Genomic DNA, 72089 nt, shown 5'->3' on the forward strand with positions numbered 1-72089 from the left:
CCCCCCCCCCCCCCCCCCCCCCCCCCCCCCCCCCCCCCCCCCCCCCCCCCCCCCCCCCCCCCCCCCCCCCCCCCCCCCCCCCCCCCCCTCCCCCCCCCCCCCCCCCCCCCCCCCCCCCCCCCCCCCCCCCCCCCCCCCCCCCCCCCCCCAATGGAATTGTCTGGTTTTTTGCGGTGGCTCAGTGGCTAAGACGCTGAGCTGGTCGATCAGAAAGGTCGGCAGTTCGATGGTTCGAATCTCTAGCACTGCATAACAGAGTGAGCTCCCATTACTTGTCCCAGTTTCTGCCAACCTAACAGTTCAAAAGCATGTAAAAATGCAAGTAGAAAAATAGGGACCATTTTGGTGGGAAGGTAACAGCATTCCATGCGCCTTCAGGATTTAGTCATGCCTGCCACATGACCACGGAGACGTCGATGGACAGCGTTGGCTCTTTGGCTTTGTTACGGAGATGAACACCGCCCCCCTAGAGCCAGAAATGACTAGCATGCCTGTGCGAGGGGAACCTTTACCTTTAATTAATTAAATATTCTGAAAAATCATTATCCCTGCACTGGTTTGGAACTGATCATTTGAACCATCACTTTCTCCCAAAAACTCTCTTTTGAAGATAAACCTTGGACAGTGTGATTCTACCCATAACTCCCAAGTTAAGGTGACACCTGCTGTGGTTGTGACTATAGAATGCACCTGTCTTGGTCATGCAGCTACATGGTTGACTTCCCTCTGGAGATGATATTCGAAGGAACAACACTGTCCTACTCAGCTAAGATGACTTACTGTAGTTTCGTGTGTCTAAATATACAGCTGGTACTTAAATTATAACACTCAAGACCAGAGGTCAGTGCAGTATAACAGATGCAATGATGCTCTCAGACGTCTGGCTGGCATCAAAACGGCCACCTCTTGGACCATTTTATTCATCCTATTGAGGGATCAGGTTTGACAGTAAGTATGTAAATACCCATTTGTAATGTCTCTTAGTGCTTAACATGGGGGGCTGAATTCCTTGTAGACAGGACAAGCCTAGGTTAAAAAAAGCAGACAATTGTACAGGCTTGTAGTTGTCCCTCACAACTGTTGCACAGGCTTCTGTTCTTGTACACCAGATCATCCTTCTATATTTCCATTAATTCACATCCAGGATGATTTGATTTGCCTTGTCCCAGTAGATATCCATTGTGGAGCTGATGCCTAATGAACAACATATAGTGATCTTGAGCGTACATCAAGTTCAAAATTGCAAGCTGCCTAGTTGTGGCAATTCCTCATGTACAAGCAATCCGGGAGACACGAAGTGATACAGGAAGGTGTACAGAATCTGCAATTTTAGATATTTGGTATGGCAGGCCAAATAATTAGTCCAACTCACCTGATATTTTCTGTGGAACCCAGCAGCTGTCCTTCAAAATCAAAGGCAAAGGACTTTCAGATAATTTGCTCCCAAAGCTTTTCATATAGTGGGTGGCAGATTTATTCTATGCGCAAGACATGTACTTGACTCTTGAGTTCAATCAAGGGACAGGTGTAGCATGGGAAGTAACTTATGGTCAATAAGAAAAGGTATTGAATGACAGAGATACTGAAACTAAAGGATAAATTATACATAGAGAGAAATATATCATCAAAAACAATTACAAATGAAGTTAAACTTTGGGGTGGCCAATGGAGCCAGTGTTTAATTGTTTCTTGGTGGTGGGACCAATCTTTGGAATGATCTTTTGTTTGATTTTAGATCTCCACATATTTCATTTATTTATTTGTTTATTTAATTTGTTTGCAACCCATCTTACCTTGACCACCTTGTGGAAGAATCTGAAGATGGAGATCTTTCAAAAAGTGGCCAGGTTTTTTCAGAGTACTTTTATTTATGATCTATCTATGTTTGGCATTGTATGATTTATATTTTAAAAACATTTCTTTATATTTTTGTTTTATAGTATCTTTAAGATGCCAAGAATCAACTGGATTATTCAGAATGAAATTTTGATGTATTAATGAATAGTAAATGAAATGAACCACAAGGTCAGAATGTGTGTTGTCAAAAGTTTATACATTTCCTTACGTTTATACATTTCCTTTTGAAAACAGAATAAGGGAGGACTTGATGGGCAGCAATTCTGAATAGAAACTTGTTATCTGCTGAATATGTTCCGTAATAATTAGAAATAGGTTACCACTAGTGAGTGCAAGAGAAAACACAATTAAAGTGCATAATAGCAAATATTTTCCGGCACTACAGAGAGAGACAACAGAGAATGGTTGATTAATGGCTCCCAAGGAAACTGACAACTGACTGTGGATGGGGTCCCTATGCATGATTACATATAGAAATAAATAATTACATGCACAAAATATCTTCATATATACACACCAGGGATTACTATGGTCATGTCTCCAGGTGCTTTGAATTCCTTCCCTCCCTATGTAGAGATTGATGCTGATAATGCAATGATGAAGATAACATCCAATGGGATCCTAGCTTTTAAAGCTCTTCTGACAGGATGCAGCAGAAACCACCTTTCCACTGCAATCGACAAAATCACGTTTCTCTTGTCCCTTTAAGAACAAATCAATTCATCAGGAAACTTTGCCCCTGTGTTTTTATTTTCCAAGTTGATGTTGATTAAACATGGGCAACTATCATGGATGCTTTGAGCAGGTAATGTATACAGGAGAAGTTGTTAATAGCAACTGAAGTATAAAAGTATAAAAGGAATATATGTTGCATTTTCCAGGTCTGTCATTTGGGGGTTGTTTTTGCAACTGACTATTTTTGTGAAATGTGAATTTTTTAGCTATGGTCCAGCTACCTCTGTGCAGCCATAACTGTAACGAAACGGAGGAATGTATTTGACCTGCTCAGTGAAGTAACTGCTTCAGATTCACATTTATGATAAGCCCTCTTGATTTATGTTGCTGATTCAAATTGCCTGAATTAGTTCAAAATTGTGGATGTGGGAGAATGATCAACTTTACTTGTTCCAGCAGGAAATGGATCCTTCTACAAAGTAGCCAAAGTTTTCCTATAAATGTTAAGGTGAGCAACACCTGGGCTTGGCATCTCAGTTGTGAAGCCCTCTGTCCTTGAGGTCTGTGTTGCTCAGCCTAAGGTACAGTAGGTCAGTTAAACTTCAGAAATGCACCACTAAAAAGAAAACATATTCTGATTCAGGGTATGTTTGTGCACAGTGTGTGTGTGTGTGTGTGTGTGTGTGTGTGTGTGTATGTGTGTGTGTGTATGTGTGTGTGTGTGTGTGTGTTATCATTTAAATAAAAATATAAGGCATCTCTTCATAGTTTCGAAGTCTTGTCAATTCTTTGCTGCTCTCTAATGGTCACCCAACTTTTTGCAGTACAGATATGGTCACCCGACTTGTCTCCTTGCTCTGCTGTTCTCCAGATGTCAACTGCTAAGGTGCCACTTGTAGACCTTTTCCCCACTCTTTGTTCCCAAATTAATGTTGAGTGGTAAGTCCTGTAAACAGAAGATTATAAATAGATCTCCTTCCAATACAAAAAAAAAAAGAAAAGAAAGAAAGACAAATGGCCCATCTTAATGAAACTCATCTAGTTGACCTCTGGAGTAAAATTTCTTTCTTTCTTTTTTATTAGCCATAGTCTTGAAGATTTCAAGGAATCTGGCCCACACTATCTCAAAAAGTTTTTTAAAGCTTGGTTTATGGATAAACTGGCTGTTCTCAATCCTCCTTATGAAGGTCGGAGTAAATTTGTATGTTCAATTTAAAGCCTCTGTTACTGCTTCAGTCATATATTTTGAGAGATGGAAAATCCTATCCTAGTGTCAGCATGAAGTTATAAATATTTCCAAAAGATGCTTTTGTTTCTCTGAGAATTTCTTTTAGTGCAGATCAGAATTGCCTACATATAAGAACTGTATCTAAGTCTCTGCCCAGATTCCCTTACCTTTGAATGTGCTTTTCTCCTCCCCAAGCCCACTGTATGCGCCTCTGTAAAAGAAGGACATTTTATTGCAGGCTGAAAAAAAAAATCTGTAGCTAATATTCCCTCTAATTTTTTGCACTCTGTAGACTAAGCTCTTCCCCTCATGCATTATTTCCTAGTGTGGCATTAGCGAGCCTCATGCTGATCCGCTGATACTTCATGGATTTGGAAATTAATCTGCAAGCCCGCAGTGATGTAAAACATTAAATATTGTTTTAAGTAGCAGAGGCGCCATCCTGCCTACACGGTACTTAAGATGGGCAACAAGCCAGCAAATCTGCTGGCAAATGGCTGAGAAAGAGAGCATGCCCACTTGCACTGAACAAAACCCACAAGCCCAAACATTAAGGCCCAGCCGATGACAGACAGGAAGGAGCTGGTGCCTTTTAACCATTATAGCAATGGTGGAAATGACCTTCTCTAAGAGGATCAGAGCCTCTTTCTACACCCACTGCTTGCACCTGCACTTCTGAAGGGACACAAAAATGATATGAAACGGATCCTTCATGGCCTATTTGAGTCTTTTCAGGAGGTAGTTTGTTTTTCTTGAAAAGAAAAAGGGTTCTCTTTCCAAAGAAAGAAAACATGAAGCAATGCATATATTTGGGGAAAAATAAAAAGTTGGGAAGCAGACATAAAACTGAGGTAAAACTCTTCAGGAGGAAAGATATGCATGATCAGCAGCAAAATCAAGTGAGCGAGTGAGGAATATAATAATCATAATAACATACTGGGTATAACATGGTATATAATTACATTTACAGGGTATGTGCAGCAGGGTATGGTTTAAAAAGTCAAGATGGCAACCACAATGGTGCGGTTGAAGCACTGTTATTTTTTGTGTATAAAACACATAAAAAACCAAGTACAGCTTTCATTGCACTATCATGGCTGCCATTTTTGATGTATGCTCAAGGTCAGCCAGCTAGGTGAACCTTTAATAAATGCTTTTATTACAGATATCTTTGGTTCGGTTCATGTGTTCTGTTCATATTTATTTGACTGAAGGATCCAATCTTGGTCGGTCACGGGGACCAGAGTTTTTGTCTTCCAAGCTTTCGGACTCATCCTCAGAGAACTTCTCTCAAGCAGAGTGTGTGAGAAGTTCCTTGAAGGTGGGCTGGTCCTGATGACCAACCCAAGATTGGATCCTGCAACATTATCCTGAAACACATATATCCACCTTCATTCATGTTTGACTCTCTGTTTAAAATTGTTTGGGCAAACAGATTTTACTCTTGATCTTTCTTTGGTTACTCTGTAATTCCAGTTCTGATCTGATTGGGATGGGCTTTTTCCTGTTTTGATCTAGACAAACTCATTTTCACTAGGTAGCAACATCCGGGCATGATTAGAAATGGAATCCTAGACCTGGTTTGGGAAGGCATCATCATCATCATCATCATCATCATCATCCCATCCTAGAAGTAGGCATTTGTGTGTTGTCTCCAAAATGAAAATCTCTTTATGGTCGTGTCCTGAAAGTTAGTAGGAACTGTGCTGGATTTCAAGGATTCTTTACCTTTAATGCAGTGGACAATGACTAATCTGCAGAATAGAGGACAATGCCCGATTAACATCTGTCTGCAATGAGAGCAAACATTCACTTGTTGCATTTAAAGGAATTGAATTTAGAAGCTTGGTGTGTACCCAAATTCTTAATCCAAGGATATGTGAAAGACAGGGTTGTGTTTCAAACTTTTGGATTCTGGATGCTCCCATACTCCAAATAATGCTAGTCCAGATGTGGTCCCTGCAGGATGTCTGGCAAGGGGCCTGGGAAAGGCACAGATCCCCTTAGGAATAAATATAGGATCCCACCGCCCATATTAATGTCACAGTAATAGGAGGGGCAAAGGACCATCTGTGTGATGATGTCCTCATGCAAATTATACAAGGTATGTATTAGCATGATGACACATATGACAGCATCATGGCTTGTTGCAAGCTGCTGTTACTGCTTAATACTGGAAGGTTTTCCAACCTTGTTGGCTTAAGTCTCTTTCAAGGTGGATTTGATGGATGGATGCAACTATACTCTTGGCAACAGTATGAAAGTGGCTTTCCCTTGTCCATCCTTTTAAACATATTGGTCTATCTGGGATTTTCTAGTGGTTTCCCACATTAGTACCAATTTCAAATTGTCAGTGTTATTAAATGCCCCAGTAAATGTAACCAGAAAAATTACATATCATTATGATTTACACTCTGTCCTAATTTAGGGACAGCATTCTGTTCCAACAACCTGGTTGTTATGCGAAATGGTCACTAATTGAACATATGCTATAGAGCAAGGGTCTTCAAACATGGCGAGTTTAAGACTGAGCTAACATGACTGGAGGAGGAATTCTGGGAATTGAAGTCCACAAGTCTTAAAACTGTCACTAGTTGTTGTCTTGTTCCAATTACATTTACTCATACAGTGACTCATTTTTTTTCCTTTTTTACCCCCTCACAGAGAGACGGCAAATCAGTAAGTCTTACTCTTCTATCTGTTGGTTATTTTTATTTACTAATTGAACTTCCCATTCAGAATTGTTTCAGACAGTCATTAACATAATGAGCCTATGAGTTCCTGGAAGTAAGAATTACCATATTTTTTGCTCCCATAAGACACACCAGACCATAGGATGCACTTAGGAAAACAAGCAAAAATGTTTGGAGCAGCAGTGTAGTGAGGGCAGGAGGCAGAGCCTGAGAGGACCATAGATAGGTGTCTTCTCATGTGCTAGCTCTGCCTATTGACTCCTGCACTGTGGAAAAGAGACAAAAGAGGTAGGGTTCAGCACTGTAAAAGGACCCCGCTGCTGCAGCCTGGCTGCTATTTACCAAAAGACCGCAAAGGACTTTTTTTGGGGGGGAAGTGCTTCTTACAGAGCGAAAAATACAGTAATATTAATGTCCAATATATACAGAGTATCAGATTATATGCTGATTTGAGGTGATTGGCCATAGAAAGTATGTAGTACGCATCTGTAGAAATTTTGTAGATTTTTGAGATTATTTTTTTTTAAACAAACTATTTCTGAACATTTACTTTAATCTCAGCATTTCTTGATTTGGAATATTGGAATCATTTTTATGATAATGAGAAAAATGCCAAATTTTAGAAGGTGGTCAAGAATGAATTGAAATGGCCCAGCTTGGAAGTAGGAGAATTCAGCCAAAGGTAAATTGCTCCACATGTAAGCAGTGGTATAGTGTAGTTATGTTAACCAGCTGTTAGATGCTTTCCAAGACATAGCTGAGAATAATCAGTGGGTGGCTCATTGTCATAATTTCATCTCATTTTCAAATTACCATGAAAATTCATCTATTTTACTATATTTTTCAAAAACATGGGAGAAATAGAAACAATGTACAGTACGTCCTGAAATTTTCATTCTGTCACATGATTTGAAAAATGCATGCACATTACATGTATATATCAGCTACATTTAAGAGATTCCATTCTCAGTATTAATTGCTTATGTTTATAGTATCTAATGAAACAACTCACTGTCTTTTTCCAGTAATCAGGCTTTCTACCAGTCTTTTTCCTGGTTTAGTTTCATCTAAAATTTGTATATTTTACTATAGAGCTCCTTGTAAGACAATTAAAGCTAATTTTATATGTCTCTAATGCGGAACTTTTTTGAATTATAATTTATCTGTCTCTCTCTCTCACTCACACATATCTATCTTCTATCTATGTCTTCTATCTACTATAATTCTTTAACCTTCTTCCTTTTGCCTGACAAAATGGGATTTGTGATATTTTTCCCTTAAGCAGGAAGCAGCTATGTGCCATTTGATTCACTGCAATATCGATCAGTTTATAAAGTTTGTTAAATTGCATGTTCCAGAAACACAGACTTTCAAGTCCTCTTAGATATGTGGCTCTAGTTTCCTATGCTATATAGAATTTTTATTTAGTTCTGCAAATAAAGATTAAGCCATTTGCTATCCTATTCATGTAATCCCCACATGAATAGTTTTCACAAAATACCTACCACAATATCTGAAATAACTGTGCAAGTCATCACACACAGACACTAAAGAAATTGGCTTAACTTATTAGATAGTTGAATGTCAAGTTGATTAGTCTCATAAAACCTTTTTCTTTTATATGTAGTCAATGTTACCATGTCAGTTTGCTGGAGTTTTCATGTTTGGCTTTGGGCTGCTTATCTACTAGGTAAGATAATCAGTGCAAGAATTTTGGAATGGCAAGGTTGATTGATTGGCAGAGATTATGTATCTATTATGGGTCTAGTTTGAGTTGCCGTTATTTCTGAGGTTGTGTGGCAGGAAATTAATAAAATTTCATTGTATCTTTTGACAGTTGGGTGGTGTTTGTAGGTATTTGCTGCTGATCTTTTGCCTGTCTTTTCTATGTGGTGATGTTTGTAGTCCTTGCAGTTCATTTTGTAACTAATTTCGACAAAGAAACAATGGAAATCTTAGAACAAGTCAGATGAAAAAAATGCAAGAGCATTCTTAGAAGCATGGCACTCTGATCAACCACTGTTCAATTGAAATTTCTTTACAGATCTATCAAAAGATGTAACCAAAGACCTAACAATATTATATCTTCTCAACACACAGCAATGTATCTCCTTATCACACAACAATCAAGCAACATCTTGATAAAATACAGCTATCTTCTTATGAACCTAATAACCAAAGAACAACTACAGCTACACTTTTACAATCTTAGAAATAACTGTACTCCTTATGAGCCTTTGTAACACAGTTTTCAAAGCACCATGGGTCATACCGAATACAAATATGATAGAATAATTGACTTCTCAGTCAGATAAATAAACTACCAATAACAAAGTATGTTCCAAAACAACCAACACCACAAGACTTTCCCACCTATTTACACAAGACAGGCAGGTGTATAAACCCATTCATTCAAAAGCTTCATTCAAAGCTCTTACACTAATGACGTTACTTCACGCATCTGCAGCCCAAAAGGCAACTTTAGAAAATTCTAGCAATGCAACTGTTTCATTTTTTTTTCAGAAACAATTTTGGCAGTACCATATTGATATTACATGGTATCTGGTTGATGAAAATAACTGACTGCACCAAAGAATATAGATCATATTACCACATATGGTGGAAATGTAGAAAAACCCAGGAGTTTTGGCAGAGAATTCAGAGGTGGCTTGAGAAGATGGTAGAATATAAAGTGGAATATAAACCAGAATTTTTCCTACTTGGAATTATAACAGAAAAAATACAATAAGGACGAGATCTATTTAATAATGCATGTAATTACAGCAGAAAGATTAACCTTTGCTCAAAAGTGGAAAGATAAAGATAAATAACTGACAACACATTTGCATAATGACACCAAATTAACAGTGGCAACATGAAATGATGTAACATATAGCATGTGAATTTACAAAGATAAATACATGCACAAGTAAAATATTTAGGGAATATATTTCTGATGCTTGAAATTGTTGGCTTTGGAAGGAACATTTAAATAGAAATATAGTATGCTGAAATCCTTATTTATTTATGTCGTTTCCATTATTACTCATACATGATTTGATTGAAAGGAAGCGTCCTCCTCTCAAGATGTCCATTAAACTAGTATTTTAAGTTTTAGACATTTATAGTTGAGTAATCCCTTGGACTTTGTGAACATATTTGAGAGAGTGCTGTATCTAATGGATGAACCTTCATGGTTCATACTAGCTGCATTTCGTCCTTCATTAAGCATAGTCAATGGACCTAAATCTAGGAAGAGCATCAAATGGTCAATATGATTATAAGCTTTACCTTTGACTCACAGCCAATATTCCTGGTGTGAATCTTTCTCTGCTGCTCAAATGTGCCACTCCCTAAGAGACTATTTTTTCCATGTGCAATCCCATCTGTCATGCAACTTTCACACTCCTCATTGTTTCCAACAATAAAATCATTTTCCACTGGATTAGGAATGTTGTGACAGCTTGGAACTCCCCTGCTGATTGGTGGGAAACCAAATCACTTATTATTATTGAAAATAAAGCAAGGAGGAAGATGGCTTTGTTGAGAATGGGGTGATTACAGCTGAAACAGCTGTGCAGGTAAAAATCATACATTCATGCAGTACAAATTTTATAGCAATTTAAAGTTGAAATTACAATATGGAATTTTTAAGTTTAATATGGATTTTCTGAGTTTTGTTAGTTATATGGATCCTAGTAATTATCAATCAATGAGAGAGAGAGAGAGAGAGAGAAAGAAAGAAAGAAAGAAAGAGAGAGAGAGAGAGAGAGAGAGAGAGATGTATCCATAATAGATTGTTTAGGACTTTAACATAAACTGAAAAAGAAGTCTAAGGTGTGGTGGAATCTACCGTGTTTCTCATATAATAAGGCCGGGTCTTATTTTTTTGAGCCCCGAAAAAATGGCTAGGCCGTCTTTTCGGGGTGACTTAATTCCCCCCTTGCATGTTTGGGCGGGTGGGCAGCGACAGCTTGGATGTTGACCTCGGCGTTGGTGGGGCACTTCGTATCGGGGTCAATGCAGGCAGCACCATATCCGGGTGTGCAACAAAAGTACTTTCTAATGGCAAGCGCCCCACCATTCCCCCATTTCGCATGTTTTAATATAGGCCTTAATTTGGGGGATGGGCTTAATTTCATTTCATGCCTATAAAACATGCTGGGACTTCCTATTGGGGGAGGCCGTATTGTTGGAGAAACAGGGTAAATGCAATGTGTTTCTCTATGTGAACAATTAAATCACTCCCTACCATCTTAGGCCTAAATCATAAAGTCATATTTATCCATATATATTACTCAGGTCTCCTTTGCCCTTGAGAAAAATGCCAGATATGTTCTATCAATATTTCTTTATTGAGTCTTATACCACTTGACAATTAGCTCTTAGTAAGTTCTCAAGGTGTATTTTTGACTTCCTGTATTATTCTCATCTTTTAGCTGTGTTTAGCAATGGACATTGGTAGTGCACATGAATGATAAGGACGATCGTGAATGTGTGAAAGAAGTGGGGAAAATTGCAGTTTAGATTATATATCTGTATAGAGTTTGAAATTACAGTTTATAATTCAGTACATCTATATTGAAATTTGCGGTATGCTTTAGTGATTTCAGTGGGATTCAATAGTGCCCTCTGCATGTTTTGAACTGCAAGTCTATTATCCCATGTTAAGCACTATACTGGCTAGATTGGTGGGAATTGAGGATCCAGCACATTTGTATTGTTTTATAAATTAAAAGTTCATAATCTTGAAATCAAAATAGCATTTGTTTGTATGATTCATCCTGGGGTTTGAAATAAACTTTGTAAACTGTAATCTGAAATAAGAGTAGGAGAATCTTATTAGCAATGAAGTTCAGAGAAAATCACAGCATTCAAACTTTGATTATAAGTACTGCCACTTTATTTTTGGAGAATGATTTCTGATAAGTAATTAGTATTTTTGATAATTCTCTTCATGCAATCAAAATTCAAACATTAGTTGTCAGCTAAATTCTATTTTATATTGGGAATAATTCGATATGCTGTCATTTATTTATTTGGGAAATTTATATAGCTATTCACTCACACTGACTTTAGCAGGCCTGCAAGCAATAAAATACAATTTTAATATGTAATCCAATATATTCATATCTAGAATGTTCCAGAATATTCTGGAATAACTATGGTCTGGTAAATCCAATGACTTGGTGTAAAGTTGTGACAATCTGGGCTAAATCTGATAGGTCTTTTATTAAGAATTAAATGTTTTTTGTAACAAAAGAAAATTACCGGTATGTTGAAAGTTCCGTTTATCAAGATTCATATTTTATACATGACCAAATGGAAAGTCAGGGAGCTTTGCACATTAATTGAGATTTAAAAAAAATAAAAACAGTCTAAAAAAATGCAGTCCATTAGACACCAATTTCCAGAATGGATTGATGTAGAAATCATATAGGTATTTCAGTCCAGAGATTAAGAAATATTAGAGCTACTATAGAAGACATCTATCAAAGAATTTAAAGTTAAGTTTGCACAGACACTTGACTGGTTGATTAGGTGCCATCAAGTCATTTTTGACTCCTAGGGAGCACGTAGATAGATTTTCAAAGTAACCATCTATCCATAGTCTGTTCCTTTAGGTCTTCCAATGATGCACTTATCACCACTATAAGTGAATCCATTCATTCACCTTGCTACTTGGTCATCCTTTGCTTCTGTTTCCTTTCACCTTTCCCTGCTTCAGAATCTTCTGTAGAGAATTAGGTCTTCACATACTGTATCTGAAGTAGGATAGTGGAAACGATGAATTGATTTGTCTGATGATCCATCAGTTTGTTTCCTTGTTAATGGCATTCCCAGGAGTCTTCTGCCATGCCAAAATTCAAAGACATCAATACCCTTCCCGTCCTGCTTCTTCAACACAGACACTATCAAATTAGTACACATCATAATATAGTATAAAATCCTATTATAACTTGACATCCTGCCATCTGATTTTGCAACACCATAGCCTATTGCAAACAGTGTGACTTGAAAGAAGAGTAAGTCAAATACAAATGTATTGCTTTCTAAGTTAAACTTTGCAAAGTTTCAGTTATGTTTATTGTATTTCTTACATTTGCATTAAAATCATCAATTTTGCGGTATCCAAACATAAACACTTTAAAGTCTTTTCAGTTTGACTTGGACATGCATATTTTGACAATTTAATATATAATCATACCAAGATTCTGGATCATTAGTTCAAGTGTGTAAATGCAATTTATTTTTATATTCTTGTTGTCAGATACCAGCTAATAGTGAGGACAACTTAATAGTGAACTAGTTTCTTAACATGCATCTTATCAGTCTTTTCCTGTGGCTCAGGTCAGGTGTATTACAAGGATATAGAGGGTAAAATATAATACAAGCCACTGCAGGCAGCAAGGAAAACTGAAATGTGTTCAAATTTGTACAGGTAACTCTGCTCAAAGGCATTTTGGTCAAAGGCACTTTGCTGCTGTTCTGTTTATAAACTCTCTGAGTTTATAAAAGCTTTTTGTTTTTCTTAAAGTATACCAAATTTATGGTGAAAACCTTTTACAAAGACCTCTGAGATTTGAGGAATAATTATAGTTATAATTGCCAGGTTTTTACTTTACACTAACAGCTGTTTCCATGTTTCAGAAATAAACTTTGCAACATTAGCTGGATCTAATTAGTTCAGCTAACTATTAATATGCTGGCAGCTTACTGTAGCTTTTTGTAGCTTCCCATGAAAGACGAGTTTAAAGGAGACAATTGATTGGACTTTTGGTAACTCTTACTCCTAAGCACTTCTCCCTAAAGCTATGATCCAGCCAAAATTAAGAAAGTTTCAGTTCCATTGGTTTTAATAGGGTTACTAACTATAAAGCTTAGCTGTTCCATGGAAATAAAATGCAGTTCAAATTTATGTAATCTAAAGCATATCTTTATTTGTTAAACTGTGTGTCTGAACATTTTCGTGATTAATGGATGTTTAACATCTTCACTTAAATGTTACCCCACATTTTTCCCCTCTTTGTTTTTTTCATCTTATATATCACAACATTTATAGCTTATTCTAGTTTATTAAATAAAGGCAGGGTTTTTTGGCCTAAAAGCCTCATGCTTCCTCACAATTTAAAGAAGTAGGGACGGGCTTAGGATCCTATTCTGATTTCTAATATACTAAACCCAGAGGCACCCGCTGTTCTTAACACTGACAAAGACGAGCTGTGGTTATGGATTTTAGAGTCAAGCTGAGCACACCTGGCCAGCTACTCACCACTTGTCTTGTTAAATCTCTACATTGCTACAACTGCTAGAAGTGGAGAACATCCCATCAACCACCAAAGTGAGCTACCTAAGAGATTTGATCCAGGGTAAATGCAGAGTTCGTGTTTCACTCTGTTTATCACCACCTTTATCAACTACTGGATTTTTTACCTGTAAAAAAATCTCAAGTCTTAATTTACAACCTGGTATGGTATTTGTTTTGTCAATGCAATTAGTCTTCAAGAGCAGACAGACGTCAAGGTGGACTTTAAATCTGCAATACTGAAATGTGTGCCCCCAATTCCTCACTGTCTCTAAATTACAATTTTGCTTCCTGTGCCATGACCTCAGATCTTTGACCCACAACTGCAGCATATTTTCTGTGACTAACAACTGTAATTCCCTAATTATCATGGTGTATTCCCCTGCTGTGCAGTTTGTTTAGTTACCAAGGATGTGAACCATATTCTCTCATCATTTTCCCCAGTTTTGTAATACTGTTTTATTCATTGAAACACTTTGCTCCGTATTTTCCACCTTCTAACGAGAAAACTATTTCCAAACCATTTACTTTATTAGGGCAACCATCTAATTGTTAGATTATTTATAATTTGCAATTGGATACAGAAATGAAACTGTCCATGAGAAAGAAATATTAAAGGTAGAGAAAGCACTGGAGCTTTGTTTTACTTTTCACAAGTATGGGTCAAAATTATCCATTGAGACGATTTCACCCATTTTCAAAAAGAATAAAGAGCTTTTCTCAATGTGGTAATTATGATTAATATTTGAGAATGAAACCAATATTACAGAATTTCAGTGCATGAAAAGTGCTGTTTTCATAAAATTATGTTGAATTATTTGGAATGCATGATACTAATCAAATTTGTTTGGAATACACAATCCTTTATCTCTTAGACAGTATTAGACTCTGGGAAATGAATTAATGGATTGTTCTTTTGATCTAGATTTATATGAAAAATTAAATGAAAAGGATATGTATTTGTAGTCACTGTGACGTCTAAAAGTCTACTTCAACTATTCTCAAGTAAAGTGAGTATTACCTTCTTCTAGAATAGAATTTTCTAATAAGGCTTCCAGTCTTTAAAAAAAAACACATTGTTGTTTGTTCTCTGATCAAACAGGTTGGTTTCACCATTTCTTCAAATTCTGAAATTTTCACAATCCATTTATCCACGGTGGGAATTTCATTATTCTTACATTATACTGCAGTTACCATATGCAGTGCCAATTAACTGTGAATCTTTTCAAATTCATTGTTCATAAGTCAATAAGAAAAGTTCTGCAGTCACTTGTTCTCTTGACTTCATCTTAATTTCTCCTTCATTCTGTATTAATAAATTCTGAGGACAATAAAACTGCCTTTGCTTAAAGCCCAGGTTCGTATTCATTCCATATTCTCAAAAGGTAACTCTTCACATAGGGATAAGTTTCATGGTGATGACAAAGTTAATTAATACCTTAAAAACCCATGCCAGCCAAAGCTTATCCTTATGATCTTCCAATTCTAACATTCTTTTATTTCTCAATAGAACCAATTCCTTCATCCAACAGGCTTCAAAGTACAATTTAAGATTTGCAGATAGCGCTAGATTTGGCAAAATGGGAAAACTTACAATTGTCATTAATAGGGAGAATATCAACAATCAAGATGAATATATTACCCAGAATTTTATATTTGTTCCAAACAATTCCAATTAGGCTTGGAAAAGACTATTTTGAAGATTTAAATAAAATTGTGTTGAAATATATATGGCAAGGTAAGAAAGCGAGAATAAAACTAAAATTTTTGCAAGATGCTAGAATAAAAGGAGGATTTGGTTTGCCTAATTGGGAGTTGTACTACCAAGCTACAAATCTGATGTTAGTTAAAGAATGGATAACATTAAGAAATACTAGATTGTTGACATTAGAAGGACATGATTTGTTGTTGGGGTGGCATGCTTTTTTATGGTACAAAGGAACTAAAACACAGGGGTATTTTAGAAGACATTATATACGGGAGTCTCTGTGGTTAAATTGGGAGAAGACTAAAAGGCAATGTTATTTGAAAATTCCAGTCTGGCTATCGACTATTGAAGCATTTTCTTATCCTATAATATATAAAAAGGAACAAACAGTTCGATATGGTGAAATATTGAATGAAAAGGGTGAACTTAAATCTATGCAAAAACTAGAGGAACAAGGTATAAAGATGAATTGGTTTTCATATGTGCAAATACATTCTAGGTATGATAAAGATTCTAAAACAGAAGGCTTCTATGATAAATTGACTGATTTAGATAAGATTTGACAGGTACTGATGAAAAGGTGATTAAAAAATTGTATGGATATTTATTAGAAATTAAACTAGAAGAAGAACAAGTCAAAGAAACAATGATTGCTTGGGGAAAATTTTTTGGATATGGAATTGATCTAGAGAAATGGCAAAAATTGTGGTCTCAAAATTATAAAATTACAATGTCAACAATATAAAGAAAATTTGTATAAGATGTTTTACAGGTGGCATTTCCCCCCAACAAGAATAGCAAGAATGTTCAAGAACAAATCTAAAAAATGTTGGAAATGTCATCAGATACCTGGCTCATATTACCATAATATGCCAAAAAATATTGGACTAAAATCCACACATGGTTGGAAAAAATGACAAAAAAGCATATAGACTTGAAACCAGAGATATTTTAATGGGGAATTTTACCTGAAATATACAGTAAAGAATTGAAATATTTGATTGTAAATGTATTAACAGCGGCTAGGATTTTATTTGCTAAAAACTGGAAAAATGAGAAAATACCAACACAGGAGAAAGTTAAGAAAATATTGGATTGTGCTGAAATGAGTAGATTGACATTTGAAATCAGAGAACAAGAAGATAAACAATTTTATAAGATTTGGGATCTATTTTATCAATGGTTAAACAATAAAACATGGTAATGAAATATGTAGATTTTTAGAATATAATGAATATATAAAGATGTATTATTTTTATCATAACTACAAAATAATTATAGGATAGATTTGGGGTGATAATATGAATTGTCATAAAACAAATTAAGTAAAATATGGATTATCTTGGAAAACATGAATGAATAATAGTATAGTCAAATGATTGATTAACAATGATATTAATGTATTTAGGAATATTTGATTGACAATATGAGAACATATACAATGTAATTATAAGAGATGACTATGAAGTGGAGGCACAAAACAATTTGTAAACCAACCAACACACTGTATGTTTATATATACACTGCTCAAAAAAATAAAGGGAACACTTAAACAACACAATGTAACTCCAAGTCAATCACACTTCTGTGAAATCAAACTGTCCACTTAGGTAATGTTGAGGTAATTCCCCGTTAGGAGAATGAGCGCATACAGGGAGACGTATAGAGAGTAGTGTTGGAATAATGCACACAGAGCACACAGATACACTGTACAGTAAATGTACATTTTTACTTCCAGAAACGTTAAGCAAAGTCCAAACAAGCAATCCAAAATCATTCACAAGTTAAATCAGTCAGTTTTCAATCCAGGGATAATTCAGTAACAAATTCCAGTGTCAAAAACAGTTCGGTATCAGACTTACATCAAATCCAGTAATATCAGTCAATTAGGAAAAATGGAGGAATGGCAATACTTTCTGTTAGATCTGGAGGAATGGGCGCAATAACGGAGACACGGCATCGGGTAGTGACACAACTCTTTAATAGTGACTTCAGAACAGAGCAACCAACTTGGGCAGCAGCAGCTCTTTTATAGAGCTGGCTGCTGCCGCAATCACCAATGAGAACGAGTTTAACCGCGCTTAGTCTTCCAATCCGGGATGGCCGCTGTCAGCCAATCAGGTTAGCCGAAGGCAGCCAATCATGATTGCTTACTCGCGGACCAATCCGAACTACAGTTGGAGCGAAGCTTGAAAAGTTTTTAATAATGAGTTTATTTAGTTAGTTCGTAACACCCCTCCCCCCTAGGTTCCGTCTGAGGGGTGGGGTGACGTATTCTCACAAATAGGCAGGCCGTTTCACCTGCCTATTCGATTTCCACTGTTCTACCGGTTTCCGTTCAGGTTCCGGTGGATCGTTTGTAGAACCGGGTGGTGACGACGGTTCCACTGTCTCGCTGGGTGAATCAAGGCTGTTTTCTTGGTTGTTTTCTGGGTTCTCTGGGCTTGCTTCCCTGACTGGGCTGCTATGTGGCGAGGCCGTCCCTCGGCTCGGGCTTCCGTCGGGTGGTGAGTATTCCCTGGCTGGTTGTACCGTCTGCTGGGCTTTGCTGATTGGGTCCTCTGTTATTTCTATTTCGGCCCCCTCGTCTTCCCTTCCCCCCCCCCAGTTGGAAAATCAGGGTGTGAGAGAGAGTTAGGCGCCAAACGGGAACGAAGTTGGTCTATATGGCGCTTCCACAGTTTGCCGTCATTCGTCTGTAAACGGTACGATCTAGGGCCTGTTAGCTGCGTGATGGTAGCGGGGACCCACAATGGGTCAGCCGAGAAGTTTTTTGCAAAAACTAAATCGCCTACCTTGAACGCATGACACTTGCTGCTGGAACTGCAAGGTTTTTCTGGCGTGTAGGTTGGGTGTAGGCGATCGAGGTGTGAGTGAAGTTTCCGGCCCATCAAGAGTTCGGCCGGGGTTCTGTTCATGGTGCTGTGCGGCATGATGTGTTGAAGAAGAAGCATCCTGTTTATCTTGTCGTCAATATCGCCATGTTCCATTTTGTGCAGTGTTTTTTTAATGAATTGTACCATACGCTCGGCCCTGCCATTGGCCGCAGGGTGAGCCGGCGAAGTTAAGGCATGGCGGATGCCCGGTCCGCTAGGTATTGCTCGAATGCAAGGGCAGTGAACTGGGGGCCATTATCCGAGACTAAAACATCCGGCAGTCCGTGCGTAGCGAATAGTCTATTTAACTTTTTAGCGACGGCTTCTGTTGTGGTGCTTTTCATCTTGTGGACTTCGAGCCAGTTTGAATAGGCATCCACCGTTATTAGAAAAGTGTGTCCCTTGGTGGATCCCGCAAAATCAATGTGGATGCGGGACCAGGGGCCACGAGGTGGATCCCATTCAGTTGGAGGTGCCTTCTGTGGGGCAGCGCGGATTTCCTGGCACTTGTTGCATGTGGCCACCCAGGCTTCTATTTGTTTATCGATACCTGGCCACCAGGTGTAACTTCTCGCTAACGCCTTCATCTGCATGATGCCTGGATGACCGTCGTGCAATAGTTTTAGGACGCTGTGTTGTAATTTTTCAGGAATGATGACTCTGTCTCCCCACAAAACGCAGCCCTTCTGTGAGAACAGTTCCATTTGTCGGTTTTTAAATGGTGTGAAGATGTTGTTGGGTTCGTTGTCAGGCCAGCCACGTTCCACCCAGCTGAGGACCCGAGCCAATGTGGGGTCCTTCTTTGTTTCCGCTGCGATGTCCCGTGCAGTCAGGGGTGGCGACAGGAGAGTTTCGATCTGGAGCGCCATAAGGGTTGGAGCTGGATCGTCTATGGCTTCCGGCAGCGGAGAACGGCTCAACGCGTCAGCGTGGGGAATGGCTTTCCCCGGGCGGTGTAGCAGTTGATAACCATATGCGGCTAGAAACTCTGACCAACGGGTCATCCTTGGTGATAAGATGTGGGGAGTAGGCTTGTCCCCCGCTAATATGCCAAGCAGTGGCATGTGGTCAGTTATTATAGTAAATGGCCATCCATAAACATATTCATGAAAACGTTTAATAGCGGCTACAATAGCAAGAGCCTCTTTATCGAGTTGGCTATAGTTCCTTTCAGCCTTTGATAATGTTCAGGAAAAGAAAGCAATAGGTGCCTCATTGCCGTTTGGTAGGACATGGCTTAAAATGGCTCCCACCCGAACGGCAGGCGTCCCACGTGACTGTTAAAGGCAAAGTCTCGTTATACTGCATTAATACAGCGTCGGAGGTCAAGAGATCTTTTACTTGCTGGAACGCTCGTTCTTCCCGTTGTCCCCAGACCCAGGAAGCTTTTTTGTCTAGCAGACGATGTAGGGGCTCAGCTACAGTCGCCTTCTGGGGCAAGAAAATATTATAAAAGTTAATGAGTCCCAGGAAGGCTTGGAGGTCCATTTTATTCCTAGGTCTGGGGGCGTTTTTTATGGCTGTTACTTTCTTTTCGGTAGGATGAATTCCCTTTTTATCCAGGAGGTACCCCAGGAATTCAACCCTCTCAGTACAAAGTTGACACTTGTCTCTCTTTACCTTTAACCCGGCGTCTTTGAATTTTTGGAGAACCGCTCTGAGTCGGGTCTCCAGCACGTCTCTAGTGGGGGCAGCTATCAAGACATCATCGAAATAAGGCACGACCCCTTTTATGCCTTGCAGCAATCGCTCCATCAGGCTTTGAAAAATGCCTGGTGCTACACTTATGCCGAACTGGAGCCTATTACATTTAAACGCACCTCTGTGCGTGACGATAGTCTGGGCCTCAGCAGTCTCTGCATCTACGGGTAGTTGCTGGTATGCCTGGGCAAGGTCCAATTTTGCAAAGATCTTTCCGCCGCCCAGGGAGTGAAGAAGATGTTGAACCACCGGTACAGGATAAGCACTTTGCTGAAGTGCGTGGTTTAGGGTGGCTCAATAATCCCCACAAATTCTTATCGATCCATCCGGTTTTATGGGTGTTACAATCGGGGTTTCCCAACGGCCGTGATCAATTGGTTCTAACACCCCTTGGGCTATCAATTTGTCCAACTGTTCATCAATCTTTGGTTTGAGTGCGAAGGGCACTCGACGAGGCTTAAGGCGTATGGGCGCAACATCGGGGCTGAGGCTAAATGATATGGGGGACCCCTTGTACTTGCCTAGCTTCTCTGTGAATACGTCCTGGAACTCCTGGACGAGGGCGGCTTCCCAGTCACTGCTCCCGGTCTGGTGAATGCCGGCTAGTTCAATCCCCAGTGGAGCAAACCATTGTAAGCCCAACAAGCTGGGCCGGTCTCGATCTACGATGGTAAGAGGCAGAGTTGCTGTGTGGTCTTTAAAGGAGACCTGGATGTGGCGGGACCCGGCAACGGGAATTTGGTTTCCCTGATAGTCCCTTAATATGACTTTCTGGGTGCTGAGGTCTTGACGACGGATGTCAGGGATCAGCTGTTTGAAAGTCCTCCACGAGACCATTGATAGGGATGAACCCGAGTCTACTTCCATTACGCATGGACGATTCTCTATGGCGACCCTCACTCGGATCTTCCTTGCATCCAAGGATGAGGCGTGACTGATGGTGATGGTTTGATGCGTCTCTTCTCGTCTAGCTGATGCAGCAGGCGCTCGATTTCTGTAGTGATAGTGGTTCCATTGGTGATTCAGGCGATCCCGGTTCACGGGTGGGCTGCCCGTAGCTTGGCGGGAGTTGTTCTCTCTACGGATTGGACTTGACCCTCGCTTGCTCCTGCAGACCTTTGCGATATGCCCCCTCTTTCCACAGGAATGGCAGAGTGCATCGAGGAATTTGCAGTCAGATCGCGGGTGATTTGCCCCACAACCGGCGCATTGACGCGAAGGTTTTTGGCTTCGCTGGTCTCGCTGGTCGTGCTCTGACCGGAGTCGGTTTACCTCTTCTTCCTCACTATCCGATGGGGATTCGAGGTCTTCATGGTGCGCTGTTGTTGAGTGCTTTTGTGGGAAAGGCGAAGTACCATTGGCGAGTTGGCGGAGCGGTGCGTTGGTGCGGCGCATTCGAGCGGCCGACTTCCTGGTTGCCTCTGCTGCAGTAGCGTCAGCGATGACATCTGCAAGATCAATGTCCCCTTTGGCCATGATCTTGCTCTGTGCCGTGTGGTCATCTAATCCCAGAACTATGCGGTCTCGCATAGCTTCTTCAAGGTTTGAAAAACCACAGAGTCCACCTAGGTTCCGGAGGTCAGCGATGAAGTCTCCAATGCTCTCGCCCTTCCGTTGGTCCCTCTGGTAAAATTCGTGTCTTCTGATGAGGATTGGCACCGCGGGTGCATAATGGGCCCGAAGAATAGGAGCGAGGTTATCCCAATCCATTGACTTAACCTCTGCAGGCTTTGCAAGTGCCTTGGCCATTTTGAAAACGGCAGGCCCGCAATGGGTCAGGAAAACCGCTTGTTTCTTGCCAGGCGAAGCGTCCTTCAGGTTGTTGGTCTCCAAAAACATCTGGAACCTGTCCATATACGAGTCTCAGTCTTCGTTAGCCGGGTCAAATGGAGCGGGTGGTATGGCGCCACTGGCCATCTTGCCGTTGTTGACGCTCTTTCAGCCACGTGCTCTGTTCGGTGCACAGCGAGTGCTCAGTTGGCTCTATTGTCTCTGCATCCCATCCTCGTCGCCAGTGTTAGATCTGGAGGAATGGGCGCAATAACGGAGACACGGCATCGGGTAGTGACACAACTCTTTAATAGTGACTTCAGAACAGAGCAACCAACTTGGGCAGCAGCAGCTCTTTTATAGAGCTGGCTGCTGCCGCAATAACCAATGAGAATGAGTTTAACCATGCTTAGTCTTCCAATCCGGGATGGCCGCTGTCAGCCAATCCGGTTAGCCGAAGGCAGCCAATCATGATTGCTTACTCGCGGACCAATCCGAACTGCAGGTTTACGAGCCTACAGTTGGAGCGAAGCTCGAAGAGTTTTTAATAATGAGTTTATTTAGTTAGTTCGTAACACTTTCCAACAGAAGGAAACAGAGATACACACTCAGACACACTCTCTTCTGAGACTCAGACTAAGACAAACCAGGTTTCTGGCTCCATCTTATGGCCGTTTGAGAAACCACACCTAATTACAGTTTTCCATTTTCTTAAAGTTACAGTTTTAAAATGTTTATCCTGGTTTATATATTTCTAACCCAAATAACTGTTAGGTGACTCATATTCCTAACAGGTAGCAACACTGACTGACAATCAATTTCACATGCTATTGTGCAAATGGAATAGACAACAGGTGGAAAGCATAGGCAGTTAGCAAGACATCCCCAATAAAGGAGTGGTTCTGCAGGTGGTGACCACAGACCACTTCTCAGTTCCTGTGCTTTCTGGCTGATGGTTTGGTGACTTTTGAATGCTGGCGGTGTTTTTACTCTAGTGGTAGCATGAGATGGAGTCTACAACCCACACAAGTGGCTCAGGTAGTGCAGTTCATCCAGGATGGCACATCAATGCGAGCTGTGGCAAGAAGGTTTGCTGTGTCTGTCAGCATAGTGTCCAGAGCATGGAGGCGATATCAGGAGACAGGCCAGTACATCAGGAGATGTGAAGGAGGCCATAAGAGGACAACAACCCAGCATCAGGACCACTACCTCTGCCTTTGTGCAAGGAGGGACAGGAGGAGCACTGCCAGAGCCCTACAAAATGACCTCCAGCGGACCACAAATGTGTATGTGGCTGCTCAAACGGTCAGAAACAGACTCCATGAGGGTGGTATGAGGGCCCGACGTCCACAGGTGGAGGTTGTGCTTATAGCCCAACACCGTGCAGGACGTTTGGCATTTGCCAGAGAACACCAAGATTGGCAAATTCACCACTGGCACCCTGTGCTCTTCATGGATGAAAGCAGGTTCACACTGAGCACATGTGACAGACGTCACAGGGTCTGGAGATGCTGTGGAGAATGTTCTGCTGCCTGCAACATCCTCCAGCATGACCAGTTTGGCAGTGGGTCAGTAATGGTGTGGGGTGGCATTTCTTTAGGGGGCCACACAGCCCTCCATGTGCTCTCCAGAGGTAGCCTGACTGCCATTAAGTACCGAGATGAGATCCTCAGACCCCTTGTGAGACCATATGCTGGTGCGGTTGGTCCTGGGCTCCTCCTAATGCATGACAATGCTAGACCTCATGTGGCTGGAGTGTGTCAGCAGTTCCTGCAAAACGAAGGCATTGATGCTATGGACTGGCCCGCCCGTTCCCCAGACCTGAATCCAATTGAGCACATCTGGGACATCATGTCTCGCTCCATCCACCAACGCCACATTGCACCACAGACTGTCCAGGAGTTGGGGGATGCTTTAGTTCAAGTGTGGGAGGAGATCCCTCAGGAGACCATCCGCCACCTCATCAGGAGCATGCCCAGGCATTGTGGGGAGGTCATACAGGCACATGGAGGCCACACACACTACTGAGCTTCATTTTGACTTGTTTTAAGGACATTACATCAAAGTTGGATCAGCCTGAAGTGTTTTTTTCCACTTTAATTTTGAGTGTAACTCCAAATCCAGACCTCCATGGGTTGCTAAATTTGATTTCCATTGATAATTTTTGTTGTCAGCACATTCAACTATGTAATAAACAAAGTATTTAATAAGAATATTTCATTCATTCAGATCTAGGATGTCTTATTTTTGTGTTCCCTTTATTTTTTTGAGCAGTGTATATGGAAGATGGCTTGATGTTTTTATGTTATCCCTATGTTTGTCTTAAAAAACAATAAAACTTTTACAAAAAAAAGTACAATTTAAGATTAGTTAGTCCTAGCCTTCCTCTTTGATTAAATGACCAAAATAAAAAACAAAAGTCAGTTTTAGTAAAACAAATAAATGTAAAGGACAGCTTTTTGAAATAATAAATATAAGGTGCTGAAGAACACCACTCTGACATTATACTTCCTTCTGAATGGGCTGGAGACTAGACTGTATCATTCATTCATTCATTCATTCATTCATGTTAGCAAACATAACATTCAATCTTTAGCTTGCACACAACATGTGAGGTAGATTGGGTTGAAAAAAAACTGGAACAGCTTTTAGCATACTTTTAAAAAACCGTACAAATTTCATTAAAAATATAGAATTGTTCATCATTAAGTATAGTTGATCTTACCAACCGCTAACAGAAATTAGGAAGATACAAACAGTGAGGTTTAATTCATAAGGCAACTGAAATCTTTCAGTTTTTGGCTGTGAAATAGCAATCACTTTTCCAGATGCAAGAGAGAAAAATTCTGCAGTAAACTTTAGGATTAAGCCTTTCTTAAATGACTGATAAGAGTGATTAATGAAGAGATGTCATAGAATATGGTGGGAACTATAGGACAATGATTTAAGATTCTGAAAAGTTAGAGCCTCAAAGAGAAGAAATGGCATTCTTAACCAGAAAAAAATAAGGTATGTTCTGAATGTTTCTTCTCAACGCAATAATATTCTGAACACAGGAAAGGAAAAAAGAGATTGCTCATTTTTTTAAAAAGTGACATCTTTATTTATATATTGTTGTATAAGGAAAGTGATCAAATTATATTTATTTATATCTATTTTGTTACTTACATTATTATACTGGCCTTATACTTGTACCCTTAATGATTATTTTCCTTTAATGATCCAATGATATTTAATGGTTAGAGGAAATTAATCACTAGGGGTACAATTATGAGGCCAGTATAGTAATGCAAGTGTGGTGATTCACTAATCAGTAGGTAGGGTAGCTCATCTTTAAAATGACATGTCTGAAACTTTATCAGCATCTTAGGATACTGCTGTCTGTGTGTGATTACCTTTATTTACTTCTTACCTGTTTTCACTTTTACCTCATATTCTTCACATTTTCTCTCATTTACCTCTTGGTGCAATCGTATTTGTAGAGTTCTTTGAAAACTTAATATTTCCCTCAGTTTTCTTTCATGTTTGATTTCATCTTAATGCACACTACAATATTTCAAACTATGTTGGGAAATTATTAACCCAGGACACATTTCAATATAAACAGAAATGATTAAATGTAAATCCTGAGGCTGGAGTCTTTTTGGTCTCTATAAAGTGGGCTGGGAAATGGGAGAAACACATTCAAAATGGTTGCAAGATGTAAGCGATTAGTTCGATTCACCATTTTGGCTGGATTTGTCTGTCTTTTGAAAAACCCAACAGGTGCATGAGAAACAGTGAATCTCCATAGGAAAGATATTATTGCTAGGATGATGAATAGGACAGTAAAAATCCTTCATCCTTGCTATAGTTGTTGAGATGGAAATTTAATCCTGGGGCTACATACCACTCTTCCACTCCAGATGAAATGGAGGTGAGTGGATCCAAAAGATGTAGACATGTATCAAATCAGGTGCCTGGAGAAACAGAAAGGACCATATTAATCGGAAATGCTGAACTAAACAGCAAAGGACATATTCATCCCTGGGGAATTCCAGATGTTATAAATTTGCATTTCCCATTTTTGCACTTTTCAAAGAGCTCCCATCATGCTGAGCCAATGAACAATTGATGATTATGCGAAGGGAAGGAGTGGTTGGTGTGTGTGTGTGCGCGCGTGTGTGTGTGTGTGAATAATGATTCCAGCATGAAATGATAAACTTATATACTCAGAATAGACATGATGGTATGTTGTTATCATGATATAAGAATATTTTTAACATCACAGGAGCTGTTGGTTGAATGGGGTTGATGGGGTTTCAGTCTACACGTTAGTAAATGTTTTGTTTAAGTAAATTTACCTTAAGTTAATTGATCTTGCAGAAAATTTTCAATAGCTGAGAATGCTACCCATCCCTTCCTTATATCAAATTGTCAGATGTAAGAAAATGGTTGTTTTCTTGTGGAAAAGATATTTTTACCCTGTTTTACTTCCATATTTTCTAAAATGAACTGTGTATCTAGAATTATCATACAACACATTCAGTCCAGCCGTCATTCCTAGGTGAGTGGGCATCTGAACATCTTTTCTGTCTGATTCTCAAATGAATGAATTATAGGACTGCTTTGGATGAAGATGAGGATGTTATCCATTCAGTCATGTCTGACTCTTGGCAATTCTATGGATTGGCTCTCTCAACATCTCCTGATCTTGCACTACTTCTTTGAGTTGTTCTATGCTCTGACTGGTCTCAGCTTTGATGGTATCCAGCCACTGTGTTCTTTGGTGGCCTGGTTTCCTTTTACCACTAACTCTTGCAAACATAATTTCTTTCTTCAGTGAATTTCCCCGCACGACATGGCCAAAGTAAGAGAGATACAGTTTTGTGATTGTTGCCTTCTAGTGACATGTCTGGTGTTATGCATTCCAGTACTTGCTTGTTAGTCACCTTTACTGTCCAAGCAATGCAGAAGAAACTTCTCCAATACCACTGCTCAAATGAGTTGATTTTCTTCTATTTTGTCTTTTTAAGGTCCAACTTTCAAAACCACATTGTACTGCTATTATTAGATGGAAAATAATGGGTTGAAAGTTAAAGTAGCCATGCTGCATTTGAGAGTTTTATGACCATGCTAAATTACAACCTCCTCAAAGGACATCAATAAACCTAATTTAATTTAAACTTCAATTAAATCCCATTCCTCAATGTTTCAGTCTTCACTTTTAAATATAACATGCATACACATGACAGTTGGGAGCGGGGGCAGGAACTCTTGCTAGTCTCACAGGGCATGCTGAGTTGTGCTTTATTTAAGTATGGTTTGTTGAATAAAATAATTGGCTGATTTCATGCATAATATCGCAAGCCATTGGTTTATAGATTACTAGTGCTCAGTTCTTACAGCAATTGAATTTGATTTTAGGCTGTTTAAGAAAGAGAATTGAAGTGGTTTATCTTCCAAAACAAGATTTAAATTTTCATTGGCCCAAACTGATCATTTTGCCGTTTATTATTATTATTATTATTAATTTCAGCAGTGCTGAAATTCTGAGGTGGTGTTCAGGGGAGATGTTGAATTCACTATAAACAAGAATTGATAAAAAAAATATCAGGTTTGCAGCAACGATGATCTTCTAGGAGAGACCAGAGAGTTAGACCTAGAGCCCCAAAAGATTTCTTCCATCTCTGATTCTCCATCAACTTCCCTTTTTCATGTGTATTTTTGTCTGAGTGATTGCTGTGAGGGGGAAGCTGCTAAACTGCGAAGCCACTATTCCTCTGTTCCGTAGACCCTTGAAAATAGAATCCTGAAATTATGGAGAGGCGGATCCTGCCTACTCACAAGTTTTGTAGCTTAACCTATAATGAAGACAAAATATGTACTTATGCTGTGATTTCAAATATTCTACCAAGGGTCAGAGAAGTAAATTGACTCAGCCTTTGAACACAATTAATATGTTCGGTGTCATGTAATATTGTAAGCCACCCAGAGATACCGTGTGGTAAGATGGGCGGCTATTAAATTTTACAAATAAATAAATAAAACCATAAAATCAGAAGAGTCTAAAACTTGTTCTGAACTATGAAATGCGCTCATGTGAAAATGCCCACAAAAACTTGCCATTCTTCAGTATCACCCTTCTCATATATTATGGGAAACTGTGATTTCTCATCATTCCAGCTAACAGCATTCTTGTGACATTTAGGGATGAAGTTTCCTTTAGCTTGGAGAATGTCCATTGGGGAGTGCCCAAAAAATGATGACCTCTTTCTCCTCCTCTTTGTCTCTCTATTTCTATGTTGCTTCAGTGAAGTCACATGAAAAAGTGGTTTACAAAAAAAAAAAAAAAGCATTGTCCTGGAAATCTTTGATTGTAGAAATATTTTGTTGTTTTACTTGGGATGATACAAGTTGCCTGGTTTGTCCCTCGCTTGTATTAATCGTTTAGAACAGTGTCCCCCAACCTTTTGGGCACCAAGGACCGGTTCTGTGGAGAGAGGTTTTTCCACGGACCGGAGGGAGTGTGGTTTCATATGCTGCCTGCATCCCACAGATGGGGCTTCACTTGTTTGTGCAGCCTGGTTTCTGGCATGCTGTGGCCTGATGCCGGTCCATGGACCAGGGGTTGGAGATCTCCGATGTAGAGCATTCAATATTACACACAAAGATATATTTAAGTACCAGTTTAGCAGACACAAAAGAATTATATGACTCCAACGTAATTGAATAATTTAATTATTTTCTTGACCTTTTCCCCCATGATAAAGTAAAGGTTCCCCTTGTACATACGTGCCAGTTGTTTCCGGCTCTAGGGTGGTGCTCCTCTCCGTTAAAAAGCCGAAGAGCCAGCGCTGTCCGAAGACATCTCTGTCTTCATGACTGACCACTGAAGGCGCGTGGAACGCTGTTACCTTTCCACCAAAGTGGTCCCTATTTTTCTACTTGCATTTTTACATGCTTTTGAACTGCTAGGTTGGCAGAAGCTGGGACAAGTAACGGGATCTCATTCTGTTATGTGGTGCTAGAGATTCAAACCGCTGAACTGCCGACCTTTCTGACTGACAGCATCTTAGCCACTGAGCCATTTCGTCCCTCTTTCCCCATGATACCTCTGCAATCATCAAGCCTTTAAAGGCATCCCAAGCAACCCTTAAATTAGCAGGCAATGAGTGAGTGCAGAAGCTTTCAAATTGAGGAAAAGAGTGTCATGCTATTGTATCCCAAGCTAGGGATGTCTTTTGGATGTGCATGCAATCACACCCATAAAAGGGGCTGGGCTTGTATCATGACAATAAGTGATGCTTTTGCCAACCTGCTTCCCTGGACCTCCTGCAGATGCTGCTGGTTCTATATCTATACAAACCTAATGAAAAGTGCAAACAAGATTACATCAGATGCTCAAAATTAAATCTGTGATTTAAAAAGCAAGTAGCGTCTTTAAAAATATACAATTTATAATGTTTTTGTTTTTTATTCTTCCTCTTCATATGCGTTTATGTGTGTCTATGTAGATGTATATGTCATCTTTTTCTGTACATTATAGCAATATTTTCAAAGTAAAAATTAAGACATTAAAATACAGTGGTGAAGTACAATACTATACTGTTATTAATTTTTTTTGCCTCATTCAGATTACATAGTCTAAATTATTTGAGTGATGAATTATAATTTTCTCTTTTATAATATGCTTGTCTAATATTTCTGTTCTACTTGTTTTTTAAATAAGTAGATTCAAATAATTCATCTTTTGATCTTTGTGTCTGCCGAGTAAATTTATTGTGTACACAAAGTTCAAGGTAAATTTGTAAGTGAGGTGTACACACAGAGAGATTTCTTTTCAGGCTATCTTTAGCAGGAATCTGGAGAATGGAACTCATGACTAGGAAAGCTACTTTGATAGCTGAGCTATTAATGCCGCACTGACTGGATTCAGGTTTCATATAGATATTTTTACTCTTCTCAGAGGATGAGCACTTGTTCCTCCTTGTATCAAAGGCTAGATTCTCTTGTTTATATTGAAAAGATGAGAGAAGTAGGTGAGCGTCCAAGAATTCTGGAGCTTATAGAAGACTGATGGAATAAATGAATAAAATCCGATTCTATGCAATGGGTGTGGTGTTTCTCTTACGCCTGACTATGGCAAAGCTTGGTGTCTAAGTTTCCATTGATTCTGTTGTTATGTGTACATCTCTAAAAACAATATATAGAATTTGATCATAATCTAGGGAAGAGGTACATCGGACACCGAGTATTTCAAATTTCTTGGGTTTCACCATGTAAGACCAACTCCCCGCATAAGGAAGTCATCCAGGTCAGGCAAATCTAGATATTTGATGAATAAATCAAATCAATAAGGTTAAAAAGCTCAATTCTTATAGAATCAATCCAGGGACTACTAGCCTTTCGAACAATTTCTACTAAGTCCTTCTCACTTCTAGCTCCTCTTTCAAAATCCATTAGTTAGTTTTGTCTATGGAGATTCTCAGTCACCCAGGTCATGATTGTCCCAAAGGTGCTTTTTCAAGAGTAACTGGATTTTCTGTTTTTTCTTTGAAGGAGTTTCACTTCTCATCCAAGAAGTGAAATGTCAGATAGAATTGGTTTTATTTATGTTTTTTTAGAGGGACACCCTGAGAATTCCAAGAGCAAGTAATAGGTGCTGCCAAAAGTTGGCTTCCAAGATATCTGTATAAAGAGTAAGGAAAATGACCTTGATAGAGTTACACAGAATGTCTAAATAACATTTGGAAGAGACTCAGAGAGACAGGATGGAATGATCTGTCTCGGCTTAACTAATTTAGAGGTGTTCTTGCTGATAAACAGAGATGAACTGTGTAGGCAACGCATCACAAATAATTTGGAAGAACATGTTGTTGATAATATAAATGGCTGACTTTAAGAATTGAGGCTAGGCAGAAATACAAGGGGAAAGGATTTTTCAGCCTCTCTTGCTCTCAGCCTCATAGCTTTCTTCCCAATAATCTTCAGTAACCTAATAATCTTCAGTAGCCCATCTTCAGTAACCCAAGCAAATTGGAGCAGTCAAGAGATTGTGTCTCCAGGAGAGAAACTGAGATAGTTTGGTTAATGTTTTTATTTCAGAGCTCATGAGCATGTCGCTGAATAGTTTTAGCTTGACAAATCAGGTGTGCACAATTTCATATTTTGATTATCTCTTCATATTCCTAGATCACAAAACAAACCCCCACTTGCCCAATATTATAAACCTGAATATGGCCTTCCCTACCTATATCCATCAGCCATTATTCTTCAACCAATCAGCTTTATGTTCCTTGGAGTTGGATCTTCCAGAAAGATTGGGAGAGGGGAGGCAGGTTGTTGATCACCCCTGTCTTAGACACTCTTAGATTAAAACTTCGCAACAGCATGATGCTTACATCAGGACTTGGGTGGAGAACCTCCAGGCAGCTCCATTAAGACCACATTTCATGGTTGAAGAGCATAATGGTCATATATATGTTTCCATTCCTTTAGGGGAAGAGATGTTGCAACACTATTGTGGCAATAGGATGGATGAACATGGGCGAATGTTTAAAATTCAGCATTGCATCCTTAGGGAATTCTGGTGGCTGAGAATAAGGATGGGCATCAGGGATTATCATATGAGCTGCAGGGTTAAGGTTAGGGTTAGAATTACCAGAAAGCCACGTGGCTACTGCAACATCTAAACTGCCCTTTGCAGCCCTAAGAGACAATCTTACTGGATTTTAATGATCTCCTCCCAGTATAGGATATTCTAGCATTCTGCTAACAGTATTTATAAAATTGGCACATTTCATTTTTTATAAGGACCATCTGATAGTGCAGGAAACAGCACAACTTTTTAGACCACATTTTTACATACAGAGACCTAGTCAATCATATGTTATGGATTGCAGATTACAATTTATTTCCATGTTCCAGAAAGTCCTCTTCCGGTTACTTATCTTACTAAAATTCTCATGTCTGAAACCTTTAACTGGACAGAACTGTGCACCAAAGAACAAAACCTTGCCAACAAGGATACCTCAAATGGGTTAGCTGACAGAATGCCAGGATCCATTACTCCCAAGGAAATAAATTTGGGGAAGCTGTGGCTGATTCAGCACTGCCAGGCTGCTGCTGTAGTCATATGATCTTCATTTTCAATGCTACATGACAGTTTCCCAGCCACTCACAAATTCTGTTGCTTTCCCCCCAACCATGCAGCATCCACTTATATGGAAAAGACCTTGGGAGACCTGTCAGATAAGAGACAGCATGGCCTAGTGGGTAGAATATGAGGTTCAGAACAGACCCTCTGTAAGTTTTCATGCCGTAAAGAGGTGGTGAGAGAATTCTACTTTCGGACTTGAAGATTCTGTTAATGTACTGTAGATTTGCAATAAAATAGAATTATCTACTCATGTTTCCTGTCTGGCTTGCCTTTGAAACCATACAGTATCAACGAAGACATGCTGTTTCCATCAATTATTGAATTGCTGAGGTTGTTCTGTAGCAGTTCCTCCAGGATATTCTCTCAAATCCCATTCAGATTAGGGTCTGGACAGGACAAAATTGCTGTAGGCTAGGACTAGGAAGTCATGAAACCTTCCAGAAGAAAGCATTGGTAATTCCCTTAAAGATCTACTACCATACTAAACTTCTTATATACAAAGAAACAGGGACTCTGCTATGAAGGCAATGCCGGTGGCAAGTGGGCAGCCTGGTGAATTGATGATACACTTTTTGAGAACTTCCCTCTTTGGATAATTCCATATGCTTGGGGCCAAGAATGTGGCAGTGTGGACAGTGATGAGCATTTCTCAGTAAGCCTACATAACACCCCAGCTTCACAAGCTGCTCTGGTTGCTGGTTTGCTTATGGGTCCTATTTAAGGTGCTGGTCATTCATGACATTACTTAAGGGAGTGCTTGTTTCCCAAAGCATCTGTACCTGCCCAGTCAATTTGATACAGCAGGTTTTATGAGCTCTGGATTTTTTCAATTAAACAATGCCTTCTGCAATATTGGGATCCTGAAAATGTGCTTTCTCCATTGTATCACCTGCCTTCTGGAATGAAGTTCTCCCCAAGATCTAAGTGGCTTCAATTGTGCTGGTGTTTCGGAAGCCTTTGAAGATCTGGCTCTTGATTCAGGCTTTTAGCAAGGATGATTGAAGTCTTCTTCTGGGCAGCGTGGGTTTGCTTCTCACTATTGGCCCAATTTTTGACCAGCTTTTGTTCCTTGTTTGTTGAAATCAAATCAAATGAAACAAATCAAATCAACAATTTCTGTTACTTCAGCAGCAGGTCATTTTTAAATGTTGTGGACTTGTTCATTAAAAACAATATTAAAACAAATGTTTAATAATGATCTACATCGTGGGTGTCAAACTCGCTGTGTCACGTTGCCGTCCTGTGACATAGCGTGATGTTTTTCCCCTTCGCAGAGCTGCGGTGGTGGGCGTGGCCTGTGCATGACACATATGGCCTGCGGGCCGCCAATTAGACACCCCTTATCTATACCATCATTTATCAATCTATATCGTTTCAGAACTTTGAAGTTTTGTTAAATGGAAGCATATTTCCATAAGCCCCCTTTCAGGCTACATGTTACAGTGTACTATAAAGGGAGGAACTGGCTGTTCTGTGGATAATGTTTTTCAGCAAAACATTTTTCCCTCCAGGCGGGTGACTAAGCTTTGGCCTTCAGGATAGGAAAAAAGAATGGCAGAAATCCAGGAAGAGAACCAATTTGTTCCTGACCTTGCGCTGGCATGTTTGGGGACATTGTTTCTAAATGTCTCTTGAGGATCAGCGGAGATTAACCCATGCATACTGCCTGGCATATCAGTGTCCAGATGAACAAGCAACACAATGAGTGCCACTACTGATGCACACACAGTCTGCAGCATGCCCATGTGGACATCAATCAGACCTCACTGGAACAGATATGGAGTCATGTGACGTGAAAAAAAATGCTCCTAGGTAATAATAATTAAGTAGAATTCAGAGGGAATTATTCCTTTCAGGAGACTAAATATCTACTGGCAAAACTTGGAAGTTATATTCACTTGAAAGCAGGACAAGATGCAATGGACGGAAACTAATCAAAGAGAGAAGCAACCTAGAACTAAGGAGAAATTTTCTGATAGTTAGAACAATTAATCAGTGGAACAACTTGCCTCCAGAAGTTGTGAATGCTCCAACACTGGAGGTTTTTAAGGAGAAGTTGGACAACCATTTGTCTGAAATGGTGTAGGGTTTTCTTCCTGAGCAGAGGTTGGACTAGAACACCTCCAAGATCCCTTTGAACTCTGTTATTCTGTTATTCCTTGAACTTTCCCCAATGTGTTTTCCTTCAAATATGCTTCACTATAATTGCTTCCAACCAATCCTTAGGAAGAGACAGAGAAATGAACATTCTCCCATCACCCTTCCAATCAGAGATGGTATTCAGCAGGTTCTGACCAGTTCTGGAGAACTGGTAGTGAAAATTTTGAGTAGTTCAGAGAATCGGTAGTGAAAATTTTGAGTAGTTCAGAGAATCGGTAGCGAAAATTTTGAGTGGTTCAGAGAATCGGTAGTAGAAATTTGGAGTAGTTCGGAATACCACCTCTGACTGGCCCCTCCCCCATCTATTCTCTGCCTCCCTAGATCCTGATCAGCTGGGTCTTCTTTTGTTGCCCTGCACAGGAGAATGGAGCTGGAGAGCAGGTTAGTGGGGTGGGGAGGGAATGGGGATTTTACAGTGTCCTTCACCTGCTGCACCCACCAAGCCACACCCACAGAACCGGTAGTAAAAAATGTTGAATCCCGCCACTGCCTCCAATCCTTGGTCTGTGGGGGGCTGGGTTGATGAATCATAATCCAATATATCTGGGAGGGAGGGAGGGACACTGGGTCAGGAACATGGAACTGATGTCATGGAACTTGGGAAACTTCAGTTCTTGGTATCACAACTTCATTCATATCCAGTCACACCATTCCATAGGTACATAGCTATCAGATTGCTTGTCATAATTTCCTTTTCATTTAACTGGAGTTGTTCTATTGTTTCTTGGTTTTATTTTAGACAATGAATCCCAAGTGATGTGCAAGTCTATTAATAATAATAATAAAATTATATATGCTCCATCTGTCTTCTTGATTATGAACAGATTACCTACTTTCACAGGCTGATGTGGAATTTTCGTCATCCAACAGAAGAGAATATTTGAAGTTATTACCTGAAGACGTCACCTAGTTGGGTAATGAAATATCTGCAAGAAAACAACCAAGCTCAGAGAATACCAAGAACTCCACGTTTTTGTCATCCTTTTGTCACGGAAAATGTTACTTTTATGAGCAATAGTTTTCATTGGAATTTCATTCATTCATTCATATTCATCTCTCTCCCTCTGCTACTCTCTCAGATATTTTCAATCTTTCGCATTTAACCTTTTCCTCTAGCTCTAGCTCAAGTTAGCCTACACTTTTTTTTTTCCTAGCAATCCTAAACCATTGCTTTCTGGTATTTTCCCCACAGCCATATTGTATTATTTTGTTGCTTGAGATGATAATCACATTAGATTCTGAACCTTTCCAAGAACAGTGTCTTCCTTTCCAAGAACACCTTCCTGGCCATCTCAGATTCAGAAGCATTATCAAGCCCATTGGTAGCAACCTTACGCCTAATGCTTATCCCTAGAGATTTATTTAGCACTAGCTGAGTGCCATCCCCAAATGATTTTCTTATTCATAAATGCACCAGTGATGAAGGCTCCCACCTGTTATTTTATTTTAAAAATCCAAACGGGAAGAAAGCAAACCTTCTGTTCTGTTTAAATAAAAATTCAAGACTGGTCCCAGATGTGAAGAGGCTTTCAGCATTAGCCTCTCTTGTGCCTCCCTCTTCTCCACGTTGTTGCAGTGAGAAGCCTCTCCTCTTGTGTCCATTTAGGGGAGGCTAGATACATGCTGTGCAGCATTTCTCATTGGCTTCCCAGGGGTACTGCCTGCTGCTGGTCACTGTATTAAGTTGGTAGGGGATTTATTTATGTAGGAAGATATTACAGAGGAGTTTGCACCTTGATTAGCCACATAACCATTAATGGCTGATTTTATATTAACTTGCAACCCAAATATATTTACTCAGAAGTAAAGTCCACTGGCATTCAGACTCAGAGATAGTACATCCTGTTTCTACATAAAGCTCCTTGGGGGTCACCCAAAGATGCTTTTTTCAAAAGGCAATTGGACTTCCTTTGTTTTTCCTTGAAGATGTTTCATTTCTCATCCAAGAAGCTTCTTCAGTTCTGAAGAAAAAGTTTGAAAAAGTACCTTTGGGACATCCGTGACCTGGGTAACTGAGAATCTCCATAAATATTCCTTGTTGGGGTCAGTTTTATGGTCTCCCAATTGAAGAGAATAACCCAATCCAGAGGGCAAAGCCAATGTCAAAAATGGCTTTTGCATAACTCTGCTCCTTTTGGAGGTCAGATCATATCAATGCTAAAAAGCCCACTGTCAGAATTGATCCAAAGACATTGGTTCCTAGGACCTCACTCTTGATTTGTATCCTATAGCAGCCTTGGAAATGGCATAAACCTAACCTGCACCCCCATCCCCGCCTCCCCCCAAAAAGGATGGAAGAACAGAAGGAGAGAAGAGAGAAAGTTTTCTCCTCTACATTTGCACAGCCCTGATTTGACTAAACAATGTTAGCCTTTATCTCCAGCATTCATCGAAGAAATAAATGCCCTCTGTGTTTAAATGCTGTAGATATAAAAGTATTGCTCTCAACACTTTGACCTCCAACTATTTTGTCCTATGTAGTCTTCTAGGTTAATTGGATAGGACACCTGCGTTCTACCAGATGTTGAGGCTATTACTTGCCAATTTTGAGCCTTCAAAATTCTAATAATTAACCCAAGTCTTTCTACAACATAATTGGCGCTAGAGGAAAAAAAAACTCACAAATTCCTAATAATTCATGATTATGTTGGAATTATGAGCATGAAATGAAGTCATGCTATCTGTTATTCTTGGGCACAGGAAAAAGCCCTGAACTTCTTAAATCAGAGGTCTCCAAAATTGGCAACTTTAAGACTTGTGGACTGCAGCTCCCAGAATTCTCCAGCCAGAATTCTTGGAGTTGAAGTCCACAAGTCTTAAAGTTGCCAAGTTTGGGGACCCCTGTCTTAAATTAACAATATCTAAAATGAGTTATTGAATACTGTAGTCAACATAGAGGTTTTAAATAACTCTGAGGTATCATACCTAAATTGTATCACTTAGCAATAAATATGAAGGTATGCCTCAAGCAAACCCAATACATGTACATTCAGAGTAAATACTGCTTCGTGGTGCGTTTCTATACAGAGTTTGTGCTTCCTGGATTTTGCTGTGGTTGTTTCAGTCATAGTTCATAACTAAAGTGATGAATCATGAAAATGCCTTCATATGTCAAGGTATGAAATGTTGCAGTTATACTGATAAATAGCCTCTTAGTAGCTGAACATGTAAAAGAGACCTCACAAAACCTAGGAACATTCTCTGTGATACCTGTTTCTTTGTTCTTGTGCTTTTGACAGAGGTATAATGCAACTACTTTGGTTTTGTTTCCAGTAACTTATTATTAAGCTGTTTCATTTTTCTCTCTCAAATGATGTTCCTCTCTGCTTGACACTCAGTGGGATGTGGTTGGAAGTGTTCTTTTAAGGGTGAAGACATATTGGGTGACACAGTTCCTCTGAAATTCCCTAGTGATGCCAAACAAAAATTTCCAGGAACTGAAGTTGAGGGACATAGTGCCTTCATCACTCAAACAAACAAGTGGGAGGAGGAACAACCCATACCATCATGGAAAATAATTTCCAAGCATGTTGGTCTATCTCCTGCTGCTTGGCTTTCCACACTCCTTACCTGCAGAGATTATTGTCTAATTCAGATAACATCCATGGTCTTTGGAGAGGGGGAAGCTGTAGAAAGCAGGATTTCATGCATCAGGTTGGAAGAAGAAAGAGAAGGAGGAGGAGGAGGAGGAGGAGGAGGAGGAGGAGGAGGAGGAGGAGGAGGAGGAGGAGGAGGAGGAGGAGGAGGAGGAGGAGGAGGAGGAGAAGAAGAAGAAGAAGAAGAAGAAGAAGAAGAAGAAGAAGAAGAAGAAGAAGAAGAAGAAGAAGAAGAAGAAGAAGAAGAAGAAGAAGAAGAAGAAGAAGAAGAAGAAGAAGAAGAAGAAGAAGAAGAAGAAGAAGAAGAAGAAGTGGTGTACCTGTTAGTATTATCATACAGTATATTAAGCTAATATGACAGCATCAGGTTCATGGTGGCTTACAAAATAATATATAAGAAAACATTGGGAGTAAAGAAAAACAATGAAAACAAACTTCTGAGTTGCTCATTCCTTATGCATTGCTTTGATGGCTGCACATTCTGTTTGAAGCCTTAGGGCTTTGGCCTGTATTAGGAGGACTCCAAGTTAGGTCTATGGACCCCAATCTAGGTCTATGGTGGCTTCACTATGCAAGTTTGTCATTTCTCTAGATGCTCCTCTTGCTGCTCCTCTCCAATGTCTATGGTGGTTGGCAAGGGATTGATGCAGCTACTTACTACACCTAACAGCAGAATATTCAATTCAATATTTTGAACTAATTTTCAATATTTTGACTGGGGAAAAAAAAAACAGCAATAAACCCAGGAAGTGTCATGCTTTGCACATTTATTCAATTAATAAATATCACTGATAATATTAGGTAATATAATTTTCTAATAAATTTGTGTCCTTTTTATCTGGGAATAAATCTCACTATTCCACAATCTATATGATATAAATAAATGGTTTTTACTATGTGGAAAAAAAACACTGCATTCATGGTATACAGCATCATTTTCCCAGTGAATTGAGATGGTTATTCAAATAATGGATGTTTTTATGAGATGTATTCAGCATAATACCTAAAAAATAATTGATGGACTAAAACAAAAGCTTGGAATGACTAGACAGACAGACAGAAAGACAGACAATAGATAGACTGATGATGATGATGATGATAGATAGATGATAGATGATAGATGATAGATAGATGATAGATAGATAGATAGATAGATAGATAGATAGATAGATAGATAGATAGATAGATTGATAGTTATAGATAGATAGATGATTGATAGATAGATAACCTAGCTCGTGGGTCAGCTGAACTGCTGCAGCATGGGACTTTTGAGCATGGGCCTCATTTCCTCCAAAATTTTAAAGGGGAATGAACGAAAAGTGGCCAAGGTTGCCCAATCAATTCACAGAAGGAAATGTTCTCTGTAGAGACACTAAGTTAGGAACTGATTCCAGCATAGCAATCAACGCTTAGAAATGCTGGACCAGTTTCACTTTGGAAGAAGGCTTTGGATTCTCTTCTAATGTTCGGGACAGAATGTCAGCATTGCCATACTGGAATCTGTTCATTTTTCTCAAGTTACGCATAAGCAATCAGGCAGGGTTGTCCTCTTTCTGAAAGATGATCACACAGAGATGCCGTTATAGTTACTCCACATTTGTCACATTAAGATATTTACACTTTCCCTTCCTTTCATTACATACAGATAGTTAACATTCTGGACCACCTTAATATGAGGGGTTTTGTCTGTATGCTTTTGGCAGCCCACAAAAATAAGTTCTCTGGAAGGCACATTTCCTGTCCTTGCATTGGGTTCGTTTTATTTGCACATACAACATTAACCAGCAAAAGCAAATCAGTTTCCTCCAGATTCAGATTCTTACCAGCCACCGGAGGGCACTGTTATAACAGTGAGAAAATCCTGTTTAATCTGCCATTTCTTAAGCACTAACATTAGAGTTTACACCAGTGTCCTCTAGCTACCAGAGTGTTCATTATTAGCTTGAAATAAAGGCTTTCCTAGCTAACTACTCTTTAGGGGAATCAATGATGGAATAGATCTTGCTTTGTTTATCCTCTAGGCAAACATTTTATCTGGCCATTTGTGGTAATATCTCTGATTGATCCTGTATTAAAATTTAATTGTTATCTCTCACGTTATAAACCTGTTTTTCTGACCTATTGAATTTTAAGAACTGTTGCCCAGTAAAGTGCAATTTGGTTCATTTTGCCCCCTCAAAGACATATTTCCAAAACAAGTCCCATCAAAATGATGCCAATTTAACTAATGATATTTAGTCATACTATGAAGTATGACAAAACTTTGTTCTCTGAGTATATCTGTCACTTCCTGCCTATTGGTAAAGCATCTTAGAGGAGGAAAAAAAGCCAAATAAATAAATCTGAATCTCTCTCTCTGTCTTCAGTAGTAACCAATACCTTTGGTCTTTTTTTTAATAGTTCTCAGTCTGGCATCCATTTTGAAACCATATCCGAAAGATCAGAAACAAAACATACAGTGCTGCAGTATATCCAAAGAAACAATTTTGTTACTGAAGATTAGATAGTAATGGAATGGACTGAATCTAAAGCAGCTGATGGAGGGGGGAGAGGCTCAAATCCAGTGGAAGCATCCTATGGCAGAATCAAGGACTTAGCAATCTTTGAGTCTCACTTCTTGGAGTCCTCTTTGTCCCCTCAATACCTGTCTAGGAACTGTTATATTTTCCAGAAACATCAACAAGATTATTGGGACTAATAGGAAATGGAAAGGAATCAGGAGTAGGCTTCAAAAATTTCAGCAATAAGTTCTCTGCCCAGATTGTTGGGTGGGTGTGGCCATGGTGGGCATGGCCTAATCAGCCTCCTGCACTATGATGGGGTGGGTGGGGCATTTTCGCCTTCCCCAGGCTCTGGAGGCTTTCCTTAAGCCTCTGGGATGGCGAAAACTGCCTCTCCTGGGCTCTGGAGACCCTCCGGAGGCCGGAAACAGGCCTTCCGGAACTTCCAGGAAGCCCATTTCCCCCCCCTCCCCGAGCCTCCGTGGGGGGGCCTGCACTTACCTCGCATCCAAAACGGGCCACATAAAGACTCCTGGGAGGGGAGGGGAGGGGTGGGCGGGGCGGGGCCAGCCAGGGGTGGGATTTGGTGGTTCTCCGAACCAGCCATAACATTAGCAATAGGTTCCCCTGAACCCAGGCGAACCCATAGCAGCCTACCCCTGAAGGGAAGCCTACACATTTGTCTTGAAAATCAAATCACGCATACTCTTATTGTCATAAGAAAAGAGTGAAGCAATGCCCACTTCAAATCTTGGAGGAAGACAAATCGTTTTCAACAAGTCTAAGAATGAATAAGAAAAAGATGTTGACGGTGTTCAAGTTCCTTATGAAACGATGAAGAATTTTTGGAAACTAAGCAGCAAAATGCTTTGAAAGAATTAATCAGTATTTTGGGGACGTCTATCAATAACACGAGTTACTTTTGCTGATTTTATCATTGTCAGGGAGTAAAGTAAAGAAAATGGCTCATTATTTTTAAATAAACAAATCTTTTTTTATGTTTCAAAAGGGATATATCAAGTACGTGTTCAAATCCTGAATACTATCATATTGAGGTCTGTGGTGGAAGCAAAGATAAGAGTAGCCCACTGGCAAATTGGGACACATCTCTACTTGTTGCCCTCTGGATCTGCTGCCTGAAACATCAACTTTATGATGTAGGATGTAAGAGTATGTGGAACAGCTGGCAGCTGCCTTACTTGCAGAACAATGCCTAGTGTTGATTTGAAGATGCCCTCAAAGAGACACTTTGGAAGATACAATATATACAATAGCACTGCTGCTATCAAAAAAGAGGGCCAGGAGGAGAATGGCAAGTATTCAGCCTGATTCAAGTGTGATGCCTTCTTTTCTGCTTTAACCCTGACAGGAAAGGGAAAAACAGAGAAGTTGGCAAACAGCAACTCTTGCACACTAAAATCCAAGTCTATGCGACTCATTTGCAGAGCATCAATATAGAATTTTCACATGAGGGAGAAATTAAGGGGAAAAAAAGTAAACAACTAATAATTATCTACCCTTTCATAATATCCAAAAATTTTTCTTCTGAGGGAGCCACGTTATGCAGCCAAATGGTAGAACAGCTCCCGGCTACAGAAACAATTGAAAGATAAACAAGACAATTTGGATTTTCATATTTTTGTGCAGAATTTTTAGTTAATTGTTAATTCCAGCCGTAATATAATTAACAGTTCACTAAGTAATTATAAGTCCAGCAGGTTTTTTTTTTAAAAAAAAACAAAGTGATAGATTTTTAGATGACTTGTTGGGTTCTTAATTTTCCAAATAAAAACAGTATATTGAAACGGTTGATTTAACAAAAAATAAATTGTTGTGGCGAATGTATCATGTCACATATGGACTAGCTCAGATATATCAGCAAATAACACTGGAATGATATATTATGTTTGAAAAATCAGCCTAAAGAGGTAATGAGCTTTCAGAAGACAGCTAACAAAAGCTGGTAGACCGAAATAGATACACGTTCATGCGAATTCATGTATTTACTCATCTGCTAGAGTTAAACTTAATGCTGATATATAGGCGCAGTGAATGAACCATGTCAATGTGGATTAATGGTGTTCAAACAAGAAATCTGAGGACTCAAGAAGGAAGGCAAGAAAAATATGTAATCTAGCCATGAAAAATATTTTTTTAATTGGGATTTACAAGGAAAGGGGAATTGAGCTGCTGTTCCCTTTTACAGTTGACATTCAAGAGCATGTATTATTTGTCTCTGTTCAACAACAAAGATGCAAGAATCTTGGTAGCCATAAGCTCATTCTTAATGTGCAAAATATACTTAAGTTGAATAGAGGTCAGATAATTTTTTTCATCCATGCTTGTCCCTGAGAAATGGTAACTTCTTTCTAAAGAATGCAAGACTTTAAAAAAAGTCTTTTTGTCTTTTTCTGAGCACAGATGACCAAAAAGATAATTTCATGATGGACATGTGATTGTGGACTTCTCCAACTCTTAGTTGAAGAAACATGTTTGTCAGCATTCAGGTTTTCCTTTTACAGTATTTTGAAGGAAGTAATTGGAAAAGAGAATTGAGGGGGGAAATACACATGCACAAGTGATTATTGTGAGGATTTTTTTCTCAGTTACCTTTTTCTAACAGTTGCTTGAGAGAAAACACACACATTTCCTAGTTTATATGCCGCATTACCCTCCAAATGGACTTGCATATAGCATTAGTTAGAGGTATACATAGTGCATTCAGAAACAGTCAAGACCTCAGATCATGACTGAAGTCCGACGTGTGTGTGAGTGTGAGTGTGTGTATGTACAATGTTGATGCATGTAGAAAAGGGGAAAAAACATTGCACACACATACAAAGGGGCGGAGCCGCATGGTTCAATTGCATGGATGTAACCATGGTGTGACTGAAGAGGCTGCCAGCCCTGGTAGAAGGGCTGAAAGGAAGTTTTCCCTCTTCCATCTGCTTATAAACAACCCTTTTCCTTTTCTGCGGCTTACAAGATCCAAATGCTGATGAATATTCCTGATAGTGGGATTAATGTACAAAGTACATGTTCTATCGCCAGAACAAGATAGACTCGAGACCGGAGTTGAGTTCAGCTCTTTATTTAATTGTCAGTAACTTCAACTAAACTCGAGCCGCGGCAGCCTCTTTTATAGTGGCTGCTCGTGGCTCGCAACCAATGACATTATTTAAAACCTCCCGCCGTTTAGGCGGCCAATCATAACTGTTGTTAACCACCAATCATTAGGCAGTAGTGATTGTCCAATCAGAACGTAGTATTACGAGTATGCAAATGTCTATATACAACAGTACATAGCATGTATCAGAGCATGTATACCTAGGAGGGAAAAGTAAGCATTTCATGAAGGCTATCTGAAGGCATTTGATAACATTCTTTTGCAGATCATATTCAGTAGCTTCTCCCCATGGGAATATTCTTTTGACATTTAGAAATATCACATTCATTCCTGCCAAGACCTGGCCATACAGGTAGTCCTCGGCTTACAACAGTTCATTTAGTGACCATTTGAACTTACAATGATACTGAAAAAAGTGACTTATGTCCATTTTTCATGCTTACGACCATTGCAGCATCCCCAAGGCTGTGGGATCAAAATTCTTGGCGACTGACTCATAGTTATGACCATTGCAGTGTCCCAGGGTCATGTGATTTCTTTTTTTGACCTTCTGGCAGGGAAAAATCAATGGGGAAACTAGATTCACTTAACAACTGTGTGAATAGGATAGGATAGCAAAGGATAGATTAGGATAGGATAGATAGGGTAGGGTACGATAGGATAGGATACAGCATGAAGCCCCTTGCTCAAGCAGGAGAACCTATATCATTCAGACAAGTCCAGTCTCTTCTTAAAAATTTAAGAAGATTTGTTAATTTAACAACTGCAGTGTTTCACTCAATAATTGTGGCAAGAAAGGAACCATAAAATGGGGGAAAATTCACTTAACAAATTTCTCACTTAGCAACATAAATTTTGGCCTCCATTGTGGTTATAGTCGAGAACTACCTGTGCAGAGGACACCACCAAAACACTGGTTAGCTAAGCCAGGATAATGAGGAGAGGTTTGCTGATGTCATGAAGATCTGCAGAATACTTTTGTGGCAAGGGCTCTTCAGATTCAAGGAGCATCTTTCTGGCAAAAGCAAACGGTCACTTTTTAGTGTTGTTTTAGGATCCAGGTCATGTGACTGTAATCTGCCAGAAGCACAGGTCTGGTGACTGAACTGAACAAAGAAATGACCGCAAGAATAGGGTCAAGTGAGAAGCATCTCCTTCTGTACAAACAAAGATGGCCAGAGAAACAATATGCAGTGTTTTGCATGGCAAAAGTGTACCCGTTGGATGGGATAATTTGAAGTCGGTACTATTGTTTAAAGGCATTTTCCTAAGGAAGGATGCAAGCCACGGATTTTAACCTGACTCCTCCGAGAGATTAAACAGCTTTTCTGCCAGCTGCTATTGGCTGATCTTTGGCATAAGAGAATAAGATAAAATTACATTCAAAAGTTATAGAAAGCCAAAAACAGCTCTCCAAAGACCATGATGCAATGATGGTGACTGACATGCCGTTAAGAAATGGATCCAGAAGGGAGTTATAAAAATATGCCTTGCATAATGCTATTCATTCGAATGTTAGCGGGGGAAGACACCCTCTGTTTTACTGGCATTACATTGCATCTGTCGTCAGAATGGAATGTCCATCCTTTGTGCTACAGATCAAAAGATCTGCTCCAACCAAGAACACTTTGACCCAGTTAGGCTGTGGCGAAAAAAAGGCAAATTTCTAGTTGGGCATCACGGGAAAAGGAAATTAAACTACCAACACTGTAATGACTTTATATAAACCAAATAAAACCAAATTTAGAACACACTATATCCTTCTAGCCACCAATTATTATTATTTTTTTTACAAATTATAGAGCTGGAAAAGATACACAAACAGACAACTCAAAGAATTCAAGAGGCTGAAAAATGAACTCAATGAGGAAAGTTTACAATATTTGGAGTTTTCTGGCTTGCAAAACAAAACAAAACAAAAAAAAACAGGTAAGGAATAGAGCCAGTTTTGGTGTAGTGGTTAAGCCACCGGACTAGAAAGTAGTAAGTGTGTCTGTCTTAGCCACAAAGCCATCTGGGTGACCTCACTCTCTCTCAACCCTAAGAAGGAGGCAATAGCAAGCCAATTCTTGTCAAGAAAAGTGCAGGTAGTCCAGGTAGTGGATTAGTACCAGGTGTGGTACTAGTACTAGGTAGACCAGGGGTGTCCAACTCAAGGCCCATGGGCCAGATCCAGCCCCCAGGATGCTTAGATCTGACCCTCAGGGCCGGCCTGGAAATAGCACAGGACCAGCCCGCAGTGGCTCTGCTATCAAAAAGGGGGTGTGGAGGGGCTGCCTGCGGGGGCTCCCCATGCCCTGTTCTGGCTGCCAGAGTGCTGAAGGAGTCCATTTGTGTCCCTCCTTTAAAAGAAGGGAAGGGCAAAACATTTTACCTTTCAGGCTTGCAGGATTCTGCTACTAGAGCCTGTGTCAATAATTTATAGTTCTAGTCTTCCTATGGAGTCAGTTTCTTGATCTGGTCTCTCTCTCTCATAAGGTGATCAAGTAGATCAAGTATGTATTAAAGAAAACAGAATAACAGCAAAGTACGCCTCCCTATTTTTATAAGTGTATAAAACCATGTGTTTGGAGGTGCAGTCCCGACTCCCGTGTTACGTCCATCATGGCCCCTGCCCATCCCAGCCATGCCCCCCCCAAACACACACCCAGCCCTCCAAGGTCAAACACAACCCTGATGCGGCCCTCAGTGAAATCGAGTTTGACACCCCTGAGGTAGACAATTTGTGTCACCAGGTGTCACATATTGACTTGTTGTATGAGTTGTCTTATGCATCTGGAAGACACATCTGGGGAAAGATGAATGAATTAGTTTCAAGAAACACCATGAAAATTAAAGGCTGTTTATAAGCATTTCAATGCACAGGACGGGCTTTGTCAATTTTATTTTACTGCTCCTGACAAATCTCAAGGAACATCTGGTAGTTCCCCGGTGTTCCAGGATCTTTGTAAGATACGGTTCGGAGGTTATCTTTAAAACATGAGGCAACACAATGGAGAGATCCATTTTCCTTGTATGAATCTGGTCCCACTTCATTTAAGAAGTTCTCATCTGGGTCTGCTTTCGTTGGTCTTCCCACATGGTCAGAATTCATTAATAGCATTTTTCCTCCAAGCTCACAGCAGAATTTTATCCACACACCAATTCTATCAAGAGAGAAAGAGACCAAAGTCCCGACTGAGCAAAAATACACAGACCTAGATCCTCCTTTCCCCTTGACTCAGTTGAATATTCTAATAATAAGTATTGTATTCAATAGTATTCAATTATAACTAAATAATGCCCAAGGTTCCCATGAGCCAGAGGAAGTACTTCCCAAATTAAGCCAGAGTGTTACTCTTTAATTTGTAGTGCTTTTCATAGGCTAATACGATGAAAAGTTTTCATAACATTTTATATGTTCTAAGTTTAATTAGTTTAAAGTTAGTAAATAGTAATAAGCTTAGTTCATAACAAAAGATAAATTTTCATAACTTCGTAGCAGTTTGGTCTAATGGTTAAGGTGCTGACCTAAAAACCTGGAGTTCTAGACATGAAAGGTTTAAGGCAGTGACTATAGGCCAGTCACTCTCTCTCTCAACCCAATCCACCTCACAGAGTTGCTGTGGGGAAAATAGGAGAGGAAAGGGGAATTATATATGTTTGCCTCGAGTTATTTATACAAAATAATAAAGACTATAATGAAGGTTATACAGTAAATCAACAAATAATAGCATTTTCCCCAGATGTGGGATATTACTGTTTTTGTTCCTTTTCTTCTTTATAATTTTCTTTTATTTTCTGTGTCTTTCATTTAAAGACAACCCTTTTGTTATTGTCTGTGCTTTACTATTTCATTACATTCATTAATTTCCCAGATTTCCAAACTGCCCTTAAAGAGCAGCATATATATATATATATATATATATATATATATATATATATATATATATATATATATATATATATATATATATATATATTAATACATATGAGTATAGTACACATTATTTTTAAAAAGATGCACTAAAATTAAATGCTTATTTTGGACTGTGCTCTATGTTTTGAGCTCATAACTGGCCATGGAATTAAGAAAATCAGAGCTAGTCTAATTACATTCAAGATTTCTTTTAATCTCTGGATTATGTAAAGTTTCCACTAAAAATGTTTGCATTTGGTGCCTGAAGGATAAAAGGCTTTTTCTAACATATTACTTCTCTTTATAGTTCTTGCAGTATAAGAAAGTAGTGGACTCTGCATTATGAAAGTATCCAAGAAAAAAAAAACAAGGTTAGTCTTCCATTGTTTAAAAAGTTGTACTATTCTGTTACAGATTAAAATTTTAAAAGGAAGGGGTTCATAGTTTCACCTGTTTTCTTACATTTGGAAAAAAGATGAACTGTCTGCCTGCCAGTGGTGGGATTCAGTTTTTTTTAACTACCGGTTCCATGGGTGTGGCTTGGTGGGTGTGGCAGGGGAAGGATACTGTAAAATCTCCAGTCAGAGGTGGTTTTTGCTGGTTCTCCGAACTACGCAAAATTTCCGCTACCAGTTCTCCAGAACTGGTCAGAACCTGCTGAATACCACCTCTGCTGCCTGCCCAATTGGATATCCTTTTTTCATATTTTGTCATCCTTATATCCCACTGATCTGAGTATGCAAGTTGGATTTGTACAATAATGTTGCAAATCTCATTTGCATATAGAAGTTACTTATCAACTATTATTGATATAGAGACACTCACAAAGTGAGGGACAAGTGATACCCTGTGCAACATTATTATTTTTTGCAGGAAAGACATGAATTGTACAGTTTGCAAAAGTCCAGTACAAATCGTACAGCTTGTATCATTGGTACAATGACTACACAACCCATATGACAACACCATATGACAACACGATGTCTATGCATTTATGCAAATTGTATCAGTCAACCACCCAAGCTTTACTCAGTTTTACTCTATTCCATTACCCCAATCATGACTGAATGTTCTGTATTTCTCAAGCTTACTCAAAACAAAGTGAGCTATTGAGGTGCCCTTGCCTTTTCAGCAGATTTTTTCCTTAAAGCTTTTTAAAAACTTTTGTAGCACAATTCTACCAAGTGTCTTTCCCTCTTATGAGTGGACAATGCCATTTCCAAATATGAGAAGTACATTCAGATGATTGGAAATACATATTGGCTGAGAATTCTAGGAACTGAGGTCCAATCTGTTTGTATGTACTTCTGTTAAGTCATTCACTTGGGGAAGACTTGGCTGAATGAAACTAAAGACCATTGAAGATTTCAGAATCAGCAGAAACTGCTGTCATTTGGAGAACAAAATTTGCTTTCTGCATTTCTATGGTCTATAAACATAGATGTGATTACGTCATGCCTATAAGCCCCATTATCAACACGGGTATCTTTATCAGATCTTCTGCACAAAACTATAATAGGATCAATATGTATAAGTTCTCTTCTTGACCTAGGATATGTGGATATTTGCCTATCTACCCACCTGACCCAAATGCCTGGCTGGGAAAACAGCCAGGTCTTCAGTGCTTTGCAAAAGTCTAACATTGTTATGCAAGAGACAGCATATGAATTGCTAATAGTTTCACTGATTGTACCAGCATTTAATTGAAATTTGCGATAGATAATTTGTGACCTTCCAGATGCTGCTGAATGGCAAAACCTAGGAGCCCCATAAGCCATGGAGGAAGGACAGTGGGGGTTGAAATCCAATATAATTTAGAGAGTTGCAGACTGCAATATAACAAGTCATCATGGATTAGTTTCTCTCTTGAGGAAAAAAGCAATGTTCTCTGTTTGCTTCTCAAACTAGCATAGGGAAAAAAAAGAGATTATATCCAGTGAATTTATGACTCAATCCAGACTTCACGCTGTAAAATTAAACTGTACACATTTGTTTTCTTCAGGTTCTTAATGTAATGTGAATGGAAGTATTGATTCATTTAGAGGAAAATTATTTTCTAGCAATAATAATGACTAGTTAGAGTTCCACACTTTTAGTCACCATGACCGCATATTTACTCATAAAGAATTTCCACGTAGGGTTTCAACCACTATTCCAAATTTTGGAATTTCAGCTGAGATCATCAGACAAGACAATTAGTAGAGTATGATACACATTCTGAGCATTTTTAAAAATTCTTCAAGGAAAAACAAAGAAATCGGGATTATCAACATAAAGTACATTTAATAAATTACTACAATGAATCATACAATATGACATGAATTTATTGTGTTTGAATACCTAATAATTCCATGACTGCATTCAAGTGATTATTTCGATTACCTTTTTTATTTGTATTGTTTTATTAATTATGAAGATATATCTAAAATTTATTACAAATTATTAATTGATGGAAAGAAAAATAAAAACCCAGATATTCCTACTCCTTTTGTTTTTTTATCCCCTTCCAGATCAGGTGATATATCCCCAACAACCTACAGTAATTTCTAGACTAGTAAATGAGTGCATCTTCATAATATTATTCAGCCATTGTTGGAATGACATAAATCATATTCTTATTATTGTCATGTTGACATATTGATGGGTGGATGAGTCTAGAAGATACTAGAGGTTATCAGTATAAAAATGCCTAATGCTGCATGAATGCATTCTTTAAGTTGTTGTTTCTGGAATCCTACTCATAAAGAGGATGGCTGGCCGGAGAATTCCACAACTTCTGGTTTCAGGGCAAGCTAGAAATACAGAAAGTCATTTGATTCTATGAATTCCAAACTTCCTCCCGTCCTACTGACAGAGAAGAAGACATTTCTTTTACATGCTTCCTGAATATAGAGTTGCGTGGCATGTAGCAGAAAATCTTTTTTTTTAGACAAACTTTATTGATTATACAACTAAAATATCAAACAAACACATACACAACACACAGAAAAAAAGGAAAAGGAAAAAAGAAAATGATTAAAAACTAGCAATTCTATTCTAAAATCTTCAAGGCTAGATCTTTTCCTCTCAAGATGAACTTCTATCTCCATATCCATTGAGGGAGATCCAAACTAAAAGGAGACTCTCCTTTGGACCCAAATATTTAAGTAATTTTTGTTGGGGGAAAGACTCACCTGGAAGATAATATTAATTTTATGGAACCACCACTGGCAGCAACATAGTGATATAATCCACCTCCCACCACAGATTAGATTTTTGCAGTTTTTGGTATCACAACAAGGACCAGCTTCAGCAATTCTTTTGGCCGTCTGGCAACTGTTCTGCATCTTCTATGACGTTACATGACTGAGCCTCTTTCTGGGATACTGTGGGAACAAAATGTCAGCTATTCAACACGTAGTGAAAAATATTTGCCATATTTTTCTGGACAGGGTGGGTTGTGAAGAAAAAGAAATATCTCAGGAATGTTCTTGGGGAAATGCTATATAAAAATTTATCTTTGCCAGCAGTGCATTTGTACAACTGGAGTGTCAGGTGATTTCTTTAGAGTGAGGTCTTTATTTTCCCTCCCTTCTTTCTGACTCCACTAACATTTACCTGAAAATGCAGTTAAACTGGAAATCTTTTTCCGAAATGTTTTGATTCTTCGGTGTTTATGATCCATTCTCTATCGGTCTTCCCTCTCTCTTGCCAGTGAACTATCAATTCCTCCTTAGAGGCACTTGAATAAGGTGACCAACTTTTTTACAATGAGAAGGAGGACACAAATAAATTGAAGAAAAAAACAAAGCCACTTGCGCACAGAGCAGTCTTGTGCATGGCACACTCTGTCAAAACAATTCTCCTGTGTGGAGCGCATGCATCTTATAATCGCGTCTTGCTGCACTATACCGAGCCTTGACGAATCGTCATGTCAAATACAAATACGTCACATCACACACAACGGATCGGATCGGCATCGATCAAATACGGAGATTTACAGATTAGTCTTCAAATATCAAAAAGGAGGACATGTAGGAGGACGCTTTTCAAGAGAGGACAGAACTTACAAAAGAAGGACTGTCCTCCCTGAAGGAGGACGGTTGGTCACCTTACACTTAAATAAAGTGAAGCATTGGTTACAAGGTAAGGTCATCTTGTTCCAAAGGTGTTTTTACTCTGTTTTTTTCTTACTCTGTTTTTTTTTCCTTGAAGATGTTTTGCTTCTCATCCAAGAAGCTTCTTCAGCTCTTTCCTTTCTTAGAACTGAAGAAGCTTCTTGGATGAGAAGCAAAACATCTTCAAGGAAAAATAAAGAAAGCCCAGTTGAAAAAGTACCTTTGGAACAACTATGACCTGGATGACTGGGAAACTCCAGAGACAGTAAATCATCTTAATTACCTAAGCTATGACAGACAGGGTTCTAGAGGCAAGGCAGGCAATTTAGCATTGCAGATTAAAGTGCTTGTCTCCCAATCTTTCATCCCTTGCATTATTCTATAGGTTGATGGAAACTGAGAGCTCAGTTTACTAGAAACAATGTTCCTACACTGCAACTTAAAGCTGATTGTTTTTTAAGAAAAAAAAAGTAAGGGAAAGGAAAGCTTTACGGTACTTTGAGCTGGAGATGGGAAAGCAAAGGGAACATGCTTCATCCAGCCTGAGTAGACATCAAAAGATGCTCGGTTCAGTTTCTAGAATACTCATGAACTTAATGGGCCAGCATTGGATCAATTTCAGTGTTATGAAACAGCGGCAACAGTTGAGCATCAGAGAGTATACAGAAGAAAATGGCTGTCCAGGGCAGGGATCTTCCACTGGAAGAAAAGTGGTCTGCCAGGTAGCACAGCTAATCAGAGCTATGGCAGCTATTTGAACAGAATAAAGTAGAATGGGGTGAAGAGCTGGAGACCAACTGTTCTGGAGGATTCTCTGGTGAAAAGACAACCACTGTGAATTGAAGCTGTAAACCAGAACGGGGGCTGGACGTGGGAAGAAGATTTCACATCATCTGTTCCTGCACCCAGGAAGTGATGAGAAGTCCATAGCGGTAATGACCAACCAGAAAATGCAGAGCTGAATGCCTTTCTTTGTGTTTCCCTATTGGTCAGTTGGAAGACAGATGGATTGACAATACGCATATTCCCAGACCGTTTGAGTGACCTGAAGTCACAATTGTCACAAGTCTACCTCAGATCATTTTGTGATGGATTAGAGATTGACAACACTGTTAAGTAGAGGTGGCCACATATTTGATTCCTTTGAGATTTGGAAGTATATTTTGCCCCAACAATGTGTGGGAAAATTATTGATGAAATGAATGTATGAAAATCATCTGATAAATATCTGCAATTCTGTTTTCCTTCCAAAGTGTATGCATTCTGCCTTCAGCAAAGCACAAACTGGACAGCCTTGTGACTTCCCAAGTCATCCCTTCTGCAAATCATTCCCAAAAAACCACTTTATCATCAGCAATTGTAGATCAAATATGCATTTAGCAAGTTGTTCGTTCTTTGTGACCCAGGAGCTGGCAAAGCCATGCATTGCTCAACCCAATCCATTCCATAATTGAGTACCGAGAATGCCATCCACCCAGATCTCTCTCTCTTTTTTAAAATTGAGGTTTGCCAGCCACTGAGTATGTTACCACTTCCCTAGAGAGTCAACAGTAGCCAATGAAATAACAAATGACCCTTCCTTCAAAGAGAGAAAAGTAGATACGTTTTTAGCTCATACAGACCCAAATAGGTCCACTCTATGCATTGTTCATATAAATTTGACTTCTGGCCGGCAGAATAGTCTTGTGGCTAGCAGAATAGACTTTCAATATGCCAGCAAAAATTGGTTGCGAGGACAAATTGGTTTTTGAAACTATTAACACAAGCACAGAGACGTTCGAAGTGCTATCATCTCTCCATGGATCAAATCAGATTAGCTGATGGAGTGTTTACCCACTGTTCCAACTGAGTTGATTGAAATGGAGTTGAGGCTGGGACATGGCCATGAGACAATTATGTCCAAAAGCATAGGATACACCTACAGGAATATGAGTGCTGAAATAGGAAGGAGGGAAAAGGCCTTTTCTTGTAAGGGTGGCAAGAATCATTTAGAAGTCTGAAATGGATCTGCTCTGGTTTGCTTTCAGATTCTTGGAACTGAATGTTTGGAACATGTTTAATGGCAAAGGTGACGAAAAAAAATATGGTGTGATAAGATATTTATTGGGGGAGGGAATGCCTGACATACCGACATTCTTTTGAAAATGCAAAAAAAATCTGCCAATCAATTATTTGGGGGAAAATGGGAGTTTGAAACTATAGCACTGCTCTGCCTCTTAAGCAGAGTGATTTCTACTTTTTTGAAAGGCTAAACATGCACAGTCCTGTTCATTATATATCTCAGAAAAATGGATCACATGTATAATACACTTTATATGTGGAATTCTTCATGTAGATAGTAGTGCTGGAAATGGCCAATTGTTTTCAGATTAATGATGAGAATACATAACACATATTTAAAGGTTTGCAAGTAGTAACATAGTATTGCTAGATAATATACTATCTAAGTTGCAAAGAATACAAAAGTACTATGAATAAAAGCACATAAATATATATATAAAAGAGACCCTTCAAAAATGTGATGAGCCATCACCAATCAATCATCTTAGAAAAGATGGCTGCAACTATTTTTATATATATATAAAGAGCAAAAGATCATCCTCCCAAAAAATTAAAGAAGAGAAATTGTAGTTAAAAAATTTTTTTTTTTAAAAAAAAGTATAGAAATGCAGGACATATATTATCATAAATAATACTCAGAAATATCTACTTATCTGTTTATTTTAAAAGAACTAATATTTTTCAACATTACAACTAAAAAAGGAACCTTTGCTCCTTAAGCATATTTTTTTTTGTAAAGCTTACAAACAGTCCCATGCTCATTTTTCCTTTGATGCATCTTTGAGAAGCCGAGTCCAGTCCTCTGGTAGTGTATTTGCATATATGCATGCACGCAAGATCACACATGTGCCATGACATTACTCTGACTCCTGTCCTGGTCACACCTCCAGCCATTTCCCATGGCCAACAGTTAAGAAGCCCTTGTCACTGCTACATCGCTTTGGAGGTGGAATTCTTTCCAGGGGCCTCTGCTGATTCTGACCGCTACACTGTGGAAGCTCTGCATGAATGGAGGCCTGCTTGATCCCAACTCTTGTGGAATGGTGTTTACTGTCTCAGGACAGCTGGTTCCTCCGGCATGCAAGACCTCTGGGTGTGCTCTGACAGCTTTCAGCCAGCTCTTTCCTGACTGGCAGAGCAGTCGTCATGCCTGCGGTGCAGCTGTCTTGGAGATGAAGAAGCTACTTTGGGGGTGCCAGCCAGTCTGACGGCTTTGCAATAAGAGACTGCCTGGATCTGCAGTGGGCTTTTGGGAGAGGAGAACTTGTGTTGTTCTTGATGTTGTAAGCAAAGAAAGGCTCTCTGGAGCTTGTGGGTGTCATGGCTCTGAATGAAGCAGAGTCCTTCCATTCAACCATGTCTTGGTAAATAATAGCTGATGTTGTGATAGGTTCAAAGGGTGACTGCTACAAATTGGAACCAAAGGCAGTTCTGGGTTGCAATATCTTCTTCCAAACATCTCATTTTGACAACGAGAAAGAACAAGTGTATGTTGCAAAAGTGAGTGTCATTGGGTTTCTCTGATCCCTTGGCAAACTGTAGTTCAGCAATATCTGAAATGGCATCACACCTGAAACTAGGGTTTGGATGCGTGCAAACAATTTTCATAGTGGTTCGATATGTAATAGAATATATGTGATGTATGAGTAGATTTAAACTGAAATTGTTCCACTTTCTAAAATTCTAAAACTATCCAAAAATATCATAATCTGAATATTTAAAAGCGAAATGTGACTCTTCCATTTTGAAATATAACTTTTTCACGGAATAAAGCATATAATTATAAGTTAATTTAATTTTGAGTCTTCCTTTCCACCAATGAATGCTGCTCAAAGTACTCCAGGCAGCTGAAAATCATAATTGGAATAATTTAAAAAATTAGAATGTATAATTAAACAGGACTAAACTTTATTATACAAACATATTGGAGGTGAATAGCACTAATCAATTCAACAGTACCTCTTAGGCTTTCATTCACTTAACAAGGTAAAGGATTTCCTTGCTAGGGGAGACAATAGAGACTATAAGCCATATGACATTCTTTAGCAGGAGTTTCAGCTAGAAAAAAGGTTCTCTTCTTTAACATGTCACTAAAGATATATTTAACAGTGGTGGGATAAAGAGAAGACCCTCCTTCCCTCCTTCCCTCTCTCCCTCCCTTCCTTTCTCCCTTCCTCTCTCCCTCCCATCCATCTACATTTTGCCATAATTTCATGGAATGGAAGAATTCAAACAATATTTTTCATTTTTTCCATCAATTCTTGCCACCAAAAAATATCTGTTAAGGAAGCAAATATGGAGTAGCTGTTCAAAGTCTAGAGCTTCGGTATGGAAGCATCTTATATATCAAGAGTTTTCTCTACTGTACTATGTGCCATCAATTATACCGCAATTCAATTACTTCATCATGCAAGCTTATATGTAACTTTGTTACATTTTTATTATTAGAGTTATAACTTGCTTTTTTGATTTTGTAACATCAAGTCTATTATTCTACATGTTCTCTTACCTGAATATACATCACATGAAACATAATGGGTGTAGTTTTGAATAGATATGCATACCACTGAATCTCCTTGAGATATGTTGCCTATTTGTACTTAGAGCGGACAGCCCACAACCTGTTAGAAGTCAAAGTCCTCTTCGAATATGATGGATGGACATCATCACCATCACTTAGAATATTCTGTGCTATTTGCCAGTGATTGCATTCCTAACATCTCATTATCATGACAGCCTTAGGGCACATGGTGGCACAGAAGCTTAATGACATGTATGTGCTGAACCACTCAGGTGGTTCGAGTTCAGCTTCTCAGGATAGGATGAGTTCCTGTCTCTTGTCTCTTGCTCCTGCCCACTTAACAGTTCTAAAGCATTGTGAGTAGATAGATACTGTGATGATGGTGATGGGAAACTGCTGGCTGTATTCTGCATGGGGAACTTGAAGCAGCACTGGATCTGCCTGGATACAATCAGTGGAGGAAGGTCCTGGATGAGCCAACTTCCTCTGAGAACACTGCAGGTTAGTTGATGTAAAGGTAGTTTGCCCTTGTGGTGCGCCGCATGCAACAAATGGACTAGCAACTGTCAGTTGTCAGGACTTCTGCTGTGTGCATAACATTATAGCCTCACTGGCCTTGATGATATATATACTAAATAAAAAAATGATAGCCTTCCCCAATCCATAGGGACCCATAGGGACTTAAAAACTCCCAGAATACCTTGTGTTTGGCCTTGCTTTAATGCAACACATCTGGAAGGTGGTATTCTCAGAAGATCTTGAGAGCAGAGAGTATCTGGAGATTTCAATGCAACTTGTTGTGGGATGATGGACATATTTAATTATTGGCCTAGTTTTAAAGTGCTGATCTAGAAACCAGAAGGCTGTGAGTTGTAGTCCCACCTTAAGCTTGAAAGCCAGCTGGGTGATTTTGCGCCAGTCACTTTCTCTCAGCCCAACTCACCTCACAGAAGTTGTTGCTGTTGGGAAAATAGGAGGAAGAATATTAGATATGTTTGCTGCCTTAAGTTACTTATAAATTAACAAAGGTGGGATAAAAACCAAATCAATCAATATATATATAAGAGCCACGGTGGCGCAGTGATTAGAATGCAGTACTGTAGGCTACTTCTGCTGATTGCCACCTGCCAGCAATTTGGCAGTTCGATTCTGACTGGCTCAAGGTTGACTCAGCCTTCCATCCTTCCGAGGTCAGTAAAATGAGGACCCAGATTGTGAGGGCAATATGCTGATGCAATAAACAGCTTAGAGAGGGCTGTAAAGCACTGTGAAGTGGTATATAAGTCTAAGCACTATAACTACATGGAGTAAAAAATAAAAAGAGTGGGCTACTGATTTAGAAACCTACTGATTTAGAGTATCAAGTGCACAGTTACATGAAGTTTTTTGCCTGATGGGATAGTTATTTCCTAGGGCGATAGCATAGAGACCTTACTGTCCTAGACTGTGAAATATTACACTTACTGGGCAATCCCTTTGGTGAACTTTACATGGTTCTAGCATCCAATCTAAAACAAAGACTCCTTTTCTGAATAGCAGGAAGGAAATTGTTGTCTTGCCTCCAAGGATCAAGTGTGTCTGCCTTCTTTCGCTAAGGATATTTACTTTTGCTAAAGCCCTTGGCATTCGGGCAGCCTTAACAGCTGGTTCTAGTAATGTGCTTTAATTGAACATGTTTACTGTCTTTTTCTCCCCTCTACTGAAACAATGAGCTTTGCATTCGGAGGGGAACAGGAGAATGAACACTTAAGAGCACGGACTAACAAGAGCAACATGTCCATGGTTTAAACAAGAAGTCAGTTGGTTGGGCATTTGAGATAGTATTCACAGAACATTAGCTCAATACGGAGGGCCTGGCTTTAATCCACAGCTCTTTGCCAGGTGGCATAGAAATTAATCTATGCTTTACTCAAGGTATTAGTTGTGGTATTTTTAAAGGCTTGCATACCAGGGAGGCAAGCACGAAGCAATGCCTACTTGTTCTACTTTATGGCATCGTGGCATTGTGTCTGAGGGTGCTTCTTTTCTTTTAAAAAAGCTTGTGTTCTACCAACTCTACAGCATCCTGTAGCCTCTGGAGATATTTTCTCTTCTGTAACTCTGTCCTTTACAAATAGAAGAAGGGGTTTATTGGAAGAATGGACAATAAATAACCCCTTTCAAATCCAACCAGTTCCAATCCCTGCTTTCCCAGACATCAGTTTCCGAACAAATCATCGGAAAAAAGTATATCTGGCCAATATATAAGTGACTCCAGCAAAAGCCAATACAATGTAGATTTAGTTATAGGTAGTCCTCGTCTTACACTTCATTTAATGACTGCTTCAAGTTACAACGGCAGTGAAAAAAGTGACTTATGACCATTTTTCATACTTACTACTGTTGCAGCATCCCCATGGTAGCGTGATCAAAATTCAGATGTTTGGCAACTGACTCATATTTATGACAGTTGCATGTGTATATGTGATCCCGGGGGACATGTGATCACCTTTCCTGACCTTCTGACAAGCAAAGTCAATGGGGAAGCCATTTTCACTTAACAACCGTCCTACTGACTTAACAACTGCAGTGATTCACTTAACAACTGCGGCAAGAAAGATCATAAAATGGGGAAAACTCACTTAACAACTGTCTCACTTAGCAACATAAATTTTGGGCTCAATTGTGATCATAAGTCAAGGACTACCTATATACACTAAATGTGATTTATTACTACACATAATTACATACAAGCACACACTCTATTTCATGGGGAGCTCATAATTCCATACATGCACACACTTTATTATACACTTACCATGTAATTTTGTGAGGTAATTTCTACTGAAAGGCTAGCCTAAGTCAGAGGAAAGGGGTTGAATTCGTGTTCCAAATCCCTGGCCTAAAATATCAAACCACACTGACTGAATTAAGCAGGACTTTCGTTTTGTTCTTTGTTACATGGGGCCAAGTACATCCTATAGTCCCCAGTCTAGAGAAGCTATGCAAACATGCTTTTGCATTTGGACTACATTCTTTGCCTCAGACTAGATCAAGCAATTCGCACATGCGTGTACTGGCAGATTAATTCTTGAAGCTCTATGTCTAAACTTCGGTCCATATATAGCTTGTCTGATTTCTTGTTCAGCACAGTCTCATAAGGTGTCATCTAATTCTCATATTTCTTTAATTTTGGAATGGCAACAAGCCAACTGTGTTGCTTTCTTTGATATTCTAGGGGACCTTTTTTCTATCAGCTCTTGCTTGTAATAAGAGATGCTGTTTAATTTGTGCCATAGATCCACAGAGAGCTAAAACCCAAATAGTCATTAGCTTAACTTAAAAGCATTGTCTCTGTCAATTCCATATCCCACAATGAATATCACGAATGCCATGCACTATAGACTTCTTTTAAAAAATTTTTTTATTAAATTTCCTTATTAAAGAAGTTTTCAATAGATTTAAAAACTGTTAAACTTTTGACTTAAAGTGGAATAAAAAAAAAGTAATAAGAAATGACATTTTTCTTTATTGTTGAAATTAAGAAATTGTTTCTTTCTTATAAAATGCTTCCTGAAGCCATAAAGGGATTTTCATCACAGTTTGGGTTTATACCTGGTCCATATTTTGAATATGGCATTTCATATGTAATGATTCTTAAAATCATTACATTAATCTTAGCTTCATCGTAATCATAGAAAACAATACCACCTGAACCTCAAATTATGCTATTCTAATTCTTTTTGTAGATTTTTAAACTAAAGTTTATTATACGATAAAGTACAAATACAAACTGAAAAAGAGAAAGAAAAGAAGTTCAGGAAGAAGTGAAAAAGAAAGAAAAAAGTAATGACTTCCAACTTTTTTAGTGCAGTAGAATACAAAAATAAAGTTACAGCCAACCTTTTGTTGTAAGCCATTTCTATAACAAAGTCATTCTAATTGTTGAAACCTAAAATTAAAGTTTCAGTTTTTTTTAATTTCAAGCATAAAATCCAGAAGTGGTTTCCAGATGGAAACAAAGCTAGATAAATTCTTCTCTGTAATTAGTTTTGCCATCTCTGCAAACTCCATCACCTTTGCCATCTATTCTTTCATTATGCAAATTAATGTATTCTTCCACCACACATTTCTACTTTTAAAACACTTTATTTGTCTATTTATTGCATTAGATATGTATACAGTCCATTTCACTTCTAATGATATTGGGCTTGTTTTAGTTTGGTATTAAATTGTTTTATCAAGTTTACATTATGAATGTGTTTACTAATATTGCATTAATATGTTCTGTAAATTATATAATGCCTTCAGAAAGCATTTTATGATTCATTTAATTAACTGCATAAATACCAAATAAATTAGAAGAGTATAAAGAAGCTGAGCATAAAGTGCTCAATACCATATAATTTTTCCCAGACTGAGGGACAGGAATTACAGGTAATAACAATTAGCACATGAAAATGAAAGAGACATTGACAAATATTTGTTGCTGTGCTTCTTCAGAGAAATGTGAACTGTTCCCACAATACTTTCCTAGCTAGGTCATAAAACATTTGAGGGGGGGGTGGAATCCAACAAGAGAACAAAACAAAACACGACATCCTAGGAAACAAAAAACCTGGGTGTTCTGCTTTGAATTCAGTAAGATAATTAAGAAATCTACTTCTTTATTTCAGATGTAGTTTGTTTTGTGTCTATTCCCTCTGGATATCTTATGATACTGTTGGTTGGATGGTTTACCACCACCTGTTTATTTGTTTATTCAAATGATTCTCTGACCCAATAGCAATATTACTTCTCCCTGAGGCATTGCTGCCTTTCACAAGCTCAGGCATTTGGTCTGAAGAGAATGAAGAGAGACTTCCCTAAATAGCTACTTCATAATGGCCTTATGATCTGCCCCCTTCCTGATAGCCTCTCAACTTCAGGGATAATTAATTGTAACACATATTGTTTACCCACATACTGCTTGCATGTTTCCTGATGAGATCTTCCAGCGGTATCACTCTCACTTCATTTCTCTTTTCTAACTGGGGACAGGCGAGTGTTGTTTTCATCACAGCCCATCTTCCAGCCCAGAGCTGGTTGGTTCTGGGACAACATCAAAGTGAGAAGAAAACTCAATGGCTCCTGGTGTAACGCTGAGATTCCTGGCTCTACTCCACCCTAGGACTCTGTCATTAGAAAAAGGCCAGTGGTGGACAGGAACTTCAAGACTTATACAACGTCTATCAAAAATTCTCATTCTCATGTACAATTCCTTAATCTTAAATTTGTCTCTACAACAGAAGAGGGTTGGCACTCTAAAATGAATATGAAGCAGATTGAATAGTGAAGTCCTTAACTCTGAGACCATATAAAAATCAACTTGTGCTTTCAGTTATTTGCATTTTACAGGTACAGGCATTCTTGTAGTATTTAAAGGGATAAAACGTTAATATTTCTCTTGTGTTTTTTTTTTAAAGTTCTTTGCTCTGTAAAAGAAGCTTCCTTTTTTCAACTTTATGCTCCTGAGAATTTTTTCCCAAGTTTTGTCTTGATGGATTTCTAAAATGGAAGTGGAAGAGACATTGTTGATGATAGTGTTGTTACTGCCTTTCCACTACTGGAAAGTCCCCTGCTTGTCAACTTTTCCTTAAAGGGACTCTTAGAAGGTGTTTCCCCAAAGCATTGTTAGCCAGGAATGATTAATGATTCCTTTCTTAATAAATCCAATTTCTCTTACTGAAAATTGTTCCAATATATCTGCTTGAAATGTAGTAGGTTTTATGTCTGCAAAGGGGGAAAAGAGACCTGCAAATATCATGTTACTTTTGAGTACCTGTGCTCCAGGCCACTTCAACTAAACATGCCATCTATTGGGATCTAGGAAGCAGATCTTTTAAAAGAGAGTATTTGTAGCTGAGGGTTGAAATGAGGGGTTCTTAGTGCTTTTTGAACTTGTTTATTTTCTTTTAGACATTTCATTACACAAACTTAGTAACATCATCAATACTAGTTGCAAGTTGCAAAAAAAAAAAAAAAACCCACCCTCAGCAGATCTTTTGCCTGGAATAGCATCTCTCTGGAGATCCCATCCTGATAATGTTCACAACACTGAAACATTGAAAACCTGGTTATCCTTTCAGGCATTGAGGCAGGATGAGAGTTGGGTCCCTGTAGAATCTTTTATTTGATAAAATATATGTTTTGTTTTGGATACATATAATCTTTATTATTATTGCTTTCTTGCTGGCCAGTCTTGTAGTGTTGGACAGCATCTAATTATTTCTTTTATATTTATTTCTTTTCTGATGTTAGCCAATGAGAAGCAAATTTGATGTTTGATATTAATCAATGAGAATCAAGTTATTGCCAGCTCTTGGTGATTACATAGGGCTGGAGAGTGCTGGAGAAAACTCCTGAGAATACCATGGATAGCTAAGAAAACAAACTGATGGATCATCAGACAAGTCAACTTCGCTGGAGATACAAAAGACCAAGCTCAAATTATCTTATTTGGACACATAATGCAAAGCCGTCATTCTCTGAGAAAGGCTCTAATCCTGGGGAATATGGAAGGACAGAGGACAATGATAAGGTGAATGAACTCACTTACAGTGAATGCACTATTGGAAGACCTGAAGATCAGGTAAGGACATATTATCATGGAGAATATCTATGACAATTCCTATGTCTAGGAGTTGATACTGATTTGAGGGCTCATAATTAATCAATCAACCAGTTTCAATTTGTTGTTCATTCTTGCTGTTCCATTAGATCAGGATGTTACATGTATTTGGATATTTTAAAGAGGATACAATTACTAATTTCCATATGAAAACATTTACATAAGTAAACAAAAATGGCCATAAAGCAAAATCTTTAACAGGTTTTCTTATAAATAGTTTCTTATTTGGAATGACAATATATTTTGCTAATATTTTCCCTTAAATATGAACAAATTTTCCCCAATTGTAAATTTAGGCATAAGGAACTAGGAATCCCAACAAGGATCCTTACTTTTGAGCTGGAGTTCACCACTGGTTCATCTTTGCAAGCTTCCCATTGCAAAACAAAAGGGATCCTGGATACAGAATCAACCAAATATATCTAAATAAAAAGGAGAGTGCTTGTGAAGAAATCCATTTTTCTCCAAGTAGCTGCACTAAATATATTCTCTTTCTCTTCCGTGGCTCCCTTTGCAGTCCCTTGTGCCTGCACACTATTCTTTTGTCCTTCATCAGTCTTGTACTTAGTTACAGATGGAAAATATTAGCTCCAGTTTACAAAACATGGCCCAGTTTCCTTTAACACTGCACAGGTTGGACAAATCTGTCATTTGAGTAGGGTATCTATTCTACAGCCAATTTTGTAATCTACAAGCAATGTGACCCTAAGAAAGGAATCCTGGGTTAGCAGCCAAGCTTGGAAAATCCCTGTTTAGCACAATTGCTGCCAAAACGATCTCACTTGATATTCATTTTGGATTTGGTGGAACTTCTGCACAATACATAATGATAATACCAGTTTGGGAGTTAACTTGTAATGGCCCTAAGATAGATTTGGACAAGGCATAGATTCATAAGATTTATGTGTGATTTTCACTTTATCTAAACTTTAATTTCATGAGATTTATGAGTGTGTTTCAACTTCCAACCATAAAGTTCAGCTCAACTCTCTATTATTTTAAAAAGTATTCAATCAACTAAGGTAGATTATAAATCTCAGCATTTAAAACGTTTTACTTAAATCATATTAAGATAAAACAGTACAATTATTTTTACTGTGATACTTAATTTGAAAAATGGTACATTTGTATAACTAATCTCCCTAATAGTTTAAAGAACAATTCATAAACAATTCTTGGGAATAAATTCTGTTTAATAAGGAATAAGGTTATTCTTCAGTTATTGACTGTGCACATATTTCCAGTTCTGTTTGCTGTAGCATTATAATTTGCCTGGATTATGGAAGCAAAGGTCAACTATAATATTGGAGGGATATATTCCCCTTGAGTTTATCCTGAGTAGTTTACACAAATTCCAATGATCATCTAATGTCTTTATCCAATATCCTTTATCCTACTGAAGATATCTGGGATTGAACTTGAGATCCTACATATGCAGGAAATGCTCTATAAGACATCCACTAGAAGGCAGACTGTAAATGTCTATTTTACATTTGAAGTTCCAATGTAATTCTAATCTAATTTAGAAGTTCTAAAATTATAAATAGTATTTCACAATCACAAATTTATCCACAGAATTGCTCAAAATGTTGCAGCCATAGTGTAGGATTCAATGTGATGTAATACATGGGGAGATCACATTTCTAATTTAAATTAAAATCATATCAACGTTTATTTTTATCCTCACTCCAGTTTTCTTGACTTACCTCTGTTCCTTTGGGTTGAAGTGGTATCTTCTTATCTTTCTCTTATCTATCTATCTATCTATCTATCTATCTATCTATCTATCTATCTATCTATCTATCTACCTACCTACCTACCTACCTACCTACTTATCATTTATCTATTATCTATCTATTTGTAAAGTTGCTCATTTCAAAAACAACAGCAAGGTAGGCATATCTCATATATTCCTTGCAGTGGGAACAGATAAATCTCTAAGTAGCCTCTATGACTTTCAGAAAGAATGCTAATGCTAATGACCACATGATTGCAAGGAATATTCTTCCATTCCCTACCATTCAATCAGAACCGAAGAAGTTTCTTGGCTGAGAAGCAAAACATTTTCTTCTTGTTCCTCAAGGAAAAAACTGTCTTTTGAAGAAAAGAAAAAAAAAGCACCTTTGTGACATGCTATATAGTAATTTTTACATCCAGTGTTTTATCTTTCTTTCATTCAGCTACTCATGGATTTTAATTGATTGAAATCCATTTGTTTGGCAGGTGTGAAAAGCCTCTCTAGCTTTATTTCTGTACATTGCACACATTTCGGTATTAAGGCTGTACCTATTAACCCTTCATAAATCATTTTTTACCTGATTATTATTTTAACTGCTTTGTTTTATATAATATTGTTTCTAATGGCATTTTAGAAACTTATATTTTCATTTTCTGTGTTTGTCTTTTTTAACAACAATTATATAAGCCTTCTTTCCAATTATTACTTTTTATATTATTTTATACAATGTATACTTATTTCTCATGAGGTAAACTATTGTACAGGTAGTCCTCAACTTACAATAGTTCATTCATCAACAGCAATTTTCATCTCAATTGTGGTCATAAATTGAGGACTACCTGTACAACAATTACAAAGCATTATTTAAAACTTGATCAAAGTTGCACTTTAATAATTAGGTACTTTCTTTAATTAACCATAATATCCTTTTCCTCCAATCCTAGTTTTAACACTCTTTTCTATAATGTAGTTTCCTGAGGTGGCAGTTCAGAGGCCTTTGTATATGGAACAACGAGACCAATGATTCTGTCACCCTAATCCTGCGCTTCGACTTCAATTCCTTGAATAATTTCATCTTGCAGATTTTATAGTTATGTCAACAAAAATACCCTTAACTGTAGGAATCTATTATATATGAATGGTAACTGAGTTAATTCACCAGGACATAATTTTAGTCTGCAAAATCTCCTTTGTGCGTATCAATTAAGAAGTGCCCTCAAGTTTGAGTCACACTCCTCAACATATCTGGTAACAGCTCACATGAAACATTCCAAACAATTATTTTACTTCCATCAGTCAACAGGGAATAATATGCAATCGCACTGGAATTTTACAGAGAAGGGGGATGTGAGACAGAATTGACAGAAAAGGGTGAGGGAGAGAGAAAAGGACAGGCTTCTGGGAAGTATCAATATAAACATCCTCAAATACTGAATGTACACAGAAATCCTAGAACTCAGATCTCTAATTCTAAGTTTTACTTCTAATACTAAATTTAGATATTATATTTTCTTTCAAAGATGAGAGGTCATTTATCATTTCAGGGTAAACTATCACCCTTTCCCATATAAATTTTATCTATCTGACTCAACCAGAGGACACCTACTAAGCCCCCCACCCAGAGGTGGTATTCAGCAGGTTCTGACCAGTTCTGGAGAACTGGTAGTAGAAATTTTGAGTAGTTTGGAAACCGGCAAATACCACCTCTGACTGGCCCCGTCCCCATCTATTGTCTGCCTCCTGAGTCCCAGCTGATTGGCTGGGTCTTCTTTTGTTGCCCTGCACGCGAGAACGGAGCTGGAAAGCAGGTTAGTGGGGTGGAGAGGGAATGGGATGTTGCAGTAACCTTTCCCTAGAGTGGGGTGGGAATGGAGATTTTGCAGTATCCTTCCCCTGTCATGCCCACCAAGCCACGCCCACCAAGCCACACCACACCCACCAAGCCACGCCCACAGAATTAGTAGTAAAAAAATTTGAATCCCACCACTGCCCCTGGCCATACACCAGGGATGCATGGCATATCCTCTCTTGTGGAATAGCTTGTCTAATGAATCCCACTCTCATGGTCTTCTGGAGGCTTATAAAAAACTAGATTTTTCAGAAAGCATTTGGAGGGTGACTATGGAACCAAAAGCATATAAACTTTTGCTATGTGTTTATTATATTTATTTGTGTAGTTTTAATCATTAATATATTATTGATTATTGATATATTTGAACTCCTATAAACCGCCTAAAGTCCACTTGAATTGATGCAATGGACAAATAAATAAATGTAATTTCTAGTAACAATTAAAGACAATTACTAAGCAGTATGAGGTTATATCTGTAAGAACAAGTGTTTCATTTGAAAAATCCAAATGTATATTTTGCCAAACATCTTATTAATTCATTTATTAGAGGTGTTGCAAATGCTACTCATAAGGCTTTCATGTCAACTAACTTATTAACAAGGGCATAAACTCAGAGCACAGAAACCCAATGTAAGCAATGGCAGAGATGGGATAAAGGAAAATCTGTGGTTTAAGATGTGTTTCCATTGCAATAATGGATGCCTGACCAACATTGTTACATCAATGTAGACTTACACCAATATAATATTTTCTGTGAAAAGAAAAAAAAATATTTCTTTGGGATCATCATTAAAAAAGGAACTTTCTGGGACCACATGCGAAATGCAGTGTGCAGATTTCAGAAAAGCACTGTGCAATTGAAAAAACATGCTAAAAGGAAAAAATAAATCAAAGTTATTTGGGGCCTAGAGCAAAACGTCTGGATTGTTAATTTGGAGGGAAGGTCCTTGATATAATTGGAATTTGATAGAAGTACCAATCACTGTGCATCTCTAAGATGAGCAGGCTGAACCTGAGGGAGGGGTCAGGCTTGTCATCAGTCTCAAGTCCCTTCATGTCCACAAGAAGTCCAGCCCTCCTTGAATTGACTTTTAACTACTGCCAATTTGTTTGGACCATTAGAAGTTCTTTTAGAGAATGTTAGCATGCAATAAACCTGCATTCATTTGAACCACCTTGACTCCTGATTTTCTGAGTTTGACAGCCTCACGTAACATCGGGGCTTTCAAATATTGGAGAACTGATTAGGTTCACTCAGAATTAAATCTCATTGGTTGGGATAATACTTTACACGAATCCATGTTTTACTTAATTATGATACATTAGAAAATTCTTGATGTCTGAGCATAGATATTAAACTACATAAACTACATAAACCACAGTTTGTACACTAGCTGGGCCTTTAAAACAAGCTAAGAAAAAAACAACCCAGCTACATTATGGGTTGGCTTGATATATGAACTGTTGTGCAACTCATTCCATAGTAAATACATTTAGGTTTAGAATTATTCTCTAGGAACGCGCATAATTACTAAACTTTCCTATGGATGGATGGAGAGAAAGAGAGAGAGAGAAGAGAAAGGGAAAGGGAAAGAGAGAGAAAGAAACACTATGACATCATAAGGCCATTTAAGGTGCCATGCCAAAGCGGATTCATGGCCAATGAATCTTACTTATTCAGTATAGTACCTGGGAAATTATCAGATAAGTTAGCTACCAGTTTGTATGTTATCTTTTGCTCACTATTTCACCCTGCAAGGCAGTTTATGATAACTGGATCTCAGCAATGCATCTCTAGCACATTGGTAATCTGAACTGATCAGCGAATGGGTGAGGGTGAGGGGGTAAATCCCAAGCTGCAAGCCATCAGCAACTGTCAGCCATCTCAACAAATCAAGCAGACATCTGTGCTTTATCAAACAAGAAGCATTTCTTCCCTTCACTCGCTATATTAATCTCTACTAGTCCTTCCACAGCTTTCATTTCGAAAAGCTTGGCATTATATCTTATGCAGAAAAAGTAGCCGGATTCCATGAGCTGCAGCTGGTTTTGAAGACAACCTTTGAAATCTGAGACTATCCCAAAGATATTGTCATGCTTGCTTCAAGCTACAGTTAAAATGAGGAACGGTGCTAATTACTTGAGTAGGGGAGGGATGTGTCTTTCTGGTGCTTTCAGTTGGGTTACATTGGGGGATGTACCACCCCCACCCTCACATACCCAATCATCTACTTTTCCTTCTATAAACCAACTCAAGGAGGTTGTTTTAAGTGGCCATTAAAGGCCATTGATCTGGAAACAGCACACACATATACCAACCACCCTTCACATATCCATTTACTGCCCAAGCTGTCAAATGATGACATGATTGGATATTAAGAAACTCCTTATTTTGTCTTTAAGGATGTCATTTCACTTTGAACAATCATGTTGTCAAATAGGCAGAGTGATCAACAACTTGAGTTTCAGCATGGTGATTCTCATGAGGACTTACTCTCAAGTAAGTATGTCCTAAACAATGGCCTTGATTGTTTTTGAAAGACAAGAGAAGGATACTACCTTTGGTGACATTACAAAGTTACTGTGTATGGTACTATTATTGGTTTTTTTTTCCCTGTTTTGTTACAACTGCTGTCTAGTAATGTACCAAATTCCATTTGTTAGGAATTGATCTTAACAATACAAACTCATTTTAAATAAGTATATAACCATGGTTCTCTTTACTAATATGTTTCATTTTATAAAGCAGCAAACTTTTTAATATTTTGATTCATATCAATGCCTTCCCAAAATTTACCAAAACAGATGGGAAAAATGAGTATGTTTCTAAAACTACTGCATTTAACGTGCAGAAAATCCCATACTCATACTGATTATGTTTTATCTAGTTAGGTAATAAATATGCAAGCAACCAAGTTTAAAGAACTTAATATAATGAAAACAGTAAAACTATCAAGCAAAGAAGAAATATGGAAGAATAAGGGACAGGTGGTTGAATAAAGGGACAGGTGGTTGGGACAGGTGGTTGAATAAAGAAATCATAATCCTCTAAACCAGGGGTGTCAAACTCATGGCATCATGGCGGCGTCACATGATGTATTGGGATTTTTTTCCCCCTTCACTAAACTGGGTGGGGGCAGGGCCAGCACATGACTCATCCTGCAGGCTGCAAATTTGATACTCCTGCTCTAAACCATGGTTGTCTAATCTTTTGGCTTGCCTAGGTTGCATTGAATGAAGAGAAATTGTGTTGTACTGCTTATAAGTATATAATATAGTTCATGTATATAAATAGCAAACTTCCTTTGTGGGGCTGTGTTATTAGCTGTCCATGGGCTGCAGGTTGGATAAATATGCATATACATACTCCCTAAAATATACATTGAGCATTTTCATATACTACATAGAACAAAATCCAAGTGTTCTCTAGATGGCATCAAAGAGATATAGAAAACTTACTTTGATGTTATGGTTATAACTGTATGGACATTTATAAAACACATTTATAGAACATGGATTTTTCTGTATCTTTTATCATCTATTCATTGTCCAGATTTTTGCAGCCCAAACCTGTTAGATACAAAACTAACAGATCTAGTAACTACTCTAGGAACCATGATTTACTGAATTAACTAATCCCACATGACACATTGACCATTAATGAATCACATTGACTGAGTTCATGCAACACAGTGAGCTATATTTTCAATCCAAACCCAATTTTAGTCCAAAATACTTTTCTGGGAACTAAAATATCCTCAAAGGGATGTGTTTAGGAGACTCGTTTAAGTAGGAGTCCTCATAAGGAAAGTCTTTCTCTTCAAGGATCTCTCTGATGAGGGAACTTTGAAAACTGAAGCTTAAAGATCTACAGATGGGGAATCTTAATGCTTCAATGTCTGTTTTTTAGCTTTTGGTTTGAAGGTCTTATTTGCTTTTATTGACAGAATAAAATACAGCGTCACCCCAACAAATCAATATCTGGTGCAGATCCAAAACTAATTAAAAAGGGAAAATATTTTATTCTCTTTTAGAAACCTTTATGAAACAAATATGATAGTTTTTCACATTTAGTATGTCATCTTTTGAATGGGCTACCAAAAAGTCCCATGAGCATTGGTATTCAAATCGTAAGCCCTCCTAAAAAGTGTGGGGCTTATTTTTCAATAAAGCTCTTTTTAAAAGTAAATAATTTAAATTTACATGATATATGCGATGATTGTACCATGTGTTAAAATGGTGTTTTTCACACTTGGCAATTTTAATTATGGGAATTGAGGTTCATATATGTTAAAGTTACTAAGTATGAAGTACACTCTGTTATGAAAAGTTGGCATTCTGTTAATAATAGGATTAAGCTCTGATTTCCCACCTTTTTAATATAGTTCTCCTTTTAAGCAAACTGGAAACCAGTATAAAAGATTAAAGCTTAAATACTGGAAGGGCTATTAAATGACCAACGTTTAGCAAACTTTTTAAATTTATAGTACTACACATAACACTCCTTTTAAAATTGGCTAGAGGCTTCGAGTGGTATCAAATATGGTTTTGAGCATACTAAGTAGTCCTAGATATTATGACTTTGGATCAAATCCAACAAACATTCTGTAATGGAAACGCTCAATCAGCACAATAAGAGGATGGCAATGCTCAGCTTTTCTCTTTTTTGTAGGCTATTGTGTCCCACCAAATTTCTCGAGGAATGTTGGAGAGTCTTTTGGAAATTGGAAGAACTGTTGAAAACGCTTCCTTTCTCCATTTTGCTGACAGAAACCTTGTGTTGATGGAGGAACACTATCTGGATTCCACCAGCTATTTCAGTGCTCTTCGCTACCAGGTCATTGGTGCAAAAATGAGAACTGCTGTTATATGGTAGCAAAAGAGATTCAGAAAATGGGTTGCCCTATTCAGATTTCTGCAGCTGAGTTCTGGTAGATTTTCAGTTCATTTTGGGATCCAATCCAAACAGCTTCTATTGTCTTTTAAAGCTCTTTTCATCTGAGAACTTAACTCCCTCCTTAACATGCAGACACTTAAATTCTCAGTTTGGCATCTGACATTGAGTTTGGTGTCTTCTCTAACAGCTGCTGCCTAATGAAAAATTACAGGTGGCATAAACAGGAAGAGCTAATTAGTACAGGTAGTTCTTGCTAAACATCTACTCATTCGGTGACCATTTGAAATTACAGTGGTGATGAACAAGGAGGACTTATTACAGATCCTCGTAGTTGCAGCCATCACAATATCCTTGTGGTCACATGTTGTAATCAGATGCTTGGCAATTGTCACAGTGTCCCATGACCTCGTGATCACCATTTGCAACTTTCACTGCCAGCTTCTGACAAGCAAAGTCAATGGGGAAGCCAGTGGGAGGTAGGAAATGCTGATCATGTGGCCAAGGGACATTGCAACTCTAACTACAGTAACTGGAACTGCTAGGACTGCCAATGTAAATTGTTGTGGTCATGTGACATTCCACCTTTTGACTGTATCACTTAGCAACAAATTTCCTCGTTCCAATTACTGTCAGCAAGTGAGGATGACCTACTGACCTCTCATTATTAGACATGGGGATACATTGGCATTTATAATATTCTGGTATAAGGCAAAGATTTCTTTCTTTTCATGACTTTTTATTTACTGATTGTTTCCATGTTTTATTCCTGTACTTTCAATTTTAAATTGACTTCTCTTTTCCCACAGATTCTTTTCTTCAGTTTTCTGTTTGATTTGTGTTTTCTATGTTTTCTATCAACGGAGTTTTTTTATTGTAGTTTTATCTTAATCCATATAACAACACATAGCATTTCAGTCATAAAACATACTAAGCATTGTGTATATAAATAATATTTCTGTGTTCCTTTTATTGTCTGTTGGTGGATATATTAACATTTATGTGACTGAACGCCATAAATCTCACACTTTAAGTTCAGT

General features: G+C 38.5%; 3 long non-coding RNA genes across 3 annotated transcripts; 1 reads left to right on the forward strand and 2 right to left on the reverse strand.

The window, feature by feature from the left end:
* Positions 1–2037: 2037 nt before the first annotated feature.
* LOC148133297 (uncharacterized) lies at positions 2038–5550 on the reverse strand. Its single transcript, XR_015747255.1, has 2 exons — positions 5489–5550; positions 2038–3478 (listed from the first exon to the last, which is right to left on the reverse strand). It is a non-coding gene; the product is annotated as an uncharacterized LOC148133297 (long non-coding RNA).
* Positions 5551–9968: 4418 nt separating this feature from the next.
* LOC148133298 (uncharacterized) lies at positions 9969–45250 on the forward strand. Its single transcript, XR_015747258.1, has 3 exons — positions 9969–10034; positions 14685–14769; positions 45142–45250. It is a non-coding gene; the product is annotated as an uncharacterized LOC148133298 (long non-coding RNA).
* An 8787-nt stretch (positions 45251–54037) lies between these two features.
* LOC148133299 (uncharacterized) lies at positions 54038–58903 on the reverse strand. The gene is made up of 2 exons (XR_015746651.1): positions 58714–58903; positions 54038–58021 (listed from the first exon to the last, which is right to left on the reverse strand). It is a non-coding gene; the product is annotated as an uncharacterized LOC148133299 (long non-coding RNA).
* Between the last annotated feature and the right edge of the window lie 13186 nt (positions 58904–72089).

This window comes from Notechis scutatus, chromosome 1 (assembly GCF_049901735.1).
Source record: "Notechis scutatus isolate UNSWTSFEM ecotype Mainland chromosome 1, rNotScu1.2, whole genome shotgun sequence".
NCBI classification, from domain to species: Eukaryota; Metazoa; Chordata; class Lepidosauria; order Squamata; family Elapidae; genus Notechis; species Notechis scutatus.